The sequence below is a fragment of the Capra hircus genome, chromosome 26 (genome assembly GCF_001704415.2).
Source record: "Capra hircus breed San Clemente chromosome 26, ASM170441v1, whole genome shotgun sequence".
NCBI classification, from domain to species: Eukaryota; Metazoa; Chordata; class Mammalia; order Artiodactyla; family Bovidae; genus Capra; species Capra hircus.
Window position 1 is genome coordinate 28,372,807 of NC_030833.1, and position 58,651 is coordinate 28,431,457.

The 58,651-nt window shown below is 46.2% G+C and overlaps 2 protein-coding genes across 5 annotated transcripts; one reads left to right on the plus strand and one right to left on the minus strand.

The window, feature by feature from the left end:
- SFXN2 (sideroflexin 2) lies at positions 801 to 18,785 on the minus strand. 3 transcript variants are annotated; one of them, XM_005698377.3, is made up of 12 exons: positions 18,692 to 18,785; positions 10,507 to 10,668; positions 10,156 to 10,326; positions 8,964 to 9,062; positions 8,150 to 8,225; positions 7,743 to 7,828; positions 6,409 to 6,469; positions 5,992 to 6,058; positions 5,357 to 5,406; positions 5,009 to 5,058; positions 2,942 to 2,989; positions 801 to 2,070 (listed from the first exon to the last, which is right to left on the minus strand). In XM_005698377.3, the coding sequence occupies exons 2-12, from the start codon at positions 10,665 to 10,667 to the stop codon at positions 1,971 to 1,973; spliced, it is 969 nt and encodes a 322-aa protein (XP_005698434.1). In that variant the 5' UTR covers position 10,668; positions 18,692 to 18,785; the 3' UTR covers positions 801 to 1,970. The 3 variants fall into 3 exon arrangements, with proteins under 3 accessions (XP_005698434.1, XP_017896658.1, XP_005698433.1); XM_018041169.1 differs by lacking the exon at positions 18,692 to 18,785 and adding an exon at positions 11,006 to 11,290; XM_005698376.3 differs by lacking the exon at positions 18,692 to 18,785 and having other exon boundaries at positions 10,507 to 10,676.
- Positions 18,980 to 49,353, plus strand: ARL3 (ADP ribosylation factor like GTPase 3). 2 transcript variants are annotated; one of them, XM_018041170.1, is made up of 6 exons: positions 18,980 to 19,110; positions 25,393 to 25,536; positions 28,874 to 28,990; positions 38,134 to 38,184; positions 39,767 to 39,952; positions 49,075 to 49,353. In XM_018041170.1, exons 1-6 carry the CDS (start codon positions 19,108 to 19,110, stop codon positions 49,120 to 49,122), a joined length of 549 nt encoding a protein of 182 aa, XP_017896659.1. In that variant the 5' UTR covers positions 18,980 to 19,107; the 3' UTR covers positions 49,123 to 49,353. The 2 variants fall into 2 exon arrangements, with proteins under 2 accessions (XP_017896659.1, XP_017896660.1); XM_018041171.1 differs by lacking the exon at positions 38,134 to 38,184.

Consider the following 58,651-nt stretch of genomic DNA (forward strand, 5'->3'; position numbering starts at 1 on the left):
GATGAGAGGTTGCCAGGGACTAGGGGATGAGGATATAATGAATGACTACTAATGAGTACAGAGCTTCTTTCAGGAATAACGAAAATATTCTGGAATTAGTAATGACAGTTGCATGACATTATGAGTATGCTAAAAACCACTAACTGTATCTTTCAAAGGATGAATTTCATGTTTTGTGAATTGTATTTTAATTTTTTTTAATAGGGGAAAAATCAAACTGCTGTCACTACTTTGACCTCAAGGAGGAGGCCCTTTCTCTTCAGAGCAGGGGTCCTTCAAAGTGGTCTGCAAACTAACAGCATCAGCATCACAATTACCAGACACACAAAGCCACAGGCTCCGTCCCAGCCCCACAGAATTAGAAATTCTAGGGAGGGTGCCCTATAACCTGTGTTTTGAGAAGCCCTGCGGGTGAATCTCGAACATGTTTCTTCGGAACCATTACTCCAGAGTAGGGGACACTGTGTAGGGGCCCAAATAGTAAATATTTTCGGTTTTGCATGCCACCCCCTCAGGGTCTTACACATTCTTCTTTTTTCACAACCTTTCAAAAATTTAAAAGCCATTCTCAGCTCCCAGGAACATAAAAACAGGCAGATCTAGCCCCCCAAGCCATGGTTTGCCAGCTCTCGCCCTCAAGCAACACTTCCAGTCCAGTGAACACTCTAGAGCCTCCAGCAAAGGCAGGTAGATTTTTCCTCCATAATAACAGAGACAAACAATGGCCTCTCAGCACCAGACAGGTTCCCCTTAGAGTTGTGATACCCTCCTCCATGCCAAGGCCAAAGTAAGAACAGATCTTGCTTTCCGTCTGGGTTTTATTAACTCAGTGTGCAGACAGTTCATTGTGCTCTTTCAAGAAATGTATTCGATTGACAGTGATACTCTCTGATCAGTCAGTAAATTCTACTAGACAAAACTCATAGACATTGGCCCCAGGTTGGCTACAGCAGCCCCCTCTCCCTCAAACGCTTCCAAAATAACCTAGAGCACCCTGGCAGGGAAGGGTGAGTGGCTGCACTTAGCTGTGTGTCCTTTAAGGCTCTTTGGTCCTGGTTGGTTTCCTCTCAGAGGCGTCCAAATAAAACTTCCCTTTCCTATTCAGTCCACACCAGTCTTTCTTTGGTGTTTAACCAAATAGGCTGAGGAAGGGAGGCAGCCAGGAAATTATACCCACTAAAACATGCAGTTAATGCTTACCTACGTCCTTTTTACTCACAGTCAGTGGTTTTATCTTTCAGACACAGAGAAGCAGAATCAGATATGATTTTAGGAGAACAAAGCCAGTGTCAACAGACAGGGTTTGAAGCACCATGAAAACTCTGTTGCCTCACTATGTCCTGTTTTTTTTTGGGGGGTGGGGTGGGGAGGGCAGTGCTTTACACTAAAAACTCCTGGGTGCCTGATAAAAACTCTCAAGTTTAGCAAGACTCCCAAAGAAGCTTTCTGCCCAGGGGACCCTGAGGAGGGAAGTGGGCAAGAGCAAAGAGGAGGTCCAAGGTGGCCCAGCCTCTCCCCTCCTTCTTCCTGAGGGAGCCAGAACCACACCCCCTCCTGGCGGGAAGGGTGCCCTTGTCTGAGAACAGACAAGGAGGGGCCCTTCCTCAACCCCAGCTGGAACCAGAATCCCAGGTTTCCTAATTTTTCCAGATGGTTTACTTGAGTGTCACCCTCAGGACCTAATACCTTCTCCCTGAGCAGGGGTCTTAGCTCCTGGTCTCCAGGAGATGGGGGTTCGGGGAGAGCAGATAGAAGCCTTGGCCTCTCTCCCCTTGGTTGCTTTTATCCCCTGGAGTCCAATAAACCCAGATACCTGGGTAGAAGCATGAGGCATCCTCCCACTGCCACCCTCCCGCAGCCAAATCCACGCTGGCCTGCAGGCCCTGCCGGCAAAGAGGAATGAGGTACAGGAATCCACAGCAGATGAGGAGGAGCTGGTGTATGGACTGGTCTGTGCTGGGGTAAGGCCTTCAGAGGCCCTTATTGAAGTAGACATAAGGCACAGGTTCTCTGTACTTGGCCTTGATGGTGTCCTGGAGCTTGGGTTCCAGATAGGAAACCGGCAATTCACTGAGAAGAGAGAAGGGTGTTATGAGCCTGCCAGCTGGACGAACAGCAAATTACCCTGAGATAAAATCCAACATAGTTGCCACCTCTAAGAAGCCCTTGCCCATTTTTTCCATCAGAATTACAAATGGTTTCTATACAGCACAGTATGTTGCTTTTTACTTTTTTTTTTTTTGCTTTTTACTTCTGTTGAGCTCTGACTTCATTCTCCCTAGTGCCAAACATCTACCTTCTCAAAGACTGCAAGCATGGTGATCAGAACACAGGAGAGGTGTAGGTGACTACTGAGCTGGGAGTACTAGGAGAAGGGAGACGGGCACCTTCTCTGTATCCATTCAGGCTACGTCTGGTCTCCTGGAGTCAGTCCTCTCCGCCACCCTGCCCCCTGCCCCTGCCACCTGTATAATGCTTCCCTGTCCCTTTGCCATCATCTCTTCTCACCCACCCCCTGCACCCTTCCCAGGACACACAAGGGAAGCTGAGAGGTCCAAGGCATCCACCCTTCAGCAAACATCAGCCAGAGTAAGTACCTACCCTCTTGTTCGATTTCAAAGACCAGATCCAGCCAGGGGAGATGGGTCTAACAACTCAACCAGCAGGGACAGGAAGTCTCTTACTGTTCCCCTACCATCTTTCCAAGGCAGCCTGTGCTCCACTGGGAATGAGCGACATCCCTCTGCCCCTTGGAGCTCTGTTTTGGTTTCCCATTCAACTGGAGGCAAGAGGCCCAGAGTTCACACAGACAGAGTTCACACTTGTCCCCGAACAGATGCTGCCCTGCCTGCCGCTCCCTCTCCTTCAGGAGAGTGGGCAGGTCAGGAAGAGCAGGGACAGGCAATTCAGTAAAAACAAGTGGGTAATGAACAGCTGATACCATTGCTGCGGGAACAGCCCACACGCCACTGGCACCATGAAGATGAGACTGGAAGAAAGGAGAAACCAAAGCATTAGGGGGTGTCTGGCATCTCACAGACTCATCCACACCCCGTGGCTGAGATTCCCCAAAGGATGGGGGAGCTGAACCCGAAGTTCCTCTCCCTCCAGCCCTGTTCCTGGTCTCTTGGCGCCTGGAGACTCACTCCAGCACAGGATAAAACCAGCCCCCTGCACCCCTCACCCCCATCCATCCATCATTCTCACAGATGAAGATGGGAATGGAGACACCAGGAGAGTGTGAGCAGCGGCGCTCATAGCCACAGGCGCCCTCTGGTGTTCAGGGAAAGCAGGAGGGGTGTGAACTCGGGGTCAGGCTCCTGTACTTGCTGAACCCCAGGTTGTTGGAGAACAGTGAGGGCAGAGCCTCTGGAACTTCATGGGGCACACAAGGAATTCTAGGAGCTTGTTCAAACGCAGTGCTAATTCAGCAGGTCCAGGAAAGGGCTTGAATCTTTATTCTCACAAGTTCTCAGAGGATGTGGGCCCAGGACTGTATTTTACAGAATCTGGGATTCTAACAGACCTGGGTTCGAGTCCCAGCTCTGCCACTTCTTAGCTGTGCCATCTGGGGCAAGCCCCCTCTGAGCCAGCGGAGGGAGGGCAAGAGTCCCTACTCGGCAGGGTTACTGCAAGGGTTAAACAAGGTAACACATGGGACACATTCAGCCCATGGTATGTAACCGCTCCCTCAGTGGCAAATCAATTCGCAGAAGACACTCTGGCGGGGACTTCTCTGGTGGTTCAGTGGTAAAGAATCTGCCAGCCAGCGTAGGAGACATGGGTTTGATCCTTGATCCAGGAAGTTCCCACATGCCTTGGAACGACTAAGCCCAGGCACCTCTGACTACCAAACCTGTGCTCTAGAGCCCGGGAGTCGCAACTACTGAGCCCGCTCACCCTCGAGCCCGTGCTCCATAACAAGAGGAGCCACAGCCATGAGAAGCTCGTGCACTGCAACTAGAGAGTAGCCCCTGCTCACTGCAACTAGAGAAAAGCCTGCACAGCGGGAAAAAAATAGAAGACAGTCTGCCATAATGTTAGACTTACTAAGGATCCAATCTCAGCTCCAGAAATTACCAACTAGAGATGCTTGGGCAAGTCTCTTCATCTGGGAAAGGAGACGCTGACAGTATGTATACCTCGAGGGCTCAGGGAATCAGGTGAAACTATAGACGTGAAACATCAGCACAGTGGGGGCACACAGGAAACATCCAATACACATGAGCTTAGGTTGTGGTCATTAACTCACGGCCTCACAAAGCACGATGAATGCTGGGACTTGTCTAGTCCAGGGCAGGCACCTAAGACTGCTGCCGGGAGTCATGGTGCTTTCTGCCTGTGCGAGCCTGGGACACGTGACGGGCCCAGGCTGTGTCATTTTTCATGTCTCACCGTATTCGGATGTATTGAGATATAACTGACATGTGCATGAGTGCATGCTAAGTCACTTCAGTCATGTGCAACTTTTTGCGATCCTATGGACTGCAGCCCACCAGGCTCCTCTGTCCATGGGATTCTCCAGGCAAGAATACTGGAGTGGGTTGCCATGCCTTCCCCTCCAGGGGACCTTCCCGACCCAGGGATTGAACCCGCATCTCTTATGTCTCCTGCACTGGCGGGCAAGTCCTTCACCACTGGTGTCACCTAAATTCACCACTGGTGTGAGCTGACCCCTCTGTCATCTCACATAATTCTTATTTCCCTTTTGTGGTGGGATGATCTTATCATTGTTGTCTCTTCTCTAAAACTACTGCAGACCTAAGGTTGGAGGGGAGACCCCGGGGATAGGAGGACATCCAAGGGTTCTCCTTTCCACCCCAGTGTGTGCACAGGGCCAGCCCAGTGCCCTTGGAAAGATGGGACAAGTCAGAGGGGACATAGGTGTTCAAGCCTGGGTGCTTTTGAAGTCAGGTAAAGGAGTACGTGTCTTCCCACATGGGTGACACAGGAAGACAGATTTTGAGTGCCCCACCACAGACGCCTACTGAGAAAACACGTTACTCACAAGCATCCGGACAGCAGAACCTGCAAAGGCGCGTGCAGAACCCGGATTCTCTGTGCAGAAACAAAACGAAAGAGAGACCCACGTGACTTACATACTTAGAGGTGAACCCCATTGGCAAGCCAGCTAGAAACCCACAGGGAGGAAACCCTGGCTCTGCAGCGGAGGTGGGAGTCTCCTTGCTCTTAGCAGACAAGGCTGAGAATCAGACAGCCAGGGTACTGGGAGGGGCCTTCCCGGAGTGCAGTGCGGGGATGGAAACGAGATAGAAGGGTGAGAGGGTCAGGAACCCCCAGCACAGGTGTGGTTGGGGCCACCGGGCAGTGAAGGTGCAAAGCAGAGTCCACTCACCTGCACGAAGCGCAGCTTCTCCAGTCTTTCCATGAGGACCGGCAGCAGAACTAGAAGAGGCAGAGGAAAGGCTGTGATGCTTGCCCTTCTGAAGTCGGATCACAGACTGAGTGGTGCCCCCTCCTCACCCAGAAGTTCCAGAAAATACTTTTCACTGGGGAGAAGGATGTATAGGCATGGCCACACCCACTTCTTCCCCAAGTCCCAGAAGAAGGTGCTTCCCAGACTCCTCAACCTGCAGCCCTATAACCACAGGAGGATGGGTACCATGGGCCCAGAGCACCCTTCTTACAATCAACCATCTTTCAAGCAAGTTTTGTATCCTGCTCCGTAACCTGTTCCTGCTGGAGGCAAAACCAGGACAGGGAACTTATTTTCTCTACCACTATCTCCCCAACACATTGAAGGAACTTAAGGAATATTTGTTAAATGAAAACAACTTTCTCCATCAAATCTTGATTAACTGACATTCCAGGATTTACGGTGTGACTCTCCAGTGGCTCTCAACACTCAAGCAAACCAGTCTGAGAAGAATGCCTATAGAGGCTGGGGTCCCACCCCCCACCCCAAGTGTGGCTGAGGTCTCCATCACATGAGCCAGGGGCCCCCAGGATGGATGGGCTTCCCCGTCTTACTCATGCCAGGGGCTGCCATTGTGATCCGAGAAATAACCACTTGAGTGATGCCTATGGCTGCAGCTCTCTGAGGACAGAAAAAAGTTAGCTGTCAGTTATGACTTTATGCGGAGTCCACAGGCTGCACCAGAGGGCTGGGCTAGGGTCAGAGTCACGGTCAAGTCTGAGCTGGTAAATGGGAAGGGATGGACCTGTCAGGGGTTAAGTGACCATACCTGACCCTCTCCCACCCAGCCAAGTTCTTACGGCTTCAGGACCAGAAATGATATGAGCAGAGATATAGAGGGAAAATTGATGAAGAAGGAGGATGGCTCCAGGGGAAAGGTTTTTAGCCCAGGCCTGCTCTGAGCGCTAAGAACAGGACAGGGTCTGAGAGGGAACTCCCTCCTCCCACCCCCAGGGCAGGCCTCTGCTCACCCGGGAATGACCGATCTCATTGTGGTTCCTGTCCTTCACACAGATTCCCTGGATGAGTTCCCTAAACACAGACAGGAGGTGCTGGATGCGGGAAAGGGGTGTGTTGGAAGCCCGCCAGTGATGTGATACACGAGAGGACCAGGGCCAGGCCATTCCAGCTCTAGGGAGCCACCTCCTGCAGCCTGGCCCTTGGAGCGGCCTTCCCCACTCCAGAGAGTGATACCGCTTTCTAGGGGAGAGGCTGAGAGAGCGAGCGCCAGGTCCCAGCTGCCCAGGCTGGATCTGGAAGCTGCAGAGCAAGTGTATGCTCCTGAGCAAGTTCCCTAGTCCTTCTGAAGACACAGTTACCCTCATCTGCAAAATGGGGATAATCATGGCGCCCCTTCATAGGACTCAGTGAGGATTAAACGGGATGATGCCTGCCAAGTGCTGGGTCCAGTGCCTGACTCCATGACCCACCCAGAAACAGGAGCCGCTCTGGCTGTTATATTCAAGCCAGCACTCCATCCAAGACCAGGTGGGTGGTGGGGACTCATTCATTCGTTGGAAGGAGCAACTGGATGGGGGAGGGGAAGAGGAGTCAAGTAGAGGGTATGCGTGGCTCTTCCGTGGTGTGCTCTTTCGGCAAGGGTGATTGTGATCACTTTCCATTGACTACTAGTCCTAAGAAAATGTGCCTTACGACATCAGTGATGACTAGGAAGGCATCGATGGCCACCGTGGCAACAGTAGCTTACGCTTAATATTACATTCCAGGCGCTATTTTGAGCGTTTTACATCTATTACATCATTAAATTTTATAGTAGGGGAACATCTTCGCTTTCTCTAGTCAAGGAACAAAAGCTGTGAGACATAGTGGGTTTCTCCTTTCCCCTTTCCTGCTGTGAAGTTTAGAGTCTGGCAGCTGGAAAACATCTATCTACCCCTCTGGCTTCCCTCAGAGCCTCTTGGTTCTGTTTTATCTTTGGATACCTTGCTCTGCTGCGTTTCATTCTGTGAGCCATCCCCAGGGCTCTGGAAGTAGGCCAAGTTCACGACTTAAATACAGTTGTAGTTGAAAGGACGTGAGCTAGTGCCAAACCCCACAGGTCCACACTAAACCTCCAAATCCATTCAGAGAATGACTCCCACAGCATTCATCACAGACGAAACCCAGGTCACCCGTCCCTCCTGCAGCCATCACTGTTGGAGCCGCCCGTCCTCGGAGAACCTTTGGAAGTGCAGCCCTCCCCACCCCCACCTCAGCCGCCAAAGCCACCCTCTGCCTTGGTCTCCTGCCCTTTCCCTGCTGGCCCTTGCAGCTTACAGGGAGGAAAAGGGCTCCCTGTACTCACTGCTGGCGCATCATGGGGATGTTGACACAGTTGGCTGCAGCCACGGCAGCAAAGGGCACCCAGCGGCCGACCAGGGGCGGAGCTCTCTGTGGGGGAAGAGGACAAGGGGAGTAGGTCAGGTCCCTGGAAGATGGGGGTGGAAGGGGCTTTAGGACGATAAAATAAGAAATCAGACCTCACTACCGCCACATATCCTGACACCCAGCCAGGGGACCCAAATTCCCTCAAAGGCCCGAGAAAAACCAGTGTGGGACAGCCCTGCTGAACTTCCCACTGCTTGGCTAGGCTCTGACCCAAACCCAGCTCTTCCAGTCTGGGAAACCACCCATACCTGGGGAAAAAAAGTTTTCCCTAGGACTTTGCTGCCCCCTTGTGACCACCATGTCCATAGCAGCCCCAGACCGTACCTTTGTCAACATGTTCATGCCCACAGCAGTGGCCACTGCAGTGGTGGTGGCTGTGATGTAGGAAACACCCATCTGCCTAGTGGAGAAGAGAGATGTTTGGGAGTGGGGACTCCAGGTGCCTGAGGGCAGGACCAAAGCTTGAGTGATAAAGGCTGGAATTGTGGCTTCTTGCCTGAAAACCTCGGATTCAGCTTGGGATCTCCCTCCAACTCATTCAGATGCCCCTTTCAGTATGTTAAACACACCAAGTGCCTGCCTGCTCAGAACCTCGGCACGCTGCCACTCCCTCTCCTGGGAATCTTTCCCCGGGCTCTTGCATGGCTAAATCCTTACCTTTCAAAACTCAGCTGAAATGTCAGCTCTGCAGAAAGGACTTCCCTGACTGGCCTATCTGTACAGAGGCCCTTCTGCTGTTCTCCAGCATGTCATCTATTTATTTCCTTAATGGCAGCTATCACAGACTGAGATCATTATGCTTATTTTCCTAAAAAGACCTTAAACTCCAGAGACCACACATCTTACTCAAATGTATCCCCCGCCCCTAGAACCCTATCCAACACCTAATACACACTCTAGACATAATTGTAGCATGAATGAATGAGTGAATGAATGTTGAATTCATCTAGGAAGAAGATACTCTCCTAGTCCGCCTAATACTTCCAAACCCTGAAAAGAAACCTGGTCACCCAAACCAGGGCAGGCGCCACCCAGGGAGGACAGACAGCCCCAGAACCCCTTAAGAAGGGCTGTTCCCCCTCAAGGCTAGAAGGCAGCTCCAGGCCCACACAGACAGCCAGGGGTTCAGGCCTCCTACCTGACCGATGTGGGGGAAGCCGCATTCCTGTTGGTGTAGTTGACTAAGGCATTGAAGGACTGGTTCACCCACTGCCAGAAGATCACTGCCGGCATCGTCCTACCAAGAGAGAGGCCGGGAGAGGCAAAGAGGTGGGAGGGCTTGGGGACACCGATCAAACCTGCCACTCCCCAGGCCATTCCCATGCTGTTTCCTGCTCTTCTGCACTGGCTGCCCCTCTGCCTGGAACATCCACACCCCCAGCCTCTTGGTATATGGCTGAATCCTGCTCTCTGGAGAGATCTCTTCTTCCTTGGAACCTTCCTGACCCTTCCCCTGTCCTTTCTGAGACACAGTTAGTCATTCTATGATGTCTGATCCCACCACCCCATATCCTGCCCCCAGCCTACCACTCGGCAAGCTAGACCAACTGTTTCCTTCTTGGTCTCAACAAAACTGGGTGCTCCTTGAGGGGTGGGCTTCCCTGGTAGCTCAGACAGTAAAGAATCTGTCTGCCGTCCGGGAGCCCCAGGTTCTATCCCTGGGTCAGGAAGATCCCCTGGAAGAGGGCATGGCAACCCACTCCAGTATTCTTGCCTTGAGAATTCTATGGACAGAGGAGCCTGGTGACCTACAGTTCATGGTGTCACAAAGAGTCGGACACAACTGAGAGACTAACATTTTCACTTTCTATCTGGTCCAAGGTCTGGCTCGACAATTGGCTAACCAAATGTGTTAGGGAGGGAAGAGGGGCAGGGAAAAGAGGAAGGGGAACAGAGAAAGTGTTCTTTCTCCAACTGGACTGAAAGTGTCTTCCCATTTTTTAATTTTTTGGATACTATGTTATAAAAATACACTAAATTCATTGTTGAATAAGTACTTTTTAAAAGAGCAGAAGAGTTCAGTCATTAAGTCCTAGAGAAAACTGCCTCAGTTCATATAACCAGGCACCACTATTTCCTGGCTGGTGCACTTGGGCAAGTTACATAACCTCTGTAGAACTGCAGGTCTTCATCTGTAAAATGAAGATGAAAACAGTACCTCTCTGTAGGGCTGCTGAGACTAAATGAGGTGATATATGCGAACAATTGAACACAATGTCTGGTATCTGGTAAGGAATCAATAAAGACGGCTATTACTATGATCCTACTATGGCTCCCTCCCTAGCAGGTCTAAGTGGTGCCCCTGGCGCTGCCTTGCTCCCCAGTCGCACCTGTAGAACTGGAGCATGAAGCCCGTGATGATCATGCCACCGGGGACCTGGAAGGACATCCGCCCAATGACGTTCATCTTGTCCCCAGTGTCAGGGTGGAAGGCTGAGTCGTACAGCTTCTTAGCATAGAAAAGCTGCTCCACCTGGGTGCCCGGGGGCACAGTCCCCATCCTGTCACCCAAAGACAACAGGCCGATGTTACCTCCCAACCTCCACCCTGAGTCATCCTGCTCTTGGCTCCCCCACCTCCCTGAGCTCTCTGACTATCCCCTCATCTTCCATTTCCACCTCTCCCCTAGGGCACCCACCGATGCTGCCCCAGTGCACCCGGCCTGTCCCCCAGCCGCTCACCTGCTCTGCTCCACCATCACTTTGGCCCAGTCTAGCTCCCGCTCTGGTACCAGGACCGTGCGGGGGTCCGTAATATTGAAGAAGTGCTTCACCCGCCCCAGGAAAGTGCACTGGTCCCAACGGGGGGCATCGATGTTAAAGTCAGACAGATCAGCCTCCATCCTGCCCATACACAAAATTGTGAACTTCAGGACAGAGGAAAAACGAGGACTGTCCCCCGAATCAAAACCTTCCCCAGAGGCCCTTAGCACCTCCCACTATAGGAGACGGACAGCTCACCCCAGCCGCTAGCATCATCCCACTCAGGTCAGGAAGAGCCCAGTGAACTTTCACCCATCTGGGCCACTAGACACCAAATGTTTCCTGAGTGCCTGCCAGTGGCCAGCCCAGGGCATGATCATGCTGGGGGCAAGACAGGGGGAAGGGACAATACAGGGTCTGTCCTTGGGGAGCTGAGTCTGACTGGGGAACTGAGTCTGACTGGGGAACAAGAGCCCACCTGCAGAATAGCAGATAACACGGAGGGCTACGATGAACACAAGATGAGAGGAGGCTGAGTTGGGGGCGGGATCACAAAAATCAAGGGGGTGCTTCCCAAAAGAGGTGGAATGTGGGTGAAGCCCCAGAAGGTAGGAGAGATCTATCTGCAGGAGAAGAGGCATGGGGTCACTTCAAAAGTTGAAACAGGCACAGATAAAGACAGAAATGGGGTCTTCCCTGGTGGTCCAGTGACTAAGACTCCTGTGGTCCCAAGGCAGGGAGTCCGTGTTTGTTTCCTGGTCAGGAATTGGATCCCACATGCCACGAAGAGTTTGTATTTCACAATGAAAAGTCCTGAATGCCACAACTGAAGATCCCACATGGTACAAAGATCCACATGCCACAATGAAGACCCAGCACAGCTGAATAAATAAATAAACACGTATTTTGAAAAACTGAATGGTTTCCCTGGTGGTCCAGTGGTTAAAAGTCCCCCTGACAATGCAGAGGATACAGGTTCAATTCCTGCTAAGGGAAGACCTCATATGCTATGGGGCAACTAAGCCCATGCGCTGTTAACTACTGAGCCCACATGCCTTATAGCCCGTGCTCCACAATAGCACGGCAATAAGAAGTCAGTGCACCACAGCTAGAGAGTAGCCCCTGCTTGTCACAACCAGAGAAAGCCTGTACACAGCAATAAAGACCCAGTGCAGCCAAAAATAAAATAAATAAATCTTTACCTAAAAAAAAAAAAATGAAGGAATGACAACAATGCTATATAGATGGGATGGAGAAGCTGGGAAGACTCTAAGGTACTTGGACTACCTGTGATGTGGGACAGTATAATTTGAAAGTGGGCTTGGATTAGTTGTAAATATATACGGCAAACTTTTGGGCAACCGCTAAAAAAAACTTTCAAAAGACATATGATCTATATGCCAGAGAGGAGAAAAAAGTAGTCATGTAAAAAAGCTATGGCTTTTGAACTTCTGCCTGAAAGTTTCAGGAAGCCACTAACAAATTTTTGGAAGAGTGATAAGATTAGATGTGTAGTTTAGATAGATCAGTCTAGGCAACTACATGGAAGTAAACAGGGTGTGGCAAGACCTCAGGGGACACAGAGACCAGCTGGAAGGGAACCCCCAATAATCCAGGCAAGAAGAAATGGGGCTCAAGTGAACCCGGACGCACCAGAACTGGAAGGAAGACCAAAAGAAGAGAAGCTTTTAAAGTAGCCAGATCTGAGGATGTGCCAAGTGGTTGGGTATAGCAGGAATTCTATTAGTCAGGGCTCAACAGAAACAGAATCAATAGGAGATCTACCTATCTGTCTGTCTACCTACCTCTTAGAATTCCTAACCTCAGGTAGGAGGGGGCCCAGCCCTTTTTTAAAGGGATTCCATCTGATTAAGTCAGGCCACCCAGGATAATCTCCCTTCACATCAACTCAAAGCCAACCAATTAGGGACTTTAATTACTTCTGCAAGATCCTTTCGCCACAGTATGTGAATCAGCACAGTGTGTGAATCAGCATTTGGTCTAATAACCAAAAGAAGGCATGGGGATGTTCAAAGTAACTACTTCTCCCTCAGCAGCCCCTCAAACTGGAAGCAGAGCAGAGAGGGAGTCCTGGTGAGTTCCTCTGGCCATCCCAAATACCTAAAATGATACCAGGGTTTCTGATTGCGACAGTAACACGCTGAGAATACAGAAAAACTGGCTTTAAGGGAGAAAACATTCAGTTAGACTGTCCTCATGTTGAGTTTCAAGTGCTACGAGACTTCCTCAAACGCAAGAGGCTGCCATCCGTCTCAGAAAGTGAAGTCACTCAGTCGTGTCCAACTCTGCGACCCCATGGACTGTAGCCTACCAGGCTCCTCCGTCCATGGGATTTTCCAGGCCAGAATACTGGAGTGAGTGGCCATTTCCTTTCCAAGAGATCTTCCCAACCCAGGGACTGAACCTGGGTCTCCCTCAGTAGGCAGACACTCTACCGTCTGAGCCACCAGGGAAGTCCTCATGCTTCTTCTTTGCAAATGCCGGTCCAGGATGCTCTTCCTCTCCCTCTTCACTAAATAATACCTGCTCATCTGTTTTGTTTTGTTTTTTGTTTTTCCTTAAGGAATATTTTTGAGACTTAACTTCTATATCTTCTTCTACTATGTCTTTGTCTTTTTTCTTGGAAAAAAAAAATCACCTGACAATCTTCCATATATATTGAATTACAAGTTCACAGGCATGCCTTGAGCAAGATTTAAAAAGCAGTCTTCTTCAAAGTTTGCTGAGGTACTGCCCCCTGAAGGGCTGGCAGGCAGGAAACTGGATGCGCTGGAATGCTGAGTCGGAGGGCTGATGAAACTCACCAGGAAGCCACTGAGATTCTGGGAAGCTGCGAACAGGGATGCTGAGGGAACTCAACAGGAAGCTGCCAGGTGGGGTGTTGCTGAAACTTGACAGGAAGCAAGCACCCAGGCACCGGGAAGACTACCCCTTCCTCATCGGTGCTCCTCCAGCGCCCTCTACTGGTAGAGCTTAAAATCATATCAGAGGGCAAAGGAAAAAGGTTTACAACGTCCAGGATCACAAGACACGATGAAGAAGGGTAGATTCGGAGCTAAGGAAGGAGCAATAAACTAACTGGCACTGATACACAACTGACTTTTTTTGCTTCACATCTTAGAGAATTTTCCATTTTATATATACAGCTCCATCTCATTCTTTTATATTATTACATACTATTCCATGTGCCTTGAATTCATCCTTTGGTAGACATTTGGGTTAGTCTCAGTTTTTCCACTGCTGAGAGTATCCTTATACACATTACTCTGTGTATATGGCAACTCTATCTTTTTTTTTGCACTATGCATCATGTTGGATCTTAGTTCCCTGGTGTACGTGGGAAGTTGCTTCAGTCTTGTCCGACTCTGCAACCCCATGACCTGTAACCCACCAAGCTCCTCTGTCTGTGGGATTCTCCAGGCAAGAATACTGAGTGGGTTGCTATGCCCTCCTCCAGGGAGTCTTCCCGACCCAAGGATCAAACCCACATCTCTTATGTCTCCTGCACTGGCAGGCAGGTTCTTTACCACTAGCACCACCTGGGAAACCCCTTGGTTCCCTCCCAGACCAGGGATCAAATCTGCACCCCCTGCATCGGAGGTGTAGTCTTAACCACTAGACAATCGGGTAAGTGCCACAACTATACCTTTAAGATAGATTTCTAGAAGTGAAATTGCTGGATCAAAGGACGTACATGTTTTAAATGAAATCTTTATAAATATAATTCAAATTGATTTTTCCACCAGTTGTATATGATAATGGTCCTTTAGTCAAACTTTTACCAAAATGGATAAATAAATCTTTTCTTTCTTTCTAATATGATGGGCAGAAACAATATTGTTATTTTCATTTATATTTCTTTCTAAAATTTATTAAAAAAAATTTTTTGGGGGGGCAGCACTGTGCAACATGTTGGATCTTAGTTCCCTTCCTAGGAATCGAACCTGTGCCCCCTGCAGTGGAATTACAGAATCTAAACCACTGGACCATCACAGATGCTCCTAAATTGTATTTTCTTGATTCTTAATGAGATTACGCATCTACTCATATGTTTTTGGCCATTTGTTTTTCTCATTCTGAAAACTTTAAGTTACAGAATTTTTGTAATAATTCAGCGCCAAAGTATATAAAGTGAAAATGATAGTGGTTAACATGTGTTTTTTAAAAAAAAACCTAGGTGGACTTCCCTGGTGGTTCAGTTTAAGGCTTCACACTTCCACTGCAGGGGGTGCGAGTTCAATTCTTGGTTGGAGAACCAAGATCCCGCATGCCACGTAGTATGGCCAAAAGAAAATAATTTAAAAACAAACGCTATCTTCTTGAGTTATACAATCGTGTAGATCCAAGGCACTCACAACAAAGCCAGGATTTCATATTAGAGAAAGGAAACATATGGCTGACGGAAGCCACAGACCTAATAAAGAATAAATGTTTTATATTATATTGTAGAATGAAAGGGAACTTCCACTCAAGACATTGCCTCAGTAAAGACCCATGGGTTATTACAGCTGCAAGGGAAGTTACAGCCAAGTCACCTCAGAATAAATAGCAGCCTTAAAAACAGGTGCATTAGCAAGTAATCTCAAGGACTCCCCAGCCCTCCTCCAAAAGTAGCCTTTTGCTCTGCAGAGACAGTCTGAATGATGAGCACCTACCCATCCTTCAGATCTTGGTTGAAACCTCCTTTGCTCAGAGAAGTCTCTGAAGGACCCCTTCCTCCCTCTCATGCACTGCTATGAGTTCCTGGCTCTGTACTTGTCTTTCAGAGCCATGCCATGTGTGATACGCTGTGGTTTTACCTGAATTAATGCCCACCATCCCCGACTAGGCCATAAGCTCCTTGAAGCCAGGAGTGTGTCCACTGCTCACCACCGTTGCCTCAATGCCTAGCATAGCAATTCGAGTATTTGCTAAAGAAGAGGTCTAGTCAGTAGACAATTGGATATTTAGGCTTAAAACCCAGCATGGAGATCAGGGTTAGAAGTAAAACAGTGAGGGAGCAACATGGGGGTGGGTAAAGATAAAGTTTTCCAAAGAGAAAATGCAGGCTGGGAAGAGCAGTGATCCAAGGAAATACCCAGGAAGACCACTATATTTAAGAGGTAACCCATCAAAAATCTGAGAACAACTAGAGAGGGAGCAGGCAGAAGCAGCCAACAGATGAGGCAGAGCGAGAGCAGACATCAACTTTTAGACTGTTTGTTAAGGTGGGGGAGACGTCCCCCTCTCACACCCTACCAGAGCCCAGGAGAAGCTCCAGGCTCTGTCCTTTAAGGACAGGCTGACGTGGCTCCTGCAGGGGGGCTGGTCCAAAGACCAAAGGCATTTCACCCAGTCCCAGCTGAAGCCAGGAGGGGGGAAGAGTTCCCTTTATTCTAGAGGAAAGAAAAACAGTAAGCCTTGACTTATAGAGCCCCACACTTGCACCAGATGGAGACAGTCCCAATGCTATGCCTCCCCTTCAACACACACACACACAACACACACACTTCTCAGCCATCCCTCTCCACTCTCAACTGAACAGTCCAACACTGGAAAATCCTCTTTCTTTCACAGTGAAAGCACTTCTACCATGAAGGGGTAATCATTTGCTAAGTCATGTAAGAATCTTTGCCTTCATTGCCAAGGAACATCCTTGTCCTGTCTTATGTAAAACATAAAAGGAAAAAAACCTAAATTCTATGTCTTAACATTTTTTCCCATTCCATTAGCCCCCAAAGGGCACAGTTCTGTGATTCCTTCAGGGCAAACTCAAGCCCTTCGGTTACATAATCCCATAGTATCGTGACCTCGTTTGCAGCACGTGGGGCTTTTGTAATTGTCACTTTCTTGATGTTTATTAGTGTAAAATCTGCCTCCCCTGACAGACTGTAAGGTGCACGCTATAGTCCTCATCTACCCTCTAAAAACACTTACTGCCTGCCTGGAATGCATTCCAACTTATTCTTGGGTTCTCCAGGCATTAAGGACGTCCCCTACATCTTGTCTTTTTTTGTCAGACTCAGAACCTGCCTTCTTTACAAAAGTAATAACAGGCTTTCTTTCATGAAGATGCAAACTGTCTACCCTTCCTATACCGAGTCCTACTGGTCGCTGAGTTTTCAGCAGTTATGTTCCCTCTTCCTACATAAGCCATATCTAATACTTCCTAAAAAGATGACTATGATATGATATCCAGGGTTCCCCTACAGGGAATGGCGGGAAGGTGGAAATCAAACAGGTGACTGACCAATACTTCCCTTTCCTTCCAGGATTAGAGAATGTCACAGCTCAAAAACATTAGGGATCCAAGATCTCAGCTTACAGATGAAGAAACTGATGCCGAGGAGGTTCCCATGCATTGAGCTAACATGGTGAGCGTTTATGGCATACATGGTCCTGCACTGTGGCAGATACAAATGTGAGCAGGAAACAGATCTAGTCCTATTTATCCAATAATCCAAACATTACAGCTAGGGCCGTATTTTCCCAAGGTTATAAGACTTAGACAGGAATTCCTTGACGGTCCAGCAGTTAGGACTCCACCCTTCACTGCCGAGGGGGCAGTGCAGAGTGGACAAAAAAAAAAAAAGAGAGAGACCACAAAGTCACAAGGCTTAGTCACCTAGACGGGTCCTCTTATCCACTAAAAGGTGTTTGTCTCAAGAAAGAGAGAAAAGGAGGGAAGAGGGGAAAATATTGAAAAAATTATGTAACCTACTACCTCTCCTTAAGCAATGCTCGTCCTTCCAGGGAGAGCTGATTTTCTCAAGCAGATAGTATCAGAGTTTGGGAAACAGGCTTTCCAAACTCTTCTAGAGTATCCTTTTGCAAGGGCAGGGGAAGCACCCAAGATCTCCTATTTGAATCCCCTACTAGGGAAAAAAACAAAACATCATTGCTAGTACTCCCATCAGAGGAAGATCAAGGCAGTCCAAGACTCAAACAGTTCAAACACAAAGTCCACTAAGATGTCAAGGGCTGGTGTCAAGGCTACCTAGCTCAACCTGGAGAATGAGACTAATAATTAAACCAGCAGGCCCTGGTAGTATATGCCTATGTACAATCAAATGACCCCCTGGCAGCCATGATGTTAGACTCCAGGCAATTTTGGAAGAGAAGTCTGCTTTGCCTTTTTCACAGAAGAACCAGCAGGCTAGAGATAGGTGGAAACTTTACTCGAATGCATAAAATGTTAAGAACCATTCAGGGAAAATCTGCCTTCATTCCAACGATCTTAACTAGGCTGAAAACCTGCTGGTCTTAAAAGCAGCAAAGCCCAAAACCTGGAGGAAACTATCAACAATAGCTAAGCCCAGGGACTTTCCAGGCATTCCAGTGGTGAAGACTCTGCTTCCACTGCAAGGGCACAGGTTCAATCCCTGCTTGGGGAACAAAGATCCCCACATGCCACGCATGGAGCAGCCAAAAATAATAATTCCTCAAGAGTCAGAAAGTACTGGATTCAAGTCCCCACTCTAACCCTTAAAATAATCAATTTCTAGGGCTGTGAGAATGAAATGAAATCTTGTATGAAAACCATCTCACTAGGAAGGATGTGATTTCCATGAGGGCAGATTTAGCCCCCTCCTGTGTCTCCAGAGTCTAGACTAGGAGCTGGCACAAATATGGTAATTCTTCTCTGCACGGGGAAGGGGTGGGAAATAGCACCCACAATCTCTCTCATTCTTTCTTGTCTAGAAGTGGAGGGCCATTTTTGCCTCCTTCAGGGCTGCAGACGGCGCACCGACCCTGCCAACTTAGTTCAGCAAAACCATCCATTCCAAACACCTTTCACCCCCGTAAGCGATCACCTCATCCCAGCCCTCATGGCCAGTCCTCAGGCAGCTTCTTGCCCTCCGGTAGGCAGCCTCCCACCACCAGGACTCCTCCAGCCTGGATTCTAACACGGATGTGTGCAGACGAGCGAGCAACCCATGACGCCCCCGCTCCTCAGCCTGGCACACGAAGGTACTGGAGGCCATAAAGGGGTCCACAGGTAGCTCCTTCTCTTGCCACGTGGCTTTGGCAGGTGCAAGCCCAGCCGGCGCCGCAGCCTCGCCTGGGCAGAGTCAAGACAGAAATGCAAACTCCCTCCTGGGATCTGGGGAATAAAACCTGGCACAGGTAGATGTTGCAGGAGGCGTCCTCTCAAGATCCTTACCTGGACCCGGGAGAAACAGACTGACACAGCTGCTTCCAGAAGCAGCCCGCTTTGGCAGCCAAGCCAGGATGCACTTCTGGCCTCCGCCCGGGAACCTCCCCTCGCCCCGCCCGCACGCCCTCCCTCTGGACCAATCACAAGCCGGGTGGCCCCCGGCAGCCACGTGGGCGAGGTTTCACCATTCCCCAGGTCTGTGCCGCCTGCCGCCTTCTCCCGCCGCTCCAGCAGCCCGCCTGCGCAGTGGGAGGGCACATTGACGCGCTTGCGCACATTGGGGAAAGCGGAGCTGGACCCCGCCCCGTTCTGCTGCTTTGCTCCTCTGCCGTGCGTACGGGGGACGTCGGGGGCGGCGCCGTCGCAGTTGCCCCTGGTAACGGGGGAGGCAGGAGGAGGAGGAGGAGGGACTCGGCGGGAGGATGGTGAGTGTGAGGGCCTGGGTCCCTCCGGAGCTGGTCGGTCACCTGCCTCCCTTCCCCTGGCCCAAGGCAGGGCACTGCGCTTAAAGACAGGAGGGAACGGACTGGCGCTCAGCCTGATGTCCGGGTCCTGGATTGGTTTCGGGGGGCGGCAGGGAGCCCCGAGTGTGGGCCCTGGAGAGAATCTGGGCCTGGGGAGGAAGGCGGAGCTTGCAACCTGTCCGAAACTAGGGGAAGGGGCTGGAAGGGTGCTGGGTTGTTGCGGTACGGAGCCAGGGCCCCATCATTACTCTGGGGATTGGGATGAGGGCGGATCCGAGGAGCTGCGGAGAGCAGCTTCTGCACGCAGGATTAAATCTTCCCAAGGAATCGGCCTCCCAGTGCCGCAGGAGAATGGGGTTCACCAGTGCCCGGCTAGAAGCGGGGAGAAGGGCCAGCTCTGCTATCTTTGAGGTCGCGCTGGCGGTACCAGGGGAGATGGTAGCCTAGCTCTCCTGTTCCTCGCGGTGTGAGGGCCTCTGGGGGGTAAGGGTGTAAATCCCCGGACACAAAGAGGTGCCGCTTGGAAGTGATGTCTGGTGTATTTTAAGCCGTCTCGGTGTCTGCGTGGCGGGCGTGCTTCTGCAGTCCCGAGTTTTTTATTTCCTGAGGGTTCTGCATGGTCTGGTTGTTGGTGATAGCCAGTCTCCTGTTCAATACGTGTTGGTGGAGGCAGATATGCTGCCCGATCCTTAGTATTTACTTCGGACCTGTTGCCACCTTCCTTTGCATATGACCACACCAGAAGCAAAGGCCTTAATCTCAGTTTGGAGTAGATTAAAAAAAGAGAGTGGCCATCAATTTGGGGCTAGCCTTGTCTCTGTCAGGCCAGAATAAAGCTTTCCCAAATACGTAAATTATGTGACGTATTTGACGCTTGACACTCTGTTCCTTGTTGATTTCTCTGCACTTAATTGGAGGGTATTAAAATGAAATTGAGTGGTTTTAAAACTAGTGGAGAAAAAATTTATTTCGGAGCGTTTGGAGCAGGCTGATAAATTTACCAGCTGCAGAGAGCTAGCACTCAAGCTTACAGTTCCTTCCCTGTCCCAACTCCAGTCCCTTTTTGACTTTTAGAACTGTTGAACCACTTCTATTGATTTAAGAAGTAAGAAAAAGCTAGATGTCCAGAAGGAAAAAAAAACACATGTACACTTGGTTAGATTATCCAGTGAGTAAATTTTGATAGGAAAAATTTATTTCAATTGATTTAAAATTGTCACATGGTTAAAGAAGTAGCATTATTGGATCTGAAGTTGCCAATCACATTTCAACACTTGCTACACTGCAGTTTTATTAACCTCAGGCTAAACAGATTTTTAAATGTTTGCTTTTTATTAATCGTTTATACATGAGCTGTCCATTTAAAGGCTAAGTTTTTCTCAACAAATGAGTACAAACATAAATATTTACACAGAAAATAACTAGAATTGAAATGAAAAAGGCATGCCAAACCAACAAAGGGATGGCATCATAAAGGAGAAACGCATGAGAGCGGGCTAACTTTTCCCAGTTTGTTTATCAGTGAAGTGGACTGTGTAATTTCATGATTGTTTAATTTATAATTACAAGCCACAATAAATTAACCACTGTTTATGTTTCCAGGTACAGATTGACGCTTTATACAACAAATTGACAGTGTACACAACACTATTGTATACAACTGTTGTATTCAGTGATCAAGACAGATTTTGTTTTTCTTTTTTAAATTTTTTTTCCTACAATAAATAATAAGGAATTAGGGCAGATTATTCACGAGTCTTCATCTGGTTTCCAAAATACACTTTTTTTCTATCTCCAAAAGTATAAGCTATTTTTAGAACTCGATAAGTGGAACACGGAATTTAAAGGGTCAGTGGTATGATTAAGTATGTCATATCTGATACCCATGGGTCCCCATAGTAACTCTTCAGGAGTTCCAGGTTTATTTATTGTCTTAATCCTTCAGCTATGACTAATACATATTTATTCTTTTAAAATTTGGATACAGCAACAAAAACCCATTATTGATTTCTCTGAACCCCTAGAAGTTCAGCTGTTTTACCCCTGCCTTAGGATGCCAAGTCCTTGGTGAAATACTAAGTTGACAGTAATTTTTGTGCGTAACTAATCACTCTTGCCTGGAAAATCCCATGGACGGAGAAGCCTGGTGGGCTGCAGTCCATGGGGTCACTAAAAGTCGGACATGACTGAGCAACTTCACTTTCACTTTTCACTTTGATGCGTTGGAGAAGGAAATGGCAACCCACTCCAGCGTTCTTGCCTGGAGAATCCCAGGGACGGGGGCGCCTGGTGGGCTGCCATCTATGGGGTCGCACAGAGTCGGACCCGACTGAAGCGACTTAGCAACAGCAGCAATCACTGTTAGGAGAAGGCAATGGCATCCCACTCCAGTACTCTTGCCTGGAAAATCCCATGGACGGAGGAGCCTGATAGGCTATAGTCCATGGGGTCGCTAAGAGTCAGACACGACTGAGCGACTTCACTTTCTCTTTTCACCTTCATGCATTGGAGAAGGAAATGGCAACCCACTCCAGTGTTCTTACCTGGAGAATCCCAGGGACGGGGGAGCCTGGTGGGCTGCGGTCTATGGGGTCGCACAGAGTAGGACACGACTGAAGCGACTTAGCAGCAGCAGCAGCAATCACTGTTATTTAATAGATGAGTCCTCCATTCAGGAATTATTTATGGAGTAATTTCTGAATATATAAAGCTAGTGATATTTATCAAGCATGTTTGACATTTGAAGATTGTTCCCAAGATTATGTTTTCTGGTCAAAAATGGTCGGTGAAAAGTAGAAACAACACAACAACTGTTTTGAGTTCCCTCTATGTGCATGCTTCACACATCATCTGATTTAATCTTCATAGCATTCTTCTTGAGATATAAGTATTGTTCCCATTTTCTAGATGAAACTATGCTGAAGGTTACCCATCAGGATGTTGAGTAAAAGTCTATGAAACTCTAAAGCCCATAATGTATTTTTCATTAAGACTCTAATGAAGTAAGAACCCACTCCAGCTGAGGAGATGCCAGTATTTTGTTCCTCAGGGAACATTGTATTTATTTAGTAGAGAGATGAGAAAAAAGATTTGGGTGAAGTTCTCCCTAACAAAGCTATAGGAGTTCCTGGAAATTAACAAGCCCTCATTGGGCAGCACCAATGTTTTTTTGGTGAGGTAAAAATAAATTGAAGTCTGTTCCATTTAAGCCAGTTATGAGGAGTGCATGTACTTGCCAGTTGGCTTACTAATTTTAATACGTTAACTTTTAGCTGTTCCTCACAGCCACATATTATTTTCCATGTACCAACATATTCCTCTCTCCCTCTCCATCATCTCAGTTTTCTTTGAATGACCTAGTTTGTGTCATTTTAGGTCAGCACACCAGGCCTCTGCCAGTTGCTGAGTTTAAACTGAGGCAGATAAAATATCCATCGTCAACGCATATCTGTTCATGATTTGCCTATAGAAAACTGTTCAAATGTTTTGTGGCTGAGTCAGACCACTTCTGTCCACCAGGGTGCAGGTAACTTGTGTGGATACATTGCTGATAACCCACAATACCCATTAACTAAAATTCCTCTTTCTTAAATTGCCTTTATTTCATGTCATAGGAGTATACATCCTACACAGAGATCCTATCTCTGTTGCTCGCCATTGCACTTGAAGCACCTTATGGGTGTTTAAGATAAATGAATGAATAGATTATATTGACCAAAAGTACACTAAAAATTCATTTCCTTGTATTTCAAGTTGGTAATGGAGAGGGAGGCCTGGCGTGCTACAGTCCATGGGGTCGCAGAATCGGACACAACTGAGCAACTGAACTGGACTGAATACCTTGAAACTCAGCCCCATAATAAAATTAACTTATAATGGCTGTTTCCTTTTGTTTGACATTAAAATATAGATATATATGAATAGAAGCACGGAGTAGACTTATTCTTCACTTTTGTCCAATCTCTTAAATCAGCTTACTTTGTCCCTTTCAGGCAGAACCCTGATATCTATAAATACCCTCTTCCCTATTTAGCAAACCCTGATAATCCTGTGATCCCCTGTCCTCAGGAGTTGGGTTAATATGATGCTGTATTGTATTTGCATTTGTCTTGCTGAGACCATGCTTGAGATGCCATTTGTCATTTGCTGGAAGAAAATATTAGCGAACTTTCCATTTCTCTATAATTTCATTTAAAAGTGAAACGTGAAGTTATTGTCTTCTGATGAAGAAAAATTGCTCATTGGAAATGTAAAGATTTTTTTTATACCATTAGATTAATAATGCTTAGCTGTAGTTGGAATGTTTTCTTTCTCACCCATGCTTTGCTTCTCTCCTTTCAAGATGAATAGAAATTATATTTTTATTTTAATCATTCAATTCAAACATAATAAGTGTGTAAAAGCTCTCAGCCTATAGAAAGCAGTATTTGTATTTAGTGATTTTTTTTGGAAAAAGACACATGAGGACAAACAAAACATTTACTTTGAACCTTGAAAATATTTTATAGAAAACATACCTTTTTTCACAATTTCTTCACTAGTAAATGATGCATGAGAAGAACTTTCTTTTCTTATACTGTTGTTTAATGCACCAATGTGATAAGTTCCAGCTATTTTAGAATTTTATTGGAAGGGGTAATGAGGACATCTAATCAGGAACTCAGAAGGAATAGTACAATGTATTTTCCCTGTTCTTAGCCTTTTTATATCACCAGTCCCCTGAGGATCTCAGAATTCTAATTTTAACTGTTCTGAAAGGTGGTATTATAAATGAGTGATTGCAATATAGCTAATAGAAGCTAGGGAGATTGCTCATAAATAGAGTTTTAAAAAGGAATAGTGTCAAATAATTCAAGGCTGGATTAGATGAAAAGAAAAGAAAAAAACATGCCAGTAAAAAAAAACAACTTGCTTTTCTTTGTTTCAAATCTGTTCATTCTCTATTCTCAAAATCTTGTGGGATAGAATTTGTCTCTTAAACTAAACCTTACATTTTATTGCTGGTAAAAATTGAGGCATGGAGAGATTAATGTGATCAGTTTGAATACAAGACTAGAAGTGGTAAACAAAGTGTATCTGAAGCAGAAAGGAATTCTTTATAATTATGCATATTTGCATATCATTGTCCAAAGTCTCAACTGTGGAAAATTATTTCACAGAATTAACATTTGATCTTAGTGAACCGACTGGTTTATTTCCTGATCCAAAGTGGATAAAAACATAACCATTTTATATAATTTTAAGACTCAGTTTGAAGGAGTTTCCACTTGGGCTCGGAGATTAGATTATATGCCCTTTAAACTCTGGGGTTCTTTGATTCTTGATATAACTATGCCTCACTGGAAAATGATTGTCAGCTGCAAGACACAATAAATAATTATCTTATAAGAGTTTCCTTATGTTTTTAGCTAAAAAGCAACATGACTTATTTCCATCCATTAAAAGAATAATAACAAAACCCAGAAACGAAAATATTAAATAACTAGTCAAAAATATCCTGGTTAAATTTTGATATTTTTTGCTTCCAAAATGACCTTTCAATTCCTCAATGTCTCTGTTGTATTAAATATTAGATTCTTCATCTGAAGAACATAGATAAATCTGTACTGTGCAGGTATCCTGTAAGGGTCATGTGAAAGTTAGAAGATGATAGAGTATTTTGAATGATGAAGGCTTAAACAAGAACTGAAACAAAGTCTTTTTTCTAAAAAGCCCAAGTACAATTTTCTACGACTTTTGAAATAGTACCTTGAAATCATGCATTAACTTGGGTGGGTAATTCTGTTTAGTTCAGCAACTATCATGGTGTCTAATAAGTGCCAGGCACTGGGGAGATGAAAGCTATAGTTCTTACCCACGAGAAACTTCACTCTAGTATAAAGGAGAAAAATACAAAAATCAGTTTCCTACAGTCAGATATGGTGAATGCTGTACTCTTAAGTGTATATCAAGGGCTTCTGGAATATGAGTTGGTTACAAGTACACACTGTCAGGAGATCTAGGGTAACTGCTAAGCTGGATTAATAAGAGGAACAAGAATAAGCTAAGCTATTTATTAAGTTGCTGAATTCACTAAAGTGCTTCTGCCAAAAACGTGTAAGCAAATGGAATAAATGATGTTAAAGTGGGTAACAATAAGCTCTCCACAACCAAGAACTCTCGTCAAGGAGAAGACGTTCAGATACCCAGTAATATCAAAGTCACTGCCCCCAAAGTAATCTCTGTTCTTCATGGTTGTTCAAGGGCTTACTCTCAATTCTGCGCAAATTGAAAAGTGCACCAGACCAGGAGGTGAGAATCCTTCTCCTGGGCTTGGATAATGCTGGCAAGACCACTCTTCTGAAGCAGCTGGCATCTGAAGACATCAGCCACATCACACCAACACAGGTGAGCTCTGCCTCGCCCCCGTGCTTGCGTGACACATGGAAGATGCTAGTAGCAAATGAAAGACAAAATGGGGAATAGAGTTGTGTCCGTTTGTAAGTTTTGTTGCTGAGAAAAGTCTATGCAATTTCAAAATAATCTCATATTTCAAAAACATATCAAGAGATTCTATTTATATGAGATAGTTAAAGTAGTCAAATTCATAGAGACAGGAAAGAGAACACTGGTGATTAGTGGGCTGGAGATGGGGAGGGATGGGGAGTTATTGTCTAATGGGCATAGAGAGTCAGAGTTGCAAGATGATGGATGGATGGCAGTGATGGTTACACAACAGTAAACCAAACTTAAAAATGGTTAAAATGGTAAATTTCATGTTATGTATATTTTACAATGATTTTTTAAAAAGAAATCATTTAAATGTATATGTCTATACATATCAAGACACATCAGTTCCCTCAAATCTAAGTGATTCCTTTTTAGAAATAGCCTTATCTTCTCTGATTTCGAAATCAGCACATATGGAAAATACAGAGAGCACATAAAGAAAAAAAAAAAAACAGAGTACCCTGAGAAAAACCACTTTTAGTATATATTTTTCAGACTTCATAAATACAAACGTATGTCAATTTTTAAAAGAAAAAACCCAATTACTTTTATTTTTTTAAGCTTACGTCTTATTTTTTTTTATTATTTATTCAGCTGCTCTGGTTCTTAATTGCAGTATGTGGGATCTACTTCCCTGATCAGGGAATGAACCCGGGCCCTCTGCATTGGGAGCACAGAGTCTTAGCCAGTGGACCACCAGGGGAGTCCCTACCCATATTTTAAAATCCAGTCTCATCAACCCTCCTCTTTCCTAAGGCTAAGCAAGCAAAAGCCAAGGCTGGTGGTACTCCCAGCATAGATGTTGCAGACAAGTCCTGCCTGGAAGAATCCTCATAGGTTTCTTTAGGGCTCCTCTCCTACAAGGAATCCTGAGAAAACTTGACCTTTGGCCAGGCCTTTGGGCTTCCTAACTAACGACATCCCTGTTGGTGTTACTTTGCAGCGTTTGAACAAGAGGTTTTAGCAAAACCAGAGTTGTTTAGCATTTCCTGTTGCTGTCCTGCGATGAGCTCAGTGTCGTGTATTTGAATGGCCATGCTGCTGTGTATACTTGATGGCCAGCAAGTCTTACTGATTCGCAGCTCTTTACAGAAAAGTCATTTCAACTGCTACCAAATGAGCAATTTTACAGCTTCTGAACAAATTTAATGTATAGCCTGAGGAGGAGCAAATTACAGTAGTCTAGCCTAGACAAGCTGAAAACACCTATTAGTGTGTCAGGATTTCTGCCAGAAAAAGAACTAAGTTGTTGTTGGTTTTTTTTAAGTATTAGAGATAGGCTGTCTCTCTCAAGAGCACCACTGAAATGAGGAGGTCAACACTGAGAGCAGGAACATGAAGTCCTAGTTATGGACCCCAAGTTCCAGTTCTAATTTTCAGGCTCTGTTTGATGTGTTACTATATTACATGAAGGTTTTGTATTTAGAACAACTGTATTTTTGTATTTAGTCTTAAAACACACCTATGATGTGTTTTTGTTTCATATTAGAAAAAATAATAGATGCTCATGGTAGTAAATTTAAAATATGTAAATATGTAAAATCAAGAAACTAGATATCACCTATAATGCCCAGTCAGACATAACCACTGTTAACATTTGAAACTGTATCCTTTCAGGCTTTTTCTTTCCCCATATATGGTGGATATGTTGAAAATAAAAGGTGAAAAATGGCTCATACAGAGTATACTATTTTGTATCATCTGTTTCACTTCATAATAACGTCTTGAACATCTTTCTATGTTGTTCTGTATGTCAGTACTAAGACAGTACACGTCTCTAAATGTTTGCACCCGGTCATTATTATTTCTTTAGAATAATTTCTAGTAGATTTGTTAGGTCTGGTGACTTACAGACTTTTAAGGCAGTTAACATATGGTCAAATTCCAGGATCTACTCTTATTTATTCCCTCATTCCAGAAAGGATTCATTGTTACTGGGTCTGACATTTAATAACGTAGTTAAGTGTAGGATTTTTAAATGCATAAAAGTGGTTTTGTCAGTGAGTCAGAATGAAGCTACCTCTTACAATAAGCATAAGCCACTTCCCTTAAGAGTTCTAACACTTTTAATTTACCCAGTCATTGGCATTTTGGAGGAGCTATAGTCAGCATCATCTCCGGTTGTCCTCCAGTGACTGACTATCCTTGGTGGAAATTGGGTGGCTGTGTTCCCCTACCCTTGCCTGTGCCTTGTCCTTCTGTGCTGGCAAGTTGCCAGGAGAGGCAAATGTTTGTGGAGGCATCTCCAGACCCACCTAACTCCAGTTCTTTTGGATGAAATGTCACTTCCATGGGAGCAAGCTGTTGATCGGGTTTTTCAAATCCTGATTTCACGATGTCGTTCTTGCCAGAAGATTTTTTTTCTTTTTTTATTCTTGCTTATAAAATGCCTTCTCTTCAAACCCCAAAGTTCTTGTTAGTTTGTTTCTCTGCACCCGAACTCCCAGCTTGCCATTCTGTCTGGCCCTGATTGGTTCACTGGCCCCAAAGTTCCACATGGCATCACTGTCCTGAAAATGAATCCTTTCAAGTTCATCAGCGATAACCTACTAAAGAACAGTTTCATATGCTCATCACCACCCGCATGAGGGCTATTTCTCCAGTTACAAACCAGCCTCCCCCTCTGTGTCCTGAGTTCAGCTCTTTCCTTTTCCTGACCAGTTCATATGAGAAAATTTTCTTTCATTTTGGGTTGTTCTTGAAGAATCCAGTCTTCCAGATTCTTGATTCTTTTTAAATTTTGCATTTGTTCTGTTCTGTTGAGCCTGAAGATTCGTCTTTGTTTGTTAGTTACATGTAATATCCTGTTAAATGTTACCATCTTGAGGACTGATGGGGATTGGAGGTGGTTTGTGTTGATTATCTGAGTAATTCTCATTCTCAGTAGTGGCACGTGTGTGTGCACTCAGCATGATGTCATGAGCACCAACTCCGCCCCGAGTGATGGGAACCTGTGTAAATACATTTTTCTTCCCTATCAGAGCAAACTGTTTTCCATATCATCTGTCTCTTATCCTGCAGAGTATCTCAGAATTAATAAATAACATAGCTGGTAAATGTACCTTTGTCAGAAATGTGATCTCAAAGTCTAGTAAAACTTGGTGTGTGTTTTTTTTTAATTGAAGGATAATTGCTGTACAGAATTTTGTTGTTTTCTGTCAAACCGCAACATGAAGCAACCACAGGTATACATATACCCCCTCCGTTTTGAAAAAACTTGGTGTTTTTGTTTCAGGGTTTTAACATCAAAAGTGTACAATCACAAGGTTTTAAACTGAATGTCTGGGACATTGGCGGACAGAGGAAAATCAGACCATACTGGAGGAATTATTTTGAAAACACTGATATTCTTGTAAGTACTCCTTCAGATTCATCAGTTCATAATCTCTTCTGCCCTGTCCTGCTAGCATTTACCCTGTGATGATCTGTCCTGTCAATAATTCCATCGCCACAACATTGCTGTCTGCCACAGTGAATTCAGGGCTAGCAGACAGACTGTGGAGCTTTGTGTAAGATACTTTGCTGTCGCTCGGTAACAGTGTAGTGCCCACACCCGCGCTGGCAAATAAAGTATTTACTAATTACCATAGTGATTGGAACAACAGAAAAGGCAGAGGAGTGAGCCACTGACTCTGTCACTCCAAGAAAATCAGTAAGTCAGGTATATCCCAAAGACAGCAATCAAGACAGTGAAGGTCCGAGAAACCAGGATGTATGAGAAATGGTTGAAAGACCTGAAGATGTCCTTCCTGGAAGAGAAAGTGCTTAGAACTGTTTCCAGTTAGTTTCATTGTGACTAGTTCTAGAGGACCGGGCAAGGAGCACTTTGGGGATTGTTAGGGTTTAACGCAGAATAAGGACAAAGTTTCCTATAATTGTGACTGTCCAGAAGTAGAAGAAGCTGGTCACACACTGGGATTCCTAGCTCAGGCAGCATTCACGCAGGCAGAGGCTGAGTCGAGCTCCCTGCTCACTGCCAAGTTCTCTAGAACTACTGTTTTAGGATTCTTGGAAATTTCACTATGTATGATTTATCCGATACTTCAGTCTCAGCTCCTTCAGCTCCCCTCCAGTGAGCTTGTCACCCACCCCACCTCAGCCACTCACTCTCACGGTCATACCCTAAAACCAGGGCCTCTCGTGAGCTTGGGTAGGAAAAAATGTTGCATAATATTTCCTTTAACCTCTGACTGAAAGCTTGAATTTAATTATGATGAGGGACAATAAGCTGCAAAACACATTGATATCTTCAGAGCCAACAGAACTCACCTTGCATCTCAGACAGCTTCCCTCTGTAAGACTGCTTCCTAACGGGTCTCTTTCTACCGGCTCGCTCCTATCAGCATGCACACATCCTGTAGTTGCTCGTGTTTAAAACAAAGAACTCGTCTTCCTGTACATCCCCCCTCTAGATAATGTCCCATTTCTCAGCCTCTCTTTATGACAAACTCCTTGAAAGAGTTTTCTGTGCTCTCTGTCTTCACTTCCTCTCCCTGCAGGCACCCGGAACCCTCCATTCAGGCTCACTGAGAATCCTTAGTGCCGAGTCCCATGTTCAGGTTTCATTACTCATCTCACTTGAACTGTCAACCCATGAAACAGAGCTGGAATGCCGTCCTTGAAGCACTGTCTTTCTTTGGCTTAGAGAATTCCATTCTGTCTTGGTTTTTCTCTTGTCTCACTGGCTTCTTGTTGTTGTTCAGCTGCCCAGTTGTGTCTGACTCTTTTCAACCCCATGGACTGCAGCACGCCAGGCCTCCCTGTCCCTTACCATCTCCTGGAGTTTGCCCAAGTTCATGTCCATTTCATTGATGATGCTGTCCAGCCATCTCATCCTCTGACACCCACTGCTACCCGTCCTCGGTCTCCGTCACTATCTTTTCCTTATCTCCCAGCCTCCAAATGTTGGAGTGCCCAAGTTCAGGCCTGTGCTTTTCTTCTCTAAGTCTCAGCTTAGGTGACCTCATCCACTTCCAAGGTGTGAATCACCACCTACGTGCTGCTGAGTCCCAAACTGTTCTCTCCAACCCGCAACTCAGTTTCATATACAGCCAGCTAGCTATTTGACATCTGCACACCAGTGGCTAGTAAGTCACTTCAATCTCAGTGTATGGAAAGCCAAATTCCTATCTTCATCCACCCGTTCCCAAACCTGCTTCTCCTCCCGTCTTCTCAGTGAATGGCTGTCCCATTTATCCCAAAACATTGGACTTCTCCTGGGCCCCTTTTCCTCTCACTCCCCGCCTCTGCTCTGTCAGCCAAACCTGTCAGTTCTACCTTCAAAGCGTTTCTGGAATCTGCCCACTTCTCACCACCTCCACTGCTAGCGCGCAATGGTTGCTGCAGTTTCATTCTAACTAGTTTCCTAAGTTCTGCCTTGCCTCCCCAAAGTCTCTCCTCAACACCATAGCTGTAGTGATCCTATCAAAACACATGCTTCCCAGCTCAGAGGAGAAGCCAAAGTTCTTGCAGTGGCCCACAAAGCCCCCGCCCAGCTGCTGGCTTCTCTTCCCCTCTCACCTGGTATAGCCACACTGGCCTCCTTGCCATTGCTAGAAGATAGGCATGCTCCCACCTCCAGGCCTTTGTCATCACTGTTTCCAATGGTAGAATTCTTTTTCCTTAGATATTCTCATGGCATGGTCCCTCACCTCAGGCACATCTTTATATATTGCCTTTCTCCCCTACTGGAATGTAAGCTCCATGAAGACAGGAACTTTGCCTTTTTTTTTTTCCCAACTATATTATATCCCCAATGCTTAGAAAAGAACCAAATAAATGAAATGGATCATCGTTATAGATGGATTCCGACATTAGGTAGAATGTGGAGGTCTATAACTTCTAAATTCCCTTTCAGCTCTCAGGTTCTGTGGTTCTGTATCATTGTGGTCAAATCCAGGGGCTTATTAATTCTGTGAACTGGATGGAGCATCTGCTTCACAGAGGGTTTATGAGAAATAGTAAATTCATTTATTTATCACAATTCTTAAATGGGAAATAATACCAAAATATAAAATTGAACTATCATCAAATCAGTAAACGCAGTTGAGGTACTATGGGCATCACAAAGGCTCATCATATTTCTGGTCTGTGGTGAAGATAAGTTCCAGTATATTCCTGGTGCCAAGTTGAAGATTTAAATGGATAAGAAGAAGATGAGACATATCCATCCATCCATTTATCTATCTGTTCAGCCAACTATTCTTCCAAAATGTATTATATACCTTCTAGGAAAACAGAAGAGAAATGTTGGGGGGAAAAGAAAAATTTTCCCTGTAATACAGAAAGAGACTTCTTCTGTAATCTCAAATAATGTATCTGGCTTTGAAATATCATTTTAGAAATTTTCAAATTTATGTAGAGGTCAAAAAAGTAATGTAATGAAACCCTTAATTTCACTTCTGACAATTTTGTTTCATCTCCCTTACCACCTCTTTATTTTTTAAAGTATTTTAAAGCAAATACAAGCCATCATATTATTTGACTTACAAATACCTGAAATGTAGAAATCAATCTTTAAATTGTGATACGAAAGTACATGTTAGAAAAACTAAACATTCAGTCTTTCAAATCCCAAAACTCAACAAGGAAACTCCTGGAACTAATAAGTGATTATAGCAAGTTTGCAGGATATAAGGCTAGTTTAAAAAAAGCTATAGATTCAAGTCAAATCATTATACCATACACCTTAAAGAGTGCTCTATGCCAATCATATCACAATAAAACTGGAGGGAAGAAAAAGCTATAGATTCTCTTCTGCTTTTTTGAGTCAAGAGTAGGGGAAGAGCAGGTGATTGAGAGAAATCACAGTTCTATCTGTTCACCTGCTCCATTAGGTACTTTGAAAGAAATGTCCAAATAAGAGCTCTATATAAGGACGTTAATGTCTGCAAGGCTCCGTGAAAAGGTCTCAGAAACTTCTAGGTCAGAGTAACTTTAAATTATTCTAACACCTTGAGGCTAGACTGCAAGGGAGTTGTGATATGATCCTGTATTCTGCACTCCCCATTAGCTGAGAGAGCATCTGGGAATTATCGTAAAGTCAGTTCAGAATAACCCTACAGGAGCTTTCTCCAGCTATACCACACTGCCAGTATCCGACAATATTTTGGATTCAGAGTCAAACCTTTTGTTATTTTCCAGTGTCGTTTGAGATTAAACAAGTCTTGAGGAGCAGCTGAGTCCCCAGGGTTAGATTCTAAGGCCCTGTAACTCTTAGCCTGTCTGGTCGTTTTGTAGCAGCTTGGAGTGGCAGTGGTGATGGGTTATATTGGTTGTTTGTCTGTATTTAATAGTCTTCCACTGTTGGTTGAAAAGACCTATTATCCTAGACTCCACGCTGCCTAGAAGAGCAGGGTTGAGGCTTGACACATTTCGTTGCCTGGTTAACTCTTTTCAATTCTTTCTAGAGTGCCATAATAGATTCTTGCTTTAGAGCAGGTGTCGACAAAGTGATCCAGCCTGCCTCTTGTTATTGTATAGCTCGTGAGCTAAGAATGGTTTTCACATTTTAAATTATTGGGGGAAAAAATCAAAAGAAGAATAAGATTTCGTGACACTTGAAAATGATATGAAGTTCAAATTTCAGTGCCCATAAATAAAGTTCTTAGAACACAGCCATGTCCATTTTTTTTTCTTTACACACTTTTTATGGTTGCTTTTGCACTGCAACAGCAAAGTTCAATAGTTGTGAAAGGTTATATGGGCCACAAAGCCGAAAATATTTACTACCTGACCCCTACAGAAAGAGTGCCAACTCTTACTTTCGAACATTGTATGTTTCTCTGGAGGTTTGAAAGAATCAGAGCAACTCCTAAAAGTACAGAGTTATTCTCAGGAATGATGACACTGAGAACATCTGACTTCAGCTTTATTAATTTGGGGGAAGTGACTAAGAAATTAACCCTGAGGTATGACAGAAGGGAGGGTATAGGATGCCTTCCCTTTCTCTCATGCCAGGAAATAACAGCCTTTTGATAGGTTAAAAGCACATCACTTTTTTTCAAGGTATATGTTAATATTACTACCAAACTTCATTTACTTTATCATTATTAGTCTTATGTTTAAGCACATTATTAGTCTTATGTTTAAGCACAACATAGTTTATAAAATTTGTCATCGTTTTCATATCCAAATGACATCAAGTGAGATAGAGCTCCACAACCGTCTCTTGTATTATCTCCATCATATCAATGCTCACACTTTGAGCGTCAGTACTACTAGAGCACACAGAACTGAAAACCACAGATTATCCAGATTATTATTAACCACAGATTATTATTAACCACAGATTATTCCTTGCCAGTCAGGTTCAGCCTCCTCTTAGACTTTTGCTCAGGCTATCAATAAAAAGCCACACTTTTTAGTGTCATCTCTTCTTGTCTCCGCCTACCCCTCTGGTGGAAAAATACTTAGGAGCAATAACTTGGCCAAAAGGTGGCAGCAGGAGGGAGGAGGCCCAGAAGCAAGAGGAGAAACACAGAGCCCTCCATTCACATGCTGGATAATCAGTCTCCAGATAATGCGGAGTTGGCTGAACTTCCATCCAGAAGAAAATCTTTTCCTCTAGGTGATCTTCCCTCAACCAAATAAAAATGTCAAAGTCGTTGCCGATGAAGGTGTGAATTGGCTTTGCTTAAAGCATCATTCTCATTCTGAGTGCTATGGATTATAAGTTTTGGAGTAGGTTTATGACAGTTTTTGAAGATCCATAGTGTTTTATAAGATCAATTAAAAGCACTGTATTTAACTTTCTCTGATACTGAGTGTTTTTTGATTATCTGTTTTTGGATTAAATTTATATGTATATATATATAGCATGACTAGCTTAACACCTATGTTATTTTTTTTTAATACCTATGGTATTAATGAAAAAAAGAAAGGAAGAAAAAGAGGCTCTTCATAACCATAGCGGGGAGCTTCCCTGACGGCTCAGACAGTAAAGAATCTCCCTGCAGGAGACCTGGATTCAATCCCTGGGTCAGAGAAGATCCCCTGAAAAGGGAATGGCAACCTACTCCAGTATTCTTGCTTGGAGAATCACAGGAACAGAGAAGCCTCTGTCCACAGGGTCGCAAAGCATCAGACGCAGCTGAACAGCTAATACTTATCCTTAGCTATTGCCCAGAAACACACTTCCATGAAGAAACCGGACAGTGCTGGGGAGGGGGTTACTAGGAGAAGCATGTGCCACCACAGAAAAATAGATTTGTGGGATCACTAGAGACTGGCTTGTGCTTATGACTTTTTCACTTGGCCCTTTTAATAAATGGGGCAGTGTTTTATAGCCTTCCTCCTGGAATTATGGTATGGTAGTTTTCAAATTTCATAAAAGTTATGTGAGAAAAATGCTAAATGATAGGGAGAATTTATGTACAGCTTAGGAAAATCCTCCTTTTGAATCTTTTAATGAAAATGTTTTTGTGAACTTTCATGTCAAAGCAATAAATAGTAAGTAATTTGAAAGTGAAAGTCGCTCAGTCATTTCCGACTCTTTGCAACCCCATGGACTATACAGTCCATGGCGTTCTCCAGACCAGAATACTGGAATGGGTAGCCTTTCCCTTCTCCAGGGGAACTTGCCGACCCAGGAATCGAACTGGGTTCTCTTGCATTTCAGGTGGATTCTTTACCAACTGAGTTATCAGGGAAGCCCAAGAAGTAATTTAGCACGTAATTAAAACTTCCTTCTTATTGACTTTAAGCCTCTGAATTCTTTGGTAATTGACTGGTCATTTTTCTTTGTCTACTGTTAAAACTCTCTTTTGGTTTCTGATTATTCTCTCCCATCTGTCTGTTTTTAATCTTATCAAACATTAATTTTTTTTTAAGTTTATTTATTTATTTGACTCGGAGAAGGCAATGGCACCCCACTCCAGTGTTCTTGCCTGGAGATTCCCAGGGACGGGGGAGCCTGGTGGGCTGCCGTCTCTGGGGTCGCACAGAGTCGGACACGACTGAAGCGACTTAGCAGCAGCATTTATTTGACTGCATCAGGTCTTAGTTTTGGCATGCGAACTCTTAGTTGCAGCATGTGGGATCTAGTTTTCTGACCAGGGATCGAACCCAGACCCCCTGCTTTGGAAGTGTAGTGTTAGATACTGGACCTAACTGTATCTTTTTTTTTTTTTTTTTGGCCTCACCGCACAGCTTGCGAGATCTTAGTTCCTTGACGAGAAATTGAACCTAAGCCCAGGCAGTGAAAGCCTTGAATCCTAACCCCTAGACACCAGTGAATTCCCATTAACTGTATCTTTAGTTGTATTCTCAGGCTCTTCTACTGTTACCTTCTTACTCACACTTTTTGCTCCCAAGCACATGTTTTCCTGCTTTGTAATCTGAGCCCAGCTCTCCCTCCCAGGCATCACCTGACCCTTCTCCCCTCCCAGACATCATCTTCTCCTTCTCTTGTCTGAATATCCTTTTAATCCACTCTAGACTCCCAAGTAGTTCTCATCAGATCTTTTGTATTGAGGTTCACCCTCCCATTGCATTCCTTCTTTCTACATCTGTGTTTATACTGTGTGTGCTACTTTGAAAATATGAGACACACCAGTGGAGAAATAAGCTACCAGCATGTTCTACAAAGTGAATTATCACACAGTATCAAATTTTGTATCTCCGTGGTATGCACTGACATTGAGTCAGAGTAATATTAACAATAACAATAATAAGACTACAAATAAGTACTGAGACCAGACACATCCATCCTTCCTCTTCCTGTGATTCTCCATGAAGGAAACACAAGTGGAAACATAGGGTAGTCTTCAGAGAAAAGGCTGAACCTGGTCCCTGGCATAATGTTTAACACTAGCGACTCTAAATGAGAGTGCAGCCTGGCAGGCTACAGTCCATGGGGTTGCAAAGAGTCGGACAGGACTTAGAGACTAAACAACAATAACTTAAGCAAAGGAATTTTAATTTTTTTTTTCTTTTAAGAGAGTGCAAGTTTTCAGAGTAGCACAGAATTATAAGCCTCGTAAAGGTGGGAGCTGAAGATTGTTTTTCATTGTGTTTTTAAATGAATATGTTATTTAAAAAGGATGTTTCTATTATGCCTTTAGTTTAATAACAATTCTAACTTCCTTAAAGAGAGTTTGAAATTTTGATAACTTTTAAGATTAGCAACTGGGAGAACATTTAATACACTGATTTAAAACAGGACTACAAAATTATATACCTAATTTTCTCCTTAAATTTCCATATGAAGAAGAATTAGAAGGGAACTTTCATAGGAAATTAAAATAATGAATGTTCTTGGGTTCTGTAACTATAGGTAATTTTTCTTTCTTTTTTGGTCTTACCTAATTTCCCTTATTGTTATATTGATATTATTTATGCAATAAATGAAATACAGTGATGGGCGAGAAAGCTTGGGATTTGTGATTTACAGTAAATCTCAAAACTTTTCTTACTCTGGCAAAGCCTCTATACCTGCTGTTTCCAGTATTTGATCTGAACCTCCCAGCCTCTGAAGGTGGGAATGGGAGGGACATCACTGGAACCTGAAGACAGCTTACAGCTCATAATTAAAATGGCACTTCCAGAAGGACGACGTTCGAGCACTACAGGATTCGTAAATGCCTCCAAGCACCGTCCCTTCCTTTTTGGGACACAGAACAGCAGAGCGTTTAAGAGCAACTGAGGGGACTTCCCTGGTGGTCCAGTTGCAAAGACCCCGTGTTCCCTATGCAAGGGGCCCGGGGTTTGATCCCTGGTCAGGGAGCTAGATCCCACATGCTGCCACTAAGAGTTTGCATGCTGCAACTAAATGTTGCACATGCTGCAACTAAAAATTCCACAACTAAGATGCAGCACAACCAAATAAATAATTTTTTTAAAAACTGGGTACTTTACTGTCACGTATGCTTGAGTTTGAATCTCCTTTTTGTCATGTACTAGATGTGACTTGGGCCAAGTTACTTAACTTCTTTGGGCTTGTGTTTATTTACGTATAAAATGGGATAAAAATGAAATCTAGGGACTTCCCTGGTTGGCTGAGTAATTAAGACTCCACACTCCCAATGCAGGGGCCTCAGGTTCATTCCCTAGTCGAGGAACTAGATCCCAAATGCTACAACTAAAAGTTTGCATGTTGCAACTAAAGATTACATTTCACAATACAAGTAGACCTGGCATAGACAAATAAATAAAAATAGGTATTAAATGAAATATATCTCATGGAGTGATAATGAGGATTAATAAAGTAAATCTAGGATAAAGAATGCTTAGTGAATTCCCATTAAATGTAGCTATTTTTATCCTGCTTGGCTCCCCTTACTTCTTACTTTGGAGCCTTGCCGGAGGTATCTTCTGGGCATCTTAATTAATTAATCAGTTTATTTTGTGTTCACTGTTGACACAAGTGACCAGCTCAGCTTCTGTATGCTGTGCTAACATGAACTCTGCCGATGAGGAATCATCTGCTCCTTCGCTAGAAACTGCCCTTTTTTCCATATCTGCTCATTGAAATAACCTTCTTCTCTCACTTTACAGATATATGTAATTGACAGCGCAGACAGAAAAAGATTTGAAGAGACAGGTCAGGTAAATAATTGTTCTGTTGAGATATTTCCCAAACAACTGGGTATTCATTAATTGACTTTGTAAATGTATAAGAGTGAGGAAAAGTATTTTTTGTTTAACCTTTGCAGTTTAAACAAGACAGTCATTCTGGCAAGCAGGCAAAATACCACTTGCCTAAAAAGAAATTAGTTGAGAATTCTTTAAACAATTTTTCGTTTAAAGGCTTTTAGTTTTAATCAAATTAAATAAACAAGATATAAGCAAATGGAACTTAACACCATGCCCGAAAGCTCTCCAGGTTTCTTCCCAGGCCACAGAGAAGTGAACCCAAAGGACAGTTCACCTACCATTTCTATGTGCATTTTTTTCAATACCAACTTAATTGATCTGAGGGTAACTTGGACAAATTAGAAGGTATGGGAAGAAATATGCAAGCCAAGACTAAGCTGCTCTTCTTTCCAAGCCAAGAGATAGGTATACTTTGAATATTGCTTCCAGTGCAGGGTGCATGTCAGTGTGATTACATGATACGATTAGCAAATGCAATTTTACATAGAGACACAATGGATATAGACCATTTTACCCAGGCTGACTACTAAGTGAGCAATAGTATGGACGTCTTTGCGGAAGCGTGCTTATATTTTTACTTTTTAGTACAGCCCTTGGCCATTGACCTAAACTACCACACATGGCCTTCCAAAGGTAGCAGAGTCCCCATGTTTAGGTTCCTTTTCCCTGGAAATTAGTTTGAGAACTCGCCTGGAGACAGTCCTTCTCCCTTCCATACCTTGATGATTTCTGGACCATCACTCATGTGAACCAATGCTACACATGAACTTGGGGTTGAAAGGTGTCAGACAGGGATCTGCCCGTCAAACCATCCAGTTCTCTCTGACAGCTCCAGTGTTTAAGTGGCTAAAGTGTGGGTCGAGGGAGGAAGGGATGGGTCCTGGCTTTTAGTAAGTATATACCTTCTCCCGGACTTGTTGCAGACAGAATTAACATACAGTTTAGATCCCAAACAAGCACCTAAAACTCAGAGACCTTGTCAGATAGACTAATGCAGTTACTTTAGGAAGATGTGGATTTGAGGAAATGTAATGCACATGCATGCATGTTTTGGAGATAGAGATTGATGAACCAGAATTATAGTCTCTAAATCAACTGTCATTTTTATTCAAGTTTTTAAAAATATATATGTATCTGTACATATATACATATGTATATGTGTGTATATATATGCATTGAAAGTTATTTGCATATAATAACCTTGGGTAAGTTTTAAATGTCTAACCACAACTTTTGTTCTCCCTTGAGTTTCTCTAAGTATGATTTATGAATCCCCCTATAACAGAACTACCTTATTAGTAAGAGCATATGTAGATTCCTGGGCCCTGGCTTAGACTTTCCAAAGTCAGCATCTTTGGGTTGGGCCCAGAAATCTGCCGGGGGATTCTTCCACATGCTCAAGTTTGAGAACCACTGCCCTTGAAAGTTGCTAGTTGATCAGCTTAACTTTTATTTAGTTTCAATTCAAAGTGCATGGTTAAATATCATAGATTTCCTCCCCCCCCCCTTCCCCATCTATTCCCAAATGATCCAGGAACTAGCTGAATTACTGGAGGAGGAAAAGCTAAGTTGCGTGCCCGTGCTCATCTTTGCTAACAAGCAGGATCTGCTCACAGCAGCCCCTGCCTCTGAAATTGCAGAAGGACTGAACCTGCACACCATCCGCGACCGATTCTGGCAGATCCAGTCTTGCTCAGCTCTCACGGGAGAGGGCGTTCAGGTGAGGTTACCGGAGGGCTCGGTCACCTGGCAACCAAGGTAGCCTGTCTCATTGGTTGCGCGGATCTAGATAGAAAAAGATATAAAACAAATAGCCTTTGATGGGCAGATGAACCATTCCAGGATGTAGAGGGCCTGGAGGCATCTGATTCTTTCCTACTTAGCAACCAATCTGATATCATTAACTGGTCCAGGAAAGCCAGAGATAAACCACCCCACACAAGCAACAAGCTACCCCATTGGGGAGGAGGTCGGATCAGAAGATTTCAAAACTGCTTTCCCAACTCTGGGATTCTCTGATGACTGGGCTGAGGGTTTTGTGTTGCATCTGGTATTATGGATGCCAACACCAATGCTCTGTTATCTGGCACTCTCAAGGTAGCAGAGCCATCAGTCACACACTAGTTATCCTAGAAGTGTTTTGTTTTTTTCTGTTGGCTGTCTCCACTGCCCTCAGGGTTGGTATCTATTTCCTGCTGCTTTGGGTTGGCATCCCACAGCGAGGCTTCTGCCTCCTAAAAGCCTTACGCTTTACACCGAGGAACTGTGTACTGGAAGAGCAGGCTCCCCTTCATTTGATATTAATTTGGGACAGAACACGATGGTAACCCAGACACCAGAGAGGCAGTATCCTCAAAGAATGATCAACAGTTGCAGCTCCCATGTGTCCTACCAAGCAACCTCAAGCCAGCCAACCCTTGAGTCAGCCCTCTAGGACCACTTCTTGATTCTGAAGCCCCCAGCACGCCCCATATGCCCCATTTTCAACATCTGGTATACCTGCCAGGGTGGTGACGCAGTGCCGTGAGAACGGGACAGTGCCGCTCCAGGGTGCTGTGAGGGAGCATCAGTGTCTAGAGAGATGGCGTCTCCCCGCATTGCCGTAGGGCGCGTGTCTCTGGTAGTGTGGCCGGTTTGCTTTTCTGTAATCTTGGTGTGTTGGGTTTGGTTCTCCATCGTTGTCTGGCAGCCTCTTTCCATTTCCCTCCTAACACTCTTCTTCCCTTTCCCTGCAGATATTTGACAAATTTGATCGGTTTTATCTCCAGCAAATAATCACTTCCTAGAGTTATCCCCTGGAGAAGGAGATGGCAACCCACTCCAGTATTCTTGCCTGGAGAATCCCATGGACGGAGGAGCCTGGTGGGCTATGTCCACGGGGTCGCAAAGAGTCAGACACGACTGAGCGACTTCACTTCACTTCACTTAGAGTTATCTCACTTGTTCCATCTGTGCGCTGCCTGTTTTTTCCCCTTTGTGTTACATAGACTGCCAGGGCCCCTTCTGTGCTTTGCCACTGGGTCTGAGGGAAGACCAGTTAGCGCAAGACAAGTGCCCCTGCTCCAAACCCTTCCATACCTGCTCTCAGAAGCTCTTGGGGTGTGTGTGTGTGTGTGTGTGTGTGTGTGTGTGTGTGTGTTAGAAGCTCTTGGTGTGTGTATGTGTCAGAAGCTCTTGGTGTGTGTGTGTATGTCAGAAGCTCTTGGTGTGTGTGTGTGTGTGTGTGTGTGTGTGTGTGTGTGTGTGTGTGAGAGAGAAGCTCTTGGGGTGTGGGGGTGTGTGTGTGTGTGTGTGTGTGTAGGTGTGTGTGATGTAGCCAGAGGTTGTTTCAGCTATGTCCCCAAAAGGGAAGCTGGAGCTCTGTGAGTCTCCGTGAGATTTTAGGTTTGGGGAGGGAGCAAGTGTTAAGTTTCATCTATTTCCTTTCTTCTTTACTAGATTGTGGTTATAAAGCAATATATTCTTGGGAATTCCCTGGTGGTCCAGTGGTCAGGACTCCATATAGGGGGCCCAGGTTTGATCCCTGATCAGGAACTAAGATCCCACAAGCCCCACAGTGTGTTCAAAAATATGGAAAGCAATATATTCTCATTGTTAATCATATCAAAGTACTACATAAAATTAAAAACTAAAAAGTTCTTTAATTTCCTCTAATCCCACTCAGCAATGAAATGATCATTGATAGTTTTATTCTTCTCAGGTCTCCTCTATAAAATTACAGTCACATATATGGTTGTATGTATCTATCAGGTTTTGAATTAACTGCTCATTTTTCAGCTTAATTTACAAGTTGGTCCAACAAGTCTGTTACAACCCAGGATGTTTTTGAATAGGTAAATTCTGATCATTTTATTTAGCTTTACACTTTTAAACAAAAATCAAGTTTTACCTAAAGTATTTCTCTCAGTTGTGCATAAGATGGCGCTCATGGGGCCTAGGGTTATTTTGGTGAGGGTAAGGCCCAGGAAAAGAAACAGCTTTCTTGTGTTTGTACAGACCACTTCAGCAAGAGGACTATGCCCCTCTAAAATTGTTTACAGCCCAAATATAGAAAGTAGAGGATCTTGAGTTTGGGGATTCTAAAGGTGGAGGTTAAGAAAAGGAATACATTTTGTATGCATACTCCTAAGAAAGTGGGAATTGACAGCTGTGTGATCTTTTTTCACTTGTCCAGAGTGTCAAAAGGAAGAAAAACCAAAGCTGGAATTAGCAGTGAGGCTCTTGTTTCTTCAGCCAGCCTTAGGGATATGAAAAGGAGGAACTAGGGTCCCCTCAAATCAGTCTTTAGAGGAGCGGCATTCAGGTCAAGGGCTTCCTCGGAGGAGGTGGGAAGACGCGGTGGTCGTTGTCTTCCCACCCTACACCCCTCCCGCCCTGGCTAGGCAGAGTTGAGAATGGACTCCCTGCTCCCAGCTGTCAACTGCCATAGAAAGGGAGTTCCCTTTAAGCCACAGGATCTTCAGGCTGGGAAAGAGGCCTGAGCTACCAGAGAGTGGGAGCAGGCAGGAATCAAGTCAGACAGTCCTGTATGGTTTGATTTTGTTATAAAGTTCTTCCCAGATCAGGGACCTTCAGCAACTGTGTTCACAGGAAGTGAGAGATCATGAGAGATCCAGCAAAGAACCATGAGCAAGAAAAATAATGATCTGATATGGAGGAGAAATAGTTTGAAGGTCACTTAATTAGTTTAGTAGATAGTACCATGGTGTATAGAATTGGGTAGTTAAGACTGGGATTTCAAGGTTAATGAGATTAGATTATGGTTAATAGAATGATATAAATTTAGAGAATTTAACCATTATTTGAAATGGGTTATTTAATAAAAATGTTAATTAAGAAGGGAATCTGCTGTCTATTGTCCTCTAATGGCAACCTTTGGGGACTGGAGAAAGGTCGTGGAATTTTCTGTGGAAACAACATTCGTTGTGAGGCACTGATGACCACGTCCCTCTTAGGTAATACCTTTGACCTAAGCTCTTGCCCACTCAGCCAATTTCTTGTTTTTCATTTGAAAAAGAGTTACCTAGAATTCTTTTCCCTGTATTGCTTAGTTCAAGAGCAGGCCTTTTAATGACTCGTACTAATTAAGGCTTTAAGTATTCCTAAAAATGAAAGACTTTACTTTCAGACAGAGATTCTGTGAAAAAGTTACTTAAAATTCCTTAACTTCCTATCTCATCTTCCCATTCTACCCTCCCCACCCATGGCCCCCCTGAAAGCTGGTCTGCAATGGGGAGAGCTACCAAGATGCTCAGTCGTGATGGGGGTCAAGCAACTGGGACCACAGCCCTAATGACCCTGAAAGAAAATATACAGAAGTCAAAAAAAAAAAACCTGGAATTTGTTACTGTTCCAGATATTTAAAAACAAGTATCTTTTTACATTGTGTTTATGTGTATGCCTGATCAAATGCATTTGCGAAACCTGTCCTGTGCTGATAAATAACCCTTGAGTGGGTGAGTCGGGGGAACAGATCTGCTAGGTGAGGAGACTGCTCGGGCAGGGACCTCATTTCTCCTTAGCCAAGCAGCTTAAATACATGATTCGAGATTGTGGAAGTTAGTGATTCCTGAGATGGATTTTGGGTCCTTGTTCTACCTGATATTCTGATGGCAAATACGTGCAGTCGTTATAAGGAGGACAGGCAGTCCCTGGCTCTAGATGTGGAAATTGGCTTTTGCGGGCTTCTAGAGAGTTGCACAGAGAAGGCAATGGCACCCCACTCCAGTACTCTTGCCTGGAAAATTCTATGGATGGAGGAGCCTGGTAGGCTGCAGTCCATGGGGTCACGAAGAGTCGGACACGACTGAGAGACTTCACTTTCACTTTCCACTTTCATGCATTGGAGAAGGAAATGGCAACCCACTCCAGTGTTCTTGCCTGAAGAATCCCAGGGACAGGGGAGCCTGGTGGGCTGCTGTCTCTGGGGTCGCACAGAGTCGGACACGACTGAAGCGACTTAGCAGCAGCAGAGAGTTAGGAAACGGTCTTTGTTTGCCTGACTGATGGTGATGAGGAGGCAGCCCATCACGTAATTAAAGCAGGTTTTCAGGGGAAGCTGTCGAGAGCAGAGGCAGGTAAGGGGCACTAAAAGCTGAAGGAGAGCATCAGTCTTGGAAACGCTGTCAGGGAGAGCCCCGTAATCCAGAGGAGTGGTCAGAGAGACCTAGTTATGTCAAGCAGATGAAGGCAGGGCAAAGAGGAACTGAACTGTGTCCGGGAGGGAAAAGCCACGGCCCCCTCCGGTAGACCCCCTTGCAAACACGGGGCAGCCTCCATCTGCATCCAGGGTTGCCAGGGCTTCTCGTAAACAACACCTAACCCTGGGACTCTTCTCTGCTTTTCCCTGGGTGTCTGGAAAATAGTGAACAAAGGATCTGGCTGAGAGTCAGAGAAAGGTGTAGAGAAATCAGTCCCTCTTCCACCTGCAGACCTGAATGTGAATCCCAAACCACAGCTCTCCCTGGCAGTGGTAGTTTCAGGTGTTTGGAGACATTGCCTCCACAGAACATTGTGTGTGTGTGTGTGTGTGTTTAATTAAAACTATACTGCTTTAGAATTTCCTTTCAAAGCAGAGATCAGCAGTTTCAACCTGGGCTCTAACCTTAGTCATAACAGAGATCTGCCTACACCAATAGCTTCAAGCTAGCAGAAGGTTCTCCTGGGTATCGCTCTGCATGCCCCCACCTCACATCCATACCTTCTTTTCACATCACTCCCACATGCCCTGTCTTCCTTCTCTGAGCAGAGCTGTAATCCGGCTCACAGAGCTCTCACCTTCACAGAAAGGGCCTCTAGCCATCTGAGCCCTGACGTGTGAGCTGGCCTTCAGAGTGCCTCACAGATGAACTCTAAATATTCACTAGCCCAGGTTCTTGTTTTTGTTTCTTTTTCCTTGATCTGAGAGAACCTTTTTTTTAATATGCCAACAGAATTTCAATATTTTTTTTTAAATAACATTTACAACTTCTTTCTAGGCCTGGTTCAGTTATTTTTGACTCCCAGGGTGTATGGAACTCCTTATCTGCAAGTCAGACCTCAGGTTTATTTTTAAATTTTCAACCCTCTCTGTAGACTAAGAAGGCAAACTTGGGCCATGCAATTTTGCTACCTCTCTGGGGCAGTGCCTTTTGTCACCAGAAAAAGTATTAATAGCAAGCAATATTTTATGTATGCTGCCTCCAGCTGCTCCTGACCCTGGGGGCCCAGTGGCACAAAGGAATAGGCTGCATTGCTCAGCATGGGCCTGAGCAATTACTGATGTGACGGTGTAGTCCTCGTGGCATTAAACAACCAGACCCACCCAACCATGGCTGCCACTGCTCCCTTCCTACCACTGAGCAGTGACGGATGCATTGCAGAGAGATCAGAGTATGAGGGGTGCACTCTTCCCATAGAAAGGGCATCACGCCTTTAATCCCGAAATGGAGAGATCTGTGATCAAATAGGTTTCCACCCATGTGGTTAGGGGCCACCTTCCATTTTTCCCAGTGGTTAGTAGGGAATAATCCCATGACATGGTAGAAGTTATTTCCTCTGCAAGAGGCCAGAGAAAGCTCAGTATTTGAGGTTCAGTGTCTCTCCTTAGTCTCTAGTATTGAATTGAAGCCAGTCAATTCAAATTCAGTTTCAGCAAGGTTGGTCGGGGGGAGGTGCAGTGGAGGAAGAAAGGGAGGACTATACCATGAGATTGTCAGCCCTGTGAGGAAGATCCAGTTTGCAGAAATTTGGTCAAACCAGTTGACAGTAAAGGTTCAGCCCTTAAACAAACCTACGAGTTCATGTCCTTCTTTGGAAGCAGAGCAGTAACCTGCCTCAGGTAGACTATCACCTTTTTCTCAGTCGTCTGTTTAAAAGAAAATCAAAGCCTTGCTAAATTAAGGCCAGAGTGATGTGGCTGCTGATTTAAGGTTCCTCCTCTTGCAATGATGTTGTCTTTAAAGAGAGAGATTCCGCTGGAGATGGCAGGCTTGCAGAGAGTTAATATGCTGGGATCATGCTGCGAGATAAAAATGTAGGATTCCACAAGTATCAGTACGTGGCAACCTAGGAATCTTGAGAGGTGAGTGGCCAGAAACAGCTCCTGGCACCTTCAGAGCTGCAGCAGAGCCACGCCGGGTGCTTGTCTGGGGCTGTTCCATCTCATGCCCCTGTGTTCAGCTGAAAGTCGTAAGAAAAAAACCTGCAGTTGCTCCTTCTGCCAGCTTGAGGGTAAGCTCAGCTTCTCCCTGAGCCTGAGGCAGAGCCCCTCCCCCGGCACTTGCCCACAGTCATTGAGAAACTGTCAGCGGTGCACTAGTGCGGGCGCTGGGGCTGGATTGCCTGGGTTCACAGCCCGCCTCTGCCACGCATTCTTCTGTGCCACCATTTCCTCATCTCTAAGTACCTACTTCACAGGGTTGTTACAGGGATTAAAAGAGATCAATTAAGTGTCTGCTGCTGGGTTGGGAAGATCCCCTGGAGGAGGACCATGGCAACCCATTCCAGTATTCTTGCCTGGAGAATCCCATGGATAGAGGAGCCTGGCAGGCTATGGTCCATAGGGTCGCAAAGAGTCGGACAGGACTGAAGTGACTTAGCAGGCAGGCAGGCCAGCCATCATGCGAAGTTCTGTAAACACCACCCCAAGCCAGTCTGGCATGGACCCTCCCCTCAGGAATCTTTCCTTGCCAGTGGGCACCTTAGAGGTAATATCCTTGTTGACTGTTGTCTCCCTGACACCTCCCAGCTCCAGTTCAGGTTCTCCTCTGGGCAGTAACAGGAAAGGCACAAACCCCCAGCCTCCAAACACTTTAGATGGGACAGCCTTTCCAAACCAGAGCAGAGTTAAGTCTTCCAGCTTCCCACACTCCCAAGTTGCAGGCAGCAGCTATGGAACGTGCCCCACCCGCTGGCCCCTTGCCAGCAGGTCAGCTGGTGGGGCCCGACCTCTGAGCGCCCTCTGCTGGCAGGACTGGAGCTCTCACACACATCTGGAGGACACTGCCCCTCAGCAGGGCTCCCCATTTAAATCCCCTCTGCCTCCATAACAGATACCCAATAGAAAGCTGCCCCTCACCCTCCACATTCTGCCTTGGGTTCCTGCAGCTGAGTAAATATTTTTCCTATCTCTTTGAGTGCATTCATGTTGAGTTACATACAATAAAAGACGCCCAGCCCCCTCTGTAATCAGCCGTAAAACAAGAGGGAAGACAGTATTCAGTGGGAACACTGCTCTTGATTTCTCTAAGATGATTTGATAAAATAGTGCAAGTCTCTATAGAGCAGGAAATATTGAGGTACGCACCTTTGATGCTGTTTGTGCGGGTTCCTACAGATGGAAAGTGCCACGTAAGTGCTAAGCTATTCACCTTTGAAGGCAAAGAGAAGATGGTTATCTTATTCATCCCTCTTTTATTTGTAAAATCTTTTTTGTCTCCTGGCAGGTGATCTTTTTTTTTTCCTGGAAACCAATTAGCTCCTAAAATTAAACATCCTTCTCTTTAAATTAGTCCTTTTCCTAAAAATGGTCTTAAAATTGGCCTCAGCTTTTCAGAGTAAGCAACTGACCCACTTGTAATTGGAGTCCACCTTCTCTCACCTCGCCTCCCCCCCACCCCGGTCCCTGCTGCTGCCAGGTGCTGTCCACCTTTGTGTGGTTTTGTGCAGAGGGCCATGGCCAGCCTCCCCGAAGGTCTGCTCTGGGACAGCCATCAGATATTCTGCTTCTCCCAACCAAGTGCTCTGATGGCAACTGGCGGAGTTTTAATCACTGTAAATTCAGGTTATGGTGAGATTAGCCAGGAGATAGGATGCCGGCTGGTTGTGTTGCCGTGATGTATTGTTTATGGGATTAATGCTCCGAATGGCCAAGGGTGTCAGCTGATATTTATTGCTTTAAGCTGTCTCAGCTGTTCAGGTTCAACGGCTAGCTCCCTGGTCACAGGAAATGCAGGGCTCTGAATGTCATGTATGCCCTGAGATGTCCATGTGTGACAGAAGCAGGGGAAAAAGAGGGGGGTGCCTTGCAGGAGCCTCCTTCGATTTTATTCTGGGCTTCTGAGAATTCCGCGCAACTCTTGGGGTCACGAGATTCTGGGGAAAGAGTGAGCGTTCAGGGATGGGTGGGCCTGGCATCCACAAGATACGCCACCTGCCAGGTGGCTGTACGTAGACATTGTGTGGATTTTACCTCTGTCCTCCTCCAGCCTTCTAAGAGAGGACACGTTCAAGGTTACTGTGCCTTTAAGGGAACCTTCTCCCCAGTCCCTCTGCTTGGTACTGCTTAAAGCTGCAAGAACTAGGCCAGGCCTCTTTAAACCTTCCCTGGTGCTGCACAGAGAGAAATGAATACACATTGCCCCAGTGTGTGTCTAGTAACGCACACTGCAGTCAGTTTGTTTTTCCAAAAAGAAATTTAATTTAGCCCAAGTGTACACTGTCACACTGTAAACACACCGGGGCACCAGAAGGGTGGCTTATTATTGAATTTAATGCCCTAGCAAAGGTCAGCTTTTAGAAAAAGCCAAAAATGGCTGGAATCTGTCCTGATAGCTCCTCAATCAGGCCTGGGATCCAGGCAGATGTGTTTATTTTTTCAGAGGGAGTTCCTGAGGACCCATCTCAAGTTCAGGCTCTTGACACTCCCCCTCCCATCTCCCTTCAAGCTCTCAGAGGCCTCCCCACTCCTCCCTAGGAGGTCACTGTCCCTGGTCACCCAGGTGGGCCCCTGGGCAGGCAAGCGCCATTGAGCCCGTGGTTGGGGAGGGAGGCCCCAGGACCCTCTCTCTTTCCCCCCGAAGGCTGGAGTGAGTGGTGCCTTACTTACAACTAACACTGCCTCTCTACCCCTTTCCCTCAAAGGACGGCATGAACTGGGTCTGCAAAAATGTCAGCGCAAAGAAGAAATAAAATCTCCACAAATGGAGATGCGGGAGCTGCGGGAGCTGAATTCTGTCCTGAAAAACACTAATTTGCTGCTTTCTGACCAAATGTTTTTCCATCTGTGTACAGCTACAGCTGTATGAAGAGAAGGAGCAACATCATTTAAAAAGAATCCCCATTCCAGCCGTAGATTTAACTGATCTCTGAGGTTCAGTATCATTTTTCAAATAAAGGAATTATATTATTTCTTCTGCATCATTGAAATAGTATTAAATGTCTCAAAGCACATGATTAGAAAATGAGATCTTTTAAATGAGCAAGAGATTGCATTGCAGTTTACACAATTCCAGTGGGCTTTTTTCTTTCAAAAAAAAAAAACGGTGGGGGAGAGAGGAAGAGGACCACAGCTTAGGCTGTAGTCATTTATTTCCTGACCTGTCCTTACTTTCCCCCGTGGTTTTGAAGCCAAGATAGTGTTTGCTCGCACTGGTCAGTGATTTCTACCATCACCCATTACCAGGGCTGCAGCCTGTCTGGGTGGGAAGCTGCAGGGGCCAGGGAGAGGAGGGGGAGGTGAGAAACAGCAGATGATTAAACCACCTTGTCATGCAGGTAAGAGACTATGTAATCCTCACCCTTTGGAAGGGGGAAAAAAAGCCTTTCTTGCAGACAAGTCACCACAGAAACATAGCCCGTCCCCAACCCCCCAGCCAGCCACACAGGGAAGCAAATTCTTACCACTTTTGACTGTAATGACATCTGGAATGTAAGGAGAGGTGGGAGGTTTAATTCCAGAAAAATTACAAGGTCTTTAAAAAGCCCTCACATGGAGGGCTCCGGCTAGCGTAAACAGGCTTTCTCCAGTTCAATGGAGCAGTGAGCAGCTGACTCCGAGATTAGCTGCCTTCTCCACGGCCGTCCCATAGAAGGGATTTCTAAAGCTCAAAGAATTCTATGTTTAAATGATCACAATAGGCTGCTGCTATCAGATTTTAAAAATAAATGCAGCTTCACCACGAACCTGCTCCACTGAGAAAAGCCAGGCAGATCGATCTTCAGAAGAGATCAATTTTTACAGTGCTGGCAACCTGGTGGTGTGGGCTGCTCAAGGGTGAAGAGGGCTTGCTGCTGGGAGGCGCTTGGGTGGGTAGGGTTGTGGGGGCCTTGCCCAGAGAAGCCAGAGTCACCCCAGCTCCTGGTCCCCTCAGCCTCTCTCTAGCAAAATGTGTCCTCTGTTGATTGATCAGAGAGGAATGGCAGGAGATTTCTCCTGCCCTGTGTTGCAAAAAGAGCTTGTTTCCTTGAGCCTTAAGAAATCCCCAGCTTCAGACAAGGGAAGGTGGGCCAGAGCATCCCTTGGCTTCCCAAGTGAGCTCTGTTCTGGTGCCTGGCCTCCAGGGTTTTCAGAGAATGAATAAGAGACAGTCCAGTAGCTGATAGGTCCCAGGCCAGCTGGTTTTCACAACACAGGAGGCAGCCCTTTCCAAACCCACCAAGGCATGTGAGCAGACTGAAGGGGTTGCTCCAGCCCCTGGCCCTCAGTTCTCAGCCTTTCTGGACCAAGTTGTGCCCATGAGGCTGAGGCATGGCCCGCTTCAAAGGCGGTCTGGGGTGAAAGTCATTAACAAGGCCAGACATGAAAAGGTGCCCTGGGGTGGCTATGGACAGACCTGTGAGGACTTGCAAAACAAAAGGTGAGGGTTTTTAAACCACTGTGAGCTCGCTGCTCCCTGCAGCCTCCATAGGGTTGTCTGTCTTACCCAAATGCCTTTAAAAGGAGGCAAAACAGAATTACAAGGGACCAGAAATCCCCCTTCTATCCGGCTGCAAATATGGCTCTAACACGTGAAAATGTTTTTTCCCTCCGAATAGTGCAGCACGGATGTTATCTGAGGGGCAAAATGCCTGCTTTGAGGTCTGCGATTTGTGAACACAGCTATGTGGAACTTGGACTCTAGCAGTGGATAATCTGTGAAATATTTTTGTCCTTTTACCACCAACTTAGGGAACTGTTTGAAAGGGCACCACCCCGCCCAGGGCCTCGGCCAGCAGGCAGAAGCCACTTGCCTTCGTCTGATAACAGCCTCTGAATGTTCAGCTTTGCTTTTCAGCTAAAGATACAGAGACATTGTGGATGTCACAGGCTTTCATCTTCCCTCTGAGCCCTACCAAACCCTCCCGGGGCTCACAGGGTAGATGAGAGGAGCCTAAAAATCGCAGAGTTTGAAAGCTCGCATTTGTAAAAACAAAATGCTTCTAAAGTCCCCTTTCCTCTCTCCCTAGTACCCACCCGCCCGCCCCTCGCTGTGGAGGACAAAATTGGAAGCTAGAGGGGGATGCTGGGTGTTTCCACTCCCAGGGAGTCTTAGTGGTGAGACTGGCTCTGGGCACGACTGCATCTGAATGTGCAGAGGGAGGGGAGAGGGGTGGAGGCCAGAGGGCAGGCCAGGCCTGGGACAGGGGCCCCAGGATGTGTGCTCAGACCAGCTGTGGGAAAAACTCCTTCCCCTCCCCTCCTCCCAACCTCCCCCGTGCGGCTCCTTCTGGCTGGCTTCCCCGAGCCCAGGGCAGCACACCCTTTCCCCTTCACTCTCCCTTGGTTACTATGGAAACAAGGGTGTCGTTGATGTGGGCTGAGCTGGGGAACATGTCGGCGCACAGCTGAGAGTCAGCGATTATGCTGGCGGGTAGAGATGTGCCAGGGTTAAGGTCCGCAGCTCCCAAACTGCAGGAAGGACGTGGTCCTGCCTCCTCCCTCCCTCCCTCCCTCTCACTTCTCTCTCTCCTGGCTTTTAACAAATTTCTTTTATTCCCCTCTGGGCTAAAGCCGTGGCTATTTTTGCGCCACTCTGGGCCCCACCCTCGCTGTCGGCCGCTCCTTATCCGGCCTGGCCCAGAGGGTGACACCATGTCACCCTCGCCAGGACTCGTCCCTTGATTCCCGTCAGAGTTTGCTTTGATTTCTCTTTCCTTCTCAGGGGCTAGTTCTTACTTCCTTTTATTTTTAGCTCTGCACTCCATGTGGTTTCAGGGTTCAGTCTGCTCCATCGAAAAGTTCTTTTTTTTTTTAGTATCTTTTGAAAATGATAATCAAAGGAAGGGACGTGGTATTTGGTCATGTGAAAAATTCAATGTATAATTTAGACGTCTGTCAAAAATCCGACAAATAAAATTTAGCTGAAATGAAGGCAGCCTGGAAAGCGTCGTGTCCTTTGCTAGAGAGGGGAGAGGGCTGCAGTGAGCTCGTCCTTTCAGAGGTCAGCATCTCTCAAGGTGCTTTCTGCAGGAGGGTGTGACACGAACGCCACCACCACCAATAAACATAACCCTTTATTAAGCCCTTCTCACAAAGCAGACCCTTCATCGATGTCATGGGGCAGTAGCGTTAATCCCACTTTACAGCTAAGGAAAATGAGGCGCTGGCCTGGGTTAAGGCATTTGCCCAAGATCACAGAGTCATCAGTGCCAGTGGGCTGGGAAGCCAGGTCTAAAGGCAGCGGTAAACTGCCACCGCCCCCCCAGGACAAAGACAATAACACAATAAGGGCTCATTGTCTCAGCCCCCAGCCTTCCAAGTCCACACCAGGGGTCTTCTCTGATCAGTGCTGCTGGCAGGAGGGTGGCCCGGGGTGGGTACGGAAGGGGGGCGGTCCCCTGTCCCAACTGTTGTTGTCCCCTGTCCCCACGGCAGCAGTTTTTTTTTGTTTTTGTACCGTCCTTTGCACAGACAGAAAAAAAGGAGAAATCAGGAAAATTGGGGCTGCAAGGATACTGGCAATTACCTAATACTATTTCCTTTTAGACGGGGTTCAGAGAGGGGAGTAGACTTGCCCAAAGCCACACAGTAGGAGGCAGAATAGGCTCCGGTCCGGAGCTCTGCCCTCTGGGGAAGAGCTTGTCTTCCCCTCCAGCAGCCTCACTTCAGCAGCCTAGAGACATACCAGCCTGGCTGGTCCCAGGGGCTGGCCTTTAAAGGCAAGCTGTTGGCAGAATAGAGGGGAGCTGGAGGCAGGAAGAGAGAGAAAGTCTAGTGTTGCCAGATAAATGGCAGGACATTCAGTTAAACTTGAATTGCAAATAAAGAATCATTTTGAATATAAGTACATGCCATGCATGATTTGAGACATAATACTCATAAAAAAAGTCATTGTTTACCTGAAATTCACATTTAACTGGCCACCCCAGTTTTGTTTGTGTTGTTTTGCTAAATCTGACAATTCTACCCAGAATGCCCTGCTCAGTACAGCGACAGTGAGATACAATTAAACTGTGTTCCCTGGACTCAGACCCAAAAATCTATCCTTGCCCATCCATAAATCAGCTCTGTGATCTTAGGCAAGTTGCTTCCTTTCCTGGAGTCCTGCCTCTTCATCTGTGAAATGGGACAAAAGTGGTAGGAAGATTGAAAAGAGATATAATGGCAATAGATGTAGATAGAAGGCAATAGCTAACACATAGTAGGAACACGGTACCTCAGTTTCTTCCTGTAAAGTGAGGTAATCACCTACCTTGTTGAGTCTCCAAGAAACTAAATGAAGTTATGAATGTCTGGTGCAGAGTAGGTACTAAATCATTGGTAGCTATTATAATAACAGGCAAAAATTCTGGAGTCTAGGCTTTCCCAGGCCTCCAAGAACCTCTGCCTTCCCACATGGCCCCCCACGTGTTGCTAGGGCCAGCAGCCTTCCCAGAGGTGCTGGCAGCCCCCTCCTCTCTCCAGGGGGCTCCCTGGGCCACCCCAGCCCCACCTCCTGCAATTAGATTTGTAAGTGGGAACAGGCTCTTGTCAGCGGCTCCTGATTGGCTCTGGGCAAAAACACAGTTTAGCGCTCAGTCAAGCTGCATTTCAGGGCCTCTGTCTCTCTCTCCCCCCACCTCCCCCTTAATTGCAATCTGTTCAGTACTTTCCTTTTCCAACACTGCAGAACACGGAGAAGCTGCAGCATGGGAGCCGGGCAGGGAGGAGGGGAAGAGAGCTCCTGTTCCCTGCAGTGAATCTGCTGGTCCAGCGCTGTGTCCTGTGTCATGTCCGTGTGTGTGTGTGTGTGTGTGTGTGTGTGTGTGTGTATCCGGAACCAGACAGACATGAGCATGTGGTGATACAGGCCCCTGCAGGGTCAGACCAGGGCATCCACTTGTACCAGGCACCTGGCCATTATCATTCATTTAATCCTTGCAACAACGTTAATAACTGTAGGTGTTATCACTGTTTGAGGACAGGGCTCACAGAATTGGATTCACTTGCTCAAGATGACACCAGGAGAATGGGGCAGGGTCATGATTTTCACCTAGGCTTGTTTGACTGCTGGGGCCCAAGCCCGTCTCATGAAACCTTTTCCCCTTTTGGCGTCTGAACTCAGAAAAGGAGCTGAGGACTCCTGCACAAAGGAGCAGGGAGAGGTTTCTTTTCCCAGCATGAATAGCAGTGTCCCAGGGACAAAAAGCCTTCAGTAAAGAAATGAAATATTAATGACAGAAAGGCAGAGAGCAAGCTGAGTCAAGGAGGGGCAAGGTTTGCAGGAGAACTCAGGTGGATACCTGAAGCTGAGAGCTGCAAGGGTTGAGGGCAGAAGTACCATTTAGATCAGCAAACGATTCCTCCTGTTAGTCATTCACTGATTGGATCCTTCTGTAGCCCCACAGGGTAACCATTCCTACCCTTCTCTTCCAGTTGAGGAAACCAAGGATCTCGGAGCTGAAGTCACTGGCCTAGAATCACACAGCTAGGAAATGGTTTAGCTGGGGTTCCCTTTAAATAGAAAGACCATTTTTCTCCAGGGCGCCTTCTTGACTAAACACAAGAGCTGAGAACAGTGGGGAGCGGGGCTCCAGGAAACCAGGCCGAGGCCTACCTCTCTTTCTCTCACTTTGCCACCCACCTCTTAAAGATCCACAGGAAACTTCACAGAGCCCAGAGGTGGCCGCTGCTCTGAAGGCCACCAGCAGAGGGGGCAGGCGGTGGCCAGGCCCCGCCCTGGCAACAAAGGAGAAAGGCTGGGGAGACTGTGACCCTTTGGGCCTCAATTCTCCCCCAGGGCTCTGCAGCCCCTACCCAGTGCCCTGGCCCCAAAGGGGTAGAGACGGGCTGCAGCAAAGTGGTAGAAGTCCCTGGAGCCCACTTAGATCACTGGAGGGCAAGAGAAAGGCCCGACTGCAGAGTCACACACAGACACTGCCTGCCCCTTGTTAACAGAATGGGAATGCAAGTTCCTAAGACTGGACAAGGCTGGCACGCGGCCTCTGCACACCCATATGGGAAAGGATGCCCCCTCTGACCCCACCAGGGTGCAAGTCTTGGCACTGGCTGAGGGCCCCTCAGCCGGGGCCAGTCATACTTATTACATCAGCCAGACCTCTCCCTGGACCAGGCTCTCAACACTCACATCGCCAACCCAGTCCCCAGTCTCTCCTGGACAACCTGCTCTGGTGAACTGGAGCCCACCAGCCTCCCTTGCTGCCGAGCAGGCAGAAGCCTGTGCCATTGCACCATCACTTCCAAGCCCCTCTGATTCTGTCTGGGGCCACAGAGCAAGCCTGGTCTGGGCTTTCAAATATGACTGAGGCTTCCCCGGAGCCTCCGGATTACAGGGTCGAAGCAGTTTTCCTGCCTGGAATCTACAGATGGCATTGGGAGAGAAATAGTTAAGGAGCTTGGGTTTGCAAGCAGCAGCCCATCCTGGGGCCAGAGGATACCATACAATCCAACCATCCCCTCAACTACCCCAGCTCTGGTGGGGGTGCAGCCTGGATTTCTTCCTGACTCACTCCCCAGGCTCCCTTCCCACTCTGAGACCCTCAGACCTGGAGAGCAGCAGGTTGAGAGGAAGGAAAAGAGGGCGGACGGGACAATTCAGGGGCTGGGATGCTGATCCAGGCAGGGGGGAGGTGTCTGCACAGCTGCAAGCAGCCCCCCTACCCCCAGCCTGTGAATGGGCGCATCACCCCCTCCCGCCCGCCTGCCACCGCTCCTGAAACAGTTGGTCCTAATGAGCGCAAAGCAGGCAGGGCAGCTGTGTGCATTATCCATATGCATGGGGAGGTGTATATTTATCCTCACGTCCCACCCCACCCCGCAGCTGCTGCCAACCCCGATGCCAGGAGGGTGAGTGGGCACGAGCGCCCAGGCTGCTCGGGGCCCTGGGCCTCCTCTCCTGCCAGCCCTCCCTCCCCAGCCCACGCCCACAGCCTTCACTTGACCCATTTTGGAGGCAGAAGTTTGTGTGTGTGCTCGAGAGAGAAAGAAAGCGAGAGCGTGCACACATCATTTCCCCAGTTGGTGCTTTTGATTTCCTCTGAAGTATCTTGATTGCGGACGTACAATGGCATCTTGCTGCCAGTGCTCCCTCAGCAGCTTCTGGCTCTGCGCCCCCGCCTCCTCCCCAGGGCTGGGGTTTTCTGCTGACTCTGGGGCCCGTGACTGGCTGGCAGGGAAGGAGCAGGGCCTGACCCCGGCTTCCATCTCTCAGCCTGAGCAACGGGACCCAGAGGTCCAGCCACAGTCCTTCCTGCTCCTCGGGCTGGGGCAACCTGCACCCTGATTGCCCCCCCCCACCTCCTTGCTCCTTTGGACCTCCCACTGCCTACTAGTTGGTCCCTTTGTCCCCACTGCTTGGCCGCTCACCCTAGTGCTCAGAAGAGCCATTGTTCTAACATTCACTTCCTCCGTTCAGATGCCTGTGGAGGCCCCGCTGCTCTGGGACACGCAAGGTCAAGCTTTATCCTATCGCTCAAGTCCCCTCTGGTCTGACCTCAAATCTTTTTTTATCGACCTGTCAATCACGGGGTCTCACACACACCCTGAGCTTCGGATGAGCAATCCTTGCTGCCCCCTGACAGGGATTCATCTCCCCACCTGTGTTCGTAGAGACCTCCTCTCGGGGATGTCTGTCCTCTCTTGTGTGTTTTGCTCACCCCTCCTTTAGGGCATGATTCAAGTCCCACCTCCCCAGGACGAAGGCCTGACAGCCTCTAGCGCACAGGGCTCCCTTGGGAAACATTCAGAGCCCCGACAGCCTAGGCATTCTGTGTTCATTCATTCATCCATCATTCGTTCATTCAGCAGATATCTTTCGAGTGGAGGCAGAGCACCTACAGTGCTTCATGTCCTGGCTCCCTCCCCCCCTCCCCCCACCGCCCCCATTCACTCATGCCTTTCTGACCTCATCACTCCCTGCTCTGCCTCTCACCCACCTTTCCAGCCACTCCTTGCTCTTTCTGAAACAAGCATCTTCTGCTTTTAGGCTTTGTGGTTGTTCCCTCCACCTGGGACTCTCTTGCTCCAAATATCCCCAGATCTGGCCTCCTCACATTCTTAAGATCTCCACTCAATGTCACCTTCTCAGCAAAGCCTTCCCCAGTCACCTACATATATAAGAATTGCCATACCTCCTTACTCCTACTAACAAGCCCTGTCCCTGCTTTTCTTCCCTTCTTGGTACTTATCACCAACTCACAGTTGTTGATTTCTTTTTAAAAATATTTATTTATGTATTCATTTGGCTGCTCCGGGTCTTAGTTGAGGCACACTGGATCTTTAGTTGTGGCATGTGAACAGTTAGTTGCAGCATGCAGGATCCAGTTCCCCAACCAGGGATTGAAGCCAGACCCCTGCTCTGGGAGCATAGAGTCTTAGCCACTGGACCACCAGGGAAGTCCCTTTACTGACTTCTTGATTGTCAGCTCTTTCCCACTAAGTTATTAGCTCCAAGAGAGTGGAGTTTGTGTATTCCATTCACCAGTGTATCCCCAGCACTGGAACAGAGGCCAATATTAGAAGGATAGCAATAATTATTAGTTGAATAAATGAGTGAGTGAATGAATGAAACAGGCACTGTTTCTTGGGCTCTGAAAAGTCAAAGATGACTAATATTTCACGTCCTCCAGGGACGCACAGGCTACTCGGACACATAAGCTATGCAGCCTCTAACCTGACACGTAAATCACAGAGTTAGAATACCAAGTGAGAGTGCTAAGTGCATGGGAGTGTGGTTGGCCCAAAGGAACTTGAACATCGTGATAACTATCAATGCTAGAAAGCAGCCTACACCAGCCCCATCTTGACATCTCACGCACATCTTTCATTATTCTTCATACCCCCTCTAGACAGGAAGGGAGGAATGCACAGAGAAGATGAGACTCTGAGGCTGGACAGGCAATCCAGGCAGAGAGAACAGCACTGGGGCACGGAACCACATGGGCTGCTGGAGGACTGACTCTAAGCCTATGACCTGATGGGTGGAGCTCAGGGAGCTGCAGCTAGTAGGGATGGCATTTGGTGTGGAGGGAGAGTCCCTATGCATTAGGTCATGAGCTGCCCATTTGCTCAGTGCCCTGAAGCAGGCACACACATGGAGAGTGTCTGAGGACAATATCCAACTCACAGCCAGGCAGCCAGGACACCCATATGTCAAGTGACTCACTGCCATTTTTTTTCAAGTGGGCTAGAAGTCTACACTGCCCTTACGGCATGGTTCTTGGAAGCCTGCTCCCTCATTTTACTTCTTATCTGCAATTCTGAGATGTTGCCTATACCACCTCTAGACCACATTCTACAGGC

What these genes read in the sequence shown, in the direction of transcription:
- SFXN2 (XM_005698376.3), bottom strand. Translation starts at nt 10,676, where the DNA reads ATGGGCAGGATGGAGGCTGATCTGTCTGACTTTAACATCGATGCCCCC. An exon ending in AATGGCAGCCCCTGGCATGA is followed by an intron (nt 5,407 to 5,991) that starts GTAAGACGGGGA and finishes TGCCTCTTCTAG; the next exon opens with TTCTGCTGCCGGTCCTCATG. An exon ending in GTTCTGCTGTCCGGATGCTT is followed by an intron (nt 2,990 to 5,008) that starts GTGAGTAACGTG and finishes CCTTTCTTCCAG; the next exon opens with TCTCATCTTCATGGTGCCAG.
- ARL3 (XM_018041170.1), top strand. An exon ending in GCCACATCACACCAACACAG is followed by an intron (nt 25,537 to 28,873) that starts GTGAGCTCTGCC and finishes TTTTTGTTTCAG; the next exon opens with GGTTTTAACATCAAAAGTGT. An exon ending in GATTTGAAGAGACAGGTCAG is followed by an intron (nt 38,185 to 39,766) that starts GTAAATAATTGT and finishes CAAATGATCCAG; the next exon opens with GAACTAGCTGAATTACTGGA.